Here is a 72,089-nt window from a genome sequence, read left to right as displayed (position 1 = left end):
AACTTCTTTACTCCGAGAGTGGTAGCTGTGTGGAACGAGCTTTCAGCAGAAGTGGTTGAGGCAGGTTCGATGTTGTCATTTAAAATGAAATTGGACAGCTATATGGACAGGAAAGGAATGGAGGATTATGGCCTGAGTGCAGGTCGGTGGGACTAGGTGAGAGTAAGGGTTCAGCACGGACTATGAAGGGCCAAGATGGCCTGTTTCCGTGCTGTAATTGTTATATGGTTATATCGATGCAGTTACAAAGAAGGCATGACAGTGGCTATACTTCATTAAGAGCTTGAGGATATTGGATATGACACCAAAGACACTTGCCAAATTCTAACAGGTGTACTGTGGAGAGTGCTTTAACAGGCTGCATCACCCTCTGGCAGGGAGGGGCCACTGCACAGGATCGAAGTAAGCGGCAGAAAGTTGTGAACTCAGTCAGCTCCATCATGGGCTCTCCCCAGCATCCAGGACATCTTCAAGGAGTGATGCCTCAAAAAGGTGGCATCCATCATTCGGGATCCCCATCAACTGGGATATCATATACAGTAAACAACAGGAATTCTGCAGATGCTGGAAATTCAAGCAACACGCATCAAAGTTGCTGGTGAACGCAGCAGGCCAGGCAGCACCTGTAGGAAGAGGTGCAGTCGACGTTTCAGGCTGAGACCCTTCGTCAGGACTAACTGAAGGAAGAGTGAGTAAGGGATTTGAAAGTTGGAGGGGGAGGGGGAGATCCAAAATGATAGGAGAAGACAGGAGGGGGAGGGATGGAGCCAAGAGCTGGACAGGTGATTGGCAAAAGGGGATACGAGAGGATCATGGGACAGGAGGTCCGGGAAGAAAGATGTGGGGGGGGGACCCAGAGGATGGGCAAGAGGTATATTCAGAGGGACAGAGGGAGAAAAAGGAGAGTGAGAGAAAGAATGTGTGCATAAAAATGAGTAACAGATGGGGTACGAGGGGGAGGTGGGGCCTTAGCGGAAGTTAGAGAAGTCGATGTTCATGCCATCAGGTTGGAGGCTACCCAGACGGAATATAAGGTGTTGTTCCTCCAACCTGAGTGTGGCTTCATCTTTACAGTAGAGGAGGCCGTGGATGGACATGTCAGAATGGGAATGGGATGTGGAATTAAAATGTGTGGCCACTGGGAGATCCTGCTTTCTCTGGCGGACAGAGCGTAGATGTTCAGCAAAGCGGTCTCCCAGTCTGCGTCGGGTCTCGCCAATATATAAAAGGCCACATCGGGAGCACCGGACACAGTATATCACCCCAGTCGACTCACAGGTGAAGTGTTGCCTCACCTGGAAGGACTGTTTGGGGCCCTGAATGGTGGTAAGGGAGGAAGTGTAAGGGCATGTGTAGCACTTGTTCCACTTACACAGATAAGTGCCAGGAGGGAGATCAGTGGGGAGGGATGGGGGGGACGAATGGACAAGGGAGTCGCGTAGGGAGCGATCCCTGCAGAAAACCGGGGGGGGCGGGGGGAGGGAAAGATGTGCTTAGTGGTGGGATCCCGTTGGAGGTGGCAGAAGTTACGGAGAATAATATGTTGGACCCGGAGGCTGGTGGGGTGGTAGGTGAGGACCAGGGGAACCCTATTCCTAGCGGGGTGGCGAGAGGATGGAGTGAGAGCGGATGTACGTGAAATGGGGGAGATGCGTTTAAGAGCAGAGTTGATAGTGGAGGAAGGGAAGCCCCTTTCTTTAAAAAAGGAAGACATCTCCCTCGTCCTAGAATGAAAAGCCTCATCCTGAGAGCAGATGCGGCGGAGACGGAGGAATTGCGAGAAGGGGATGGCGTTTTTGCAAGAGACAGGGTGAGAAGAGGAATAGTCCAGATAGCTGTGAGTGCAAGAGACAGGGTGAGAAGAGGAATAGTCCAGATAGCTGTGAGTGCAAGAGACAGGGTGAGATCATATACATCTATCATATACAGTATATAGATATAGATATTTATTTACTGTAGTATACAGTTCTTTATTATTATGTATTGCTGCAGCATAATAACAAATTTTATGACATATGCTAGTGATATTAAACCTGATTCTGATTCTCTTGAACCACAAGGGATCACTTCACTCAATTTCACTCGTCCCACCACTGAACTGTTCCCATAGCCTTGATTCACTTTCAAGGACTCTTCAGCTGATGTTCTCGAGAGTAATTGCTTATTTATTTATTATTATTACTTCTTGTTTTACTTTTTGTATTTGCACAGTTTGCTGTCTTTAGCACATTGATTGTTTTTCCTTCCTGTTGGGGGCAGTCTTTCATTGATTCTATTGTGTTTCTTGTATTTACTGTGAATGCCAGCAAGAAAATTAATCTCAGCATTGTATATGGTGACATATATGTACTTCGATAATACATTTACTTTGAAAATTGAACTTTGAACTCTATACCCAATCTTTAATATGTAACATAGTTCAGAGTTCCTCTTACTCACCCTGGAGAACTCCACTTATCTCCAATCCAAACAGCAACTGTTCTCAGCCACACTCTATTTCCCGTCACTCAGCCAATTTTCTAGCCATGCTGCTCATTTAGACCTTCAGCCATGAATTCTGCCTCCATGAGTAGATCTGCTTCTTGACCCGATGTGCTTTGTCTCTCCTCTCACTACCTAGCAACCAACTTTTAGACTTACATTTATATTTTTGCCTATTATTTTTAATATTCTATCTTTGCTCTAATTCTTCCATTTCCCTTCTTCACTGCAATCAGACCAATAGCACTGGTGTTCTGAATGCAACATTTCTCATTCAACTGGATAAATGACTTTGCTGCTACTGTTCTTGAGTAGACATTGGCAGATATGATATTTATATGAAAACCACAGGAAGTTCGCTTCAGAGAACTTTGCAATCTGGTGTAGCAAAGGAGAATATCTGTACTTCATCAAACAATTGATCTCCAACCTTGTCTGAAAGTTGCAGTCATATTGATGATTTATCTGTTCCCCAAATATGGCATTGGCTCTCAAAGGACTAAAGGGAGTGTTTCTGCTTTTTATGATACAATGATTAATTTAACTTGCAAGAGGGACACAATCTTATTGAATTTCTAACTGCAAACATCTTAGTATTTTTCTATGTATGAGTGATTCCTTTTATCCCTTTCCTTGCAAACAACAACTTTGCTGTCACGCAATGCTTGCTCACTAATAATCTGCTCAAAAATTCTAATATGGGGTATTCTTGTTCTACACACCTCCTGATTACATTACAACCTTGGTCTAAATGTGGACCAAAGAACAAAATTCCAGAGATGATGAGAAAGTGACTTCCCTTAGCATCATAGGGGTAATTGTCATATTTTTTATTTATTTCTGTTTTATTTAGAGATACAGCATAGAATAGGCCCTCCAGCCCTTCAGGCCACACCACCCCAGCAACCCTCGACAATCCTAATTAACCCTAACCTAATCACATTGACCAATTTACCTACCTGGTACATCTTTGGACTGTGGGAGAAAACCGGAGCGCTGAGAAAATCCATGCATCCCACCGGGAAGGCTTACAGAGACTCCTTACACATGGCGCCAGAATTGAATTCCGAACTCCAATGCCCCAAGCTGTAATAGCGTCACGCTAACTGCTGAACTACCATGTTGCCCAAACTAATTAACTGTAGTATCAAAGAACACCCGTGAAAGTAAGGTCTGCGGGATTCAGACAGACACTTTTGAAGTCTTATATTCCGCAGATTTAGATGGCCGAGGTCAATCACCTTAGCCCATATCTTTTGAAGTTCTGGAGTTGTATCAACAGTCACATTTTTTCTATTAAAAGTTAGAGTGGGGATATTTAGTGATTATTTCACAACATAACCTGTCAGGGATGAAGCAGTAATTCATGCATACTGCATAGCATGCTCTACGTTCCTAAATGGCAGGGTAAAGTCTGTAATACACCAGCCCAAGAACATCTCCAATGGGAAATAGTCTGACCATTGTCCCTGAAATTCAACAATGTTGCCATCGCTGAACAATCTCCTTTCACAATATCAATGAGTTGGTGGAGGTGCTCACTGTTACTCTGAGCCTATTGGATCAGTTAAATACAAAATTAGAATTAGAAACACAGGTCAAGATGAGATATTCTGTAGTTAGTGATTATTCCCAGGAGCTCGTTACTTATCCATGTGGCACCGTCAGGGGTGGCTGGGTGAATACAGATCTAGCAATGTCCAAGAAACCCAACACATTCTGGGCTGATGTCCTCTTCTCCTCCTATCTGATAGCCAATCCAGTACATTAGATAATTACAGAGACGCAAGAGACCAGAGAGGCTGGAATCTGGAGCCACACAATGAAAGGTCAGGAAGCATCTATAGAGAGAAATAGACGGTCAATGCTTCAGATTGAGACCCTTCACCTCAAATATTCACCCCCACCACACCGGTACATCGTTTCACTTGTAAAATGCCAGCAGCAACTCATTAAGGCTCCTTCAAATGGAAAATCCCACTGTCTAGAAGGACAGGGGCAGTAGTTACTGACCAATCTGACTTGGAAATGTATTGCTGCTTTTTTTATCATTGCCCAATCTTACTCTCTCACTGACCCTTGCAATTGTATTGCGGGGATAGCTTCACTATAAAGACTGCAACAGGTCAAAAAAGTAGGTCTCAATACCTTGATGGAAACTAGATATGCCAGTCTTGCAAGTAATGCCCATACATTATGAGTGAATGAAGCAGGAAGAAATTTGAATAATGGGAGCAAAATACATAAACAGAAAGGCTCCTACCTAGTTCAGAAACAAGTATTGCTTGTACCAAGCTCCTCCAAAGTGGCAACTAGATAACAATTTGAATGGGTTAATCAATGCCAACTTCACCTAAAAACTGGATCAAATCATCTATTGTCTTCTCAGCAATTTGGTAGTTTCTGAAATATGGGGTTTTAAATACAGTAATTGGAAGTGATTTTCTTCGGATTCTGTCCATGTGTATACATCTCGAAGAAGCTGCTGAGAAACAAATCTCATTGTTGGCTCTACTGTCTCTCCAACTGAGAGCAGCGAGATCTGCACTGACAAAGAGAAGTCCGAAAGAGATTCCTGATCTCCATGTTGAACCATGGTGCATTTTTAGATACATTTCAACTGGAGTATGTTGAAAGGACTCCATTTTCCATTGGAAAATCTGGGGAAACTGTAAAAATCCTTATTCTAATTTACCTTAGCTAGAAGCCTCCAGAGATGGTTTCTCTTCTTGCTATTTTGGTGGCACCCAGGGATCTATCGTTCCCATCTCAATTCCATCTCTCAAAGACATTACCTGAACATGTATAATTAGACAACACATGTACATTGATGGACCCAGCTCCACCACACATTATCCCTCTGTTTCCTTCGTTGTTGCTGTTTTCTCTCCATTCCTGGTTGAGCAGAAATCTCCTCCCCTAAAACCATAGCCCTCAGTCTCCAATACATAATCTCAAACCACAATTCGGACTTTGAGCCTGACTGGCTATAGTTCAATGAATATTCGACCAGCAATTTGCTGAATGGTGGAAGATCATCCATGACCGTCTTGAATGGAGGGAAGGATTCTAGGGTTTACATACTTACTCTTGCTTCTCTTAACTATGTTCCTATAAACTGTGTTTCAGTGCAATCAAATATTTAAAATACATTGGATTAAAGTTTGTGTGGACAAATCCAAGCAGCTGTGATGGGTGCAAAGAGAAAGGATTGCAAAGTAGTTATCTGAATTTGCATTTGCTGAGATTATTGAAGTTCAGTACAGATGTGAACATTCAATGACAACAAAATCTAGCCCTATGACTATAAGAGTGAGATATGGGCTCATTTGTATAATATATAGACACATCAGTTGTACAAGGTCACTTATCTCCACAGAGGGAAATGCATGGGTTCATTTCTTCCCCTTTTCTCAAGGGCAAGCTATTATTTTCTAGCGTAATAGTAATATCACAATACCCAGGTATTCTTACATTAAAATAAAATAATCCAAGTTTGAAGTTTCTTCACTACAGAGTTATTACGGAAGACTATATTTCCCTTAGCCAACTGAAGGCAGCTCTAATTTAAACATATGCATTATTTAAACCTTCCCACTGCAAACATTATTTTAAAAAGTGTAAATAAATAGCAAATTATATGGTGCAGAAGTGTGAGATTAGCCTGTGAATTATTTAAAACATAATTTTTTCTTGCCTTATAGATTTAACGACATAACAATGCCTCTACATTCTGAGGAGGCTGAAGAGAGCTGGTCTACGCACATCAATACTCACGACCTTCTACAGACGCACACTTGAAAGTACCCTAACGTGCTGCTTCACTGTGTGGTGGAGAAACTGCACTATGGCAGACAGGAGTGCCCTACAATGGTAAGTTAAAACTGCCCACCACATCACTGGCACCAGCTTACCTGCCACCAAGGACGTATATACAGAAAAGTGCCAGAAAAGGCCAGCAATATCATGAAGGATCACACCCTGTTTGTCCCACTCCCACCAGAGAAGAGGATATGCAGCATCCATGCCAGAACCACTAGATTCAAAACCAGTTACTTCCCCAAGCCATGATCAACACCTCCACCCATTCCATTAAATCACCACAGTACTCCCACCACCAGTACATAAACATCACCTGGGGTCACTTTATGTACATACAATTGGTCTGTATTGTTACAGTTACTTGTACATTGTGTTTTATAGGATAGCTTTTATGTTTATATTTGTTGTGTTTTATTGCATTCTTTATGCTTATTCTGCTTTTTATGCTGCATCAGATCCAAAGTAACAATTATTTTGTCCTCCTTTGCATTTGTGTACTAAAGAATGACAATAAACAATCTTGAATCTTTAATGCCAACAAATTAAACACCCAGGGACTCAGAGTGGAAAATAATGCTGGACGGTCGCATTCTGTGTAGATCTGGTCAAGAACAAATAGAGAAAGGCAATGAAAAGTTGTGGTATTTAAGTTTCTTTATTCAGTAGTAGAAAGTACGAACTATTCTTTTTCAAAAATGCAGATCCAGCATACTTGGAATTTATTTTTGTTTCATAAACTCTAGAGGCAGATGACTAAGAATTATTTCAAAAAGTGGGAATTAGATTCTTAGTAAGGACTATGAAAAGGATGACAAGACCTGCCCTGTCTCACACTCACCATGTTCCAATTTTCAGCCACAATGTGAAAGGTTCAAGTTTCGAACTCCACAGACTCAACTACATGGGAATTGTGAGCAAAAGAAAATGTGCAGATGTGGGAAAACTTCTGAACAAAATGTTACATGGGAAACATCATGGATCTGCTGTACAACAGTCTCAAACTTGAGTTTCTGAATGGTTTTGGAGGACCAAGTCTCCATCCACCCTTAATAAGACCATCATAATTAGTGAAGATTAAGGATGAGCAACACATGCATAAGGTACCTGTGCTCAGACCTTCATGTGCTGCTCCAGCCAAGTGTACTTTGATGGCTGCCAGTAGATGTGGGCCCACTTATTTGGATCTGGCCTCCATCTGGACCTTTAATATACTTTAGAGTGGTTCCCATAAGTAAGAGTGCCTCCAGCTTCCTTACTAGACATGTATTTCTTTGTCTCTATTTGTTAGGGGAAGAGTATTCCAAATGTGAAAATAGCCCCTTAAATCATGTAAATTGCAGACTTCTCCTGACTCTGCATACAACTGCCAATCACCTTCAGTCAAGGTGCATTGTGCCTTGCACGCTGGCTGCCCAGGCTTAAGGGGAAAGGGAGAAAACAGAATCAGTAATATTTAGAAAAGGTGAAGGAAGTAGGATGACTCATCGTGCATCTGACAGTCTCTGAGGAGCTGCCCTCATTGGCTATACATCCCAAGAAATCGTGCATGTACAACCAGAGATTGTTCATTCATGAATTTTAATCAACAGAAAATCATGGTTTGGCAGACTGCCATCACGAGGAGGCTTGTTCATCTGCATCAGATGCTGCGGAGTGTTTGAGGATACCTAGCATGGTTTATCTACCATGGTGACAGATGCAGAAGATGCAAATGTGATTTTGCAAAGCTTTGAGGTCAACAGTTTAGAGAGAATCAGAGCAAGCAAGTGTGACATCAGTCTTACACTATCAAAGCTTATTGAGAACAAGTAAAAAGAACTCTGGACAAATCTGGAGGGTGAGCAGCGTCTGTGGAAGCAAAATTGTGCATTAGCACTGGAAGGAGGACTGAGAGGGAAGAAGAAAATTTGACATCTAGGAAATACAAGGGAGCAGTGGGACAGAGGCTGGGAGGTGTTGGGTAGAACAGATGAAGGTGGGGATGTGGGATGATGGGCAGATGGAACCAGCTGGGGTAGGGGAATGAAATGGGAAAGGTAAACAATGGAAGAAGAAACCTAGATGGGCAGGTATGTGTGGAAGGAGAACATGGAAGGTGTGGGTTACCTGAAAATGGAAAATTCAGTGCGCAAGCCATGACATATTTTGACTGAGATGTTGTCCTGCCAGTTTGCATATAGCCTCTCAATAGCAATAAAGAGGGCCAGTGACAGACAGCTCGGTGCATGAGTGGAAAGGAGAGCTAAATTCCCCCTACCTCACACCACCAACTTCTATCTTACTGAAGATCCATAAGCAGGTCTGCACTGACACAGCTATATTACAGCTTCCTTTTGCTTCACTGATCTCAATTCTTCATACCTGATCTCCATCTGTATCCCCTTGTCCATTCCATTCCCACTTACACTGAGGATACCTCTCATGCCTTTGACCATTTCCATAACTTCTAATTCTCTGGTTCCAACCAGCTTATCTCTACCTCAGCCAGGAAGTCTATATACACCTCTACCACAACACCACCCCGGCCCCCCCCCCAAGTCAGGGAGGTCTTAAATCCTTCTGTTACCCTCCACTAAAACTCTCATCCACTTGGCTGAGCTTGTCCTTACTCCCAAGAAATTAATTTTTGATTTCTCCTAGATTTTGCAGATCAAAGGGGTAGCCAAGAGCTCTCACACAGGCCGCAGCTACACCTGTCTTTCTGCCAACTAAGTGGCATTGTCCCTATTCCAAACCTCGTCTGACATCTTCATCAACTCTTTCTTGACTGCATCAATAACTGCATTGGTGCTGATCCCTGTACAAGTATGGAACTCATCGATGTTATCACCTTTGTCACCAGTTTCCACCCTGCCATCAAATTCACCTGAATGATCCCTGACACTTGTCTTCCTCTATGCATCTGTCAGTCTTTACCTCAGGAGTCAGACTTGCCTGTCACATCTTCTATAAGACCACTGACTCCAACAACTATCTTGGTTGCACCTCCTCTCTTGTAAGAACAAAATCATGTTCTCTCACCTTCTCCATCTCTGCTGCATCTGCTTCTGATATGAGGCCTTCTGTTCTAAGGCTTGTGAAATGTTCTTCTACTCCCAGAAATGTGGCTTCCCCTCTGCATGGAAACCCTCACAACCATTTTCTCAATTTCCTGAATATCACCCGACTCTCCTGAAACAGAACATTGATAGAGGTCCCTTGGCCCTCACGCCTTACCAGCCTCCGCATAGTGCATATCATCCTTTAACATTTCTGCCAACTCCAACATGATCCCACCATCAGCCACACCTTTCTTCCTTCTTTCCTCCTTTCTGCTTTCTCTGGTGACCACTCCCTTTCTTACTCCCTAGTGCCCTCATTCTTTCCCACCTGGCACTTACCCCCTGCCACCAAAGGAGATGTAACGTCTATTAATTCAACTCCTCTGCTGTCATTATCCAGGGACATTGATAGCTGAAATGAAATGCTGTTCTTCCAACATGGTCTTTTGAATTCAGTTCTCATGATGTGGTCTCCTCTACTTTGGTGAGACCATGCACAGACTAGGCAGGCATTTTGCAGAGCATCTATACTCTGTCTGTAGCACATGGCCAAGTGGTTAAGGCGCTGGACTAGTGATCTTAAGGTCGTGAGTTCGAGCCCCAGCCGAGGCAGCGTGTTGTGTCGTTGAGCAAGGCACTTAACCGCACATTACTCCAGTCCACCCAGCTGAAAATGGGTACCGGCAAAATGCTGGAGGTTAACCTCGCGATAGACTGGTGTCCTATCCGGGGGGGGGGGAAGTCTCATACTCTCAGTCGCTTCACGCCACGGAAACCGGCATAAGCACCGGCCTGATGAGCCTACAAGGCTCGAGACAGACTTTAGCTTTATACTCTGTCTACAACAGCCATCTCGAGCTTCTGGTTGCATTTCATTCCAACTGCCTTCACATTTCTTCTCCCTTTGTTCACTTTTTTCCTCTGATTTTGCAACCTTTATTTATTTTTGGAATTCATAGATTTTTATGTCTTCGGACTATTATACTGCTGCGAAACAGCAAATTTCACGCCATACTGTATGTCGGTGATAATAAATACAATTCTGATTCTGATTCTGTAAGGGAGTGGTTGAGCAAATTAACAACTGCAAAAGGATTTCTCTTCTGTGCCTTCTCTGTCCCAGTGTGACACAAACTCTTCACAACATGACAATATTGCTTCCCTCCTAAAATGAATTGTCCTAACATCCTTTTTGTCATGCATTACCCAAGATTGTGAACCAACTAATGTTTTGTTAGTTTTACTTCACTGGCCCTATAAGATGTTTGATCTCTCCAGTGTTGAAGAGACCACTTTGGAACAGCAGGTGCAATGCACCAGACTGATGAAGTGTGAAGGATTTGCTGGTTCACCTGGAAAGACTGTTTGCATCCTTGATGGAGATAAAGGAAGCGGAGAAAGGACAAGTGTTGCATTGTCTGTGGTTAACAGGCTAACTGCTGCAAGAAAGGGGGTTGGAACTGAAGAGTGTCCCAAGAAGTCACAAAAGGAACCGTCTCTGCAGAATGGTGAAAAGGGAGGAGTGGAAAAGATGAGTCTGGTGTTGGAATCTCTTTGAAGGTGATTCTTCTTTAGAAGGTTAGGTTGAATGCCGAGGCTGATGGGGTGGAAGGTGAAGGCCAGCACAACCCTATCTTTGTCCCTTTCTGGAGGAGAACATAGACTGGGTGCTCCCTTTGTGGAGCACCTGCATTCGGTGTGCAGAGGCAACCTGAGCATCCTGGGCCCTCCCATTTTAATTCTCCATCCCACTACCACTGACCTTTCAGTCGGAGGCCTTCTACACTGCTACCATAAGGCCTGCTGCAAGCTTGAGGAAAAGTGACTCATTTTCCATCTGGGCACATCGAACCCTCTAGATTCAATACTACAATGCCAGGTAACTTGATTTCTCTGTCTATATCTGTCATCTATCTGCTCAGCTTGTTTCCATTTCTCTCTTCCTCTCTGGAAATGAAGGACGTGCCCAGTCTGAGTTTGTCCTCCTGCTCCACATTTTTCAACTCCTACGTACATTCATTTGTCTAGGTCAGTGGGTCTCAACCACTGGGTCGCGGACCGGTACCGGGCCTCAAGGCATGTGCTACCGAGCCGTGAGGGAACGATATGATTTGGCGATATGAAACAATATGAGTCAGCTGCACCTTTCCTCATTCTCTGTCACATACCGTTGAACTTGAACACCCTCCCTCCCGTTGGCCGGTCCGCAAGAATACTGTCAATATTAAACAGGTCCGCGGTGCAAAAAAGGTTGCGGACCCCTGGTCTAGGTGCTTTTGTGTACGTTCTTACTCACTAATTCCTCCTATTCACTCACAAACAGGTCGTCTTGTTTACCGTTTATTCCCATGCTCACCCTATTGTCACTCCATCAGACACATCCCTTTCCCCCAGCCTCGTTGTAGTTCCTTATTCTGTAATTTAGTTCTAATGAAGTGTCTCTGAGCTGATACGGTTCACTGCATCTCCTCCCATGCATGTGTCCTGAGTTGGCGTGTGATAAACATCTAAACAGAATTGACTAAATGTTGAGAACCAAATGTCACAATTGATATCAGTGCTGTGTGTTGCCAGATAAGATAGTTAGCATAGTTGTCATCCTGCTTTTGTAACCTGATGTCTATTCATTGACAAGATTGCCAGCCAATAAACTGAAACTCTCAGAAAATTGACCATTATACAGCTAAGTGAGTTTGCTTTCTATCTATAAAAATTTATTCAAATTTTCTTTCTCCACTATCTCTTCGCAATATTCTTCTTTTGGTTTTACATTGCTTGTAGTAGCTCAGAGCTGTATTTCACAGCTTTTCTCTGTACTTTCTCTCAATATGACTTCATTAATCAATTGGCCAGATGCTTCAGAAATAAATTTATGAAAGATTTTGAGTGAGGAAGAAGAGCAAGCCCATGTGTAGTGGCAGAAGTGTTTGAAATACATTAATACAAAATTAAAATAATAGTAACAAATAATAATAAATAATAGTAAAATGTACTGAGTTATGGAATAAATTAACAATAGGGTTATGGGAGCAATTCATTGGTAACTCTTGAAAGGAAATTGAATGTATATTGCTAAAGGGTAAATTTGCAAGATTATTGTGGAAATTTAGCACTTGAACAGAGAGCCTGACAGGCTTGAAGATCCAAACAGCCTTTTTCTGTGAATTGCCCAGAAGAGCCTTCTATTCAGCCCCTAGTCTCATCTAAGTGTATCATGGTGATCTGCTACAACAGATTGCAATAACTACAAGTAGAAACGAGGCAAAGAAAAAAACAATCAGGACAGGATCTGCTCCAAGCTTCTGCTAGAAAAATAACATGGAGAGATACTGGATAAAGACAACAATGGATTCAACGTGATGCATCTATTCAATAACCTTTTGGATCTTTAAACTCAGAGGTGAAGAATAGGCAGTGGAATGAGATAGTTTGTCCATCTGGTGGAATTGTAAGTGGCCACTTCATGCTGAAGAAGGGAAAGAATTGGGATAGAGGGTGGGAGTAAAAAAAAACACATGAAATGGACATTTGTCTAGGTAAATTAAAGGCTTTCATGTTTACCACCCCCTGTCTCAGTGATTCGTGGCATAAACAAAGTTCAATATCTGATTTTTCATCGCTGAATCCACTGATGAAGATAATGCAGTTCATTTGCATGATAATAATACAGTATATGTTTATGATGAAACAAAAGTACATTTTTGTCGCGATTCAAAAAGAACTAAATATCTTCTCAACCTTATTATTACCAATTAAACCATTTGCATTAACAAGGTTATATTTACAGTTAAACAGACTGTTATTCTAGCACTAATCACTAGCTTTCAAAAATAAAGCACAAAAGAGAGGCATAAAAATGTCATTATGGCAACAGCTGCTCCATTATTGGTTTAAGTGCATAACTTAAAACCCAGAAAGCTATTCATTTTATTACAGTACAGGAGATTCATACATTATGCAAAGCATTGCTAACAATAGATACAGCATGTGGCCATTGACAATATCTACACTTAAGAACAGAAGTCCCTATAGGTGATTTTCAGTCCTTGGAAGCCAGTATATCTCTTTTCCTACAGCTTTGGCCTGATTTGCAAAAGATATCAGTATGCTAAACTACACAATGCATTAACTACAGCAAACATGTTATGCAAGAAGCAAATAAATAAGTCAAGAAACAAAAAAAAAACAAGTATCTGATCCTAGTTAAAAAGATGTCTAGTTTTCAGGTCTCTGCCATGCTCAAATTGGGTTTCTGATCTCCAAGCATCTGGGGAATCCAGCATGAAAATCAATGTTCTACATGCCAATCATACCAGGTTTTTACATTACAGCACTTTTATCATCAGCCAACTGAAATAAGTTGAGTTTCTACATCTGAGCAGTGTTGCAGGTGTGTGAAATTTGGCAGTGTGAAGCTTTATTGGAAAGTTACAATCAGGAGAATTACAAGACCAGAATTTAACAACGAGGCATGACCATCAGTGGTGAGGTGATTGGAGGATGAAGGTGTCAAGTGGTGAAGGAGCCCCAATACAGCAGTAAACAGTGGCATCTGGTTTGTTGGATTCTCCTTTTGAATTACAGAAGCATTATTTTGTGTTGCAACATGTCCTAGAGGTGAGATTTCCCCAACTCAGCATCTTTTACCTTTTATGCCACCCTATTTACCCAGGTATCTTTATGTTGATCTTCCCTTCTCCTACATCTATCACTGCATTATTCTTTATATTATCAGTCTCCTGTGGCCAAGAAGCATTCACAAGCAGTGCAGGATGCTGTCCTCACTGTTTCTTTTGTTCCATCATATATATTATCAATAAACAGTGCAATTTGCACCAAAAGCCCGATTCACCAAATAAGGCAGCTCTATTCTCGAACATAGTTGGGTACATTTGATTAAGTCCACGCTCAAAGAATGGTTGGAGAATTGGAACACATGACAAATGGAGCCTTGACCTCCTTATCAGGAGACTGCAGTCAGTATATAGGTAATAGCATCTCCTCTTCACTGACAACACAGGTGCCCTTCAAGGATGTATGCTTATCTCACTATCTACTCTCTTTACCCATGTCTGTGTGGCTAGGCACAGCTCAAGTGTGCGGATGACACCACTAACGTCGACAGAATCTCAGATGGGGACATGGAGGTGTACTGGAGAGAGATAGATTGGCTGGTTGAGTGGAGTCGCAACGAAAGCCTCGCACTCAATGTCAGCAAGACCGAACACTTAGTTATGGGCTTCAGGAAGTGGAAGTCAGGAGAATATGCACTCACCCTCTTTGAGGGACCAGCAGTGGAAAGGATGAGCAGCTTCAAGTTCCTGGGTGTCAACACCACAAATCCCCTGCCCTGGGCCCAACACACAAAGAAGGCATGCCAGTAGCTCTACTTCAGTAGGAGTTTGAAGGGGGTTAGTAGTCACCAGAAAATCTTGCAGATTTCTACTGATATAGGGTGGAGAGTATTCTGACTAATTGCATCACCGCCTGGTATGGAGTCTCTAATGTGCAGAATCACATGAGGCTACAGGGGGTTGTAGACACAGTCAGCTCCTTCATGGGCACAGCCCTCTCACCATCACGGACACCTTCAAAAGTTTTTGTCCCAAGAAGGCAGCATCCAACATTAAGAACTCTTACCATCTGGGACATACTCTCTTCCCTTTACTACCATTGGGGAGGAGGTACAGGAGCCTGAAGACCCACACTCTAAGTATTAGGAACAGTTCCTTTCCCTCCGCCGTCAGATTTCTGATGAACACATGAATACTACTTTGTCATTCTTCTTTTACACTATTTATTTATTTATTTATTTTAAGTTATTACCATTTTATGTCTTGCATTTTACTACTGCCACCAAATAACACATTTCATGACATACGTCAGTAATAATAAACCTTATTCTGATTCTGATAAACCAATTTCACCTAAGAGATCCCCTGCATAAAAATATCTCCAATGTAAAGCATTTCATTCTTGTATTCAAGTCCTTTCATGACCTTTACATTATCAGTTCCAGCTTTACACCAATCCAAGATCTCTACGCTCAGTTCTGGTGCTTGCATGCAGATTACAGCAATGCACCACACCGCCCCAGTAACAGTAGAGATGTAGTGTATTCTCAGATAATGCTCCGTATCGTGATCTCCTGTAATTCAAAGTTGTATTGCTTGTGAATGTGTCAAGAAATGTGAGTTCAAAAATATGAATGTTGCACTGATTTATTTATTTCTTTTCACGTAAATTTTGTGATGACAAATTTTATTTCATACCTTAAATTTTTTGCTAATGATTTGTTACTGCCAATTTCTGTAAAACCCATTTGGTGGTATGTATTCAATTTGTTTCCAACACGAAGGCTTGGTGTGCAGGGGTCCATGAGGTCATGAAGAGTCAGACTCCACTTAACGACTGAACAACAATAACAAATTTGAGTTAAAACCTTTTACTGTTGGAAGGTGTGGCTCCGATTTTCCAGGAATATACTCTGAAATTCTCTCCAAACCACTCAGTCAAAGAATCGTAGAGCTGTACTGGCTCTTTGGCTGTGATGCTCACCTACTTGAAATTCATTTACCTTCATTTGCCTTGTATCCCTCCATTTATTCCTTTTCCAAGTACTTGTCTGAATGTCTTTTAAATGTATCTGCTTCCTCCTACTTGGAGGAAGGCTCCAGAAGTAAGGACAAAGAGATGGTCATGAGAGGCAGAGGAGTGGCTACAGGATGGTTTCGAGTTGGTGGACTGGGCCCTGTTCAGGGACTCATCAGAGTATCTCAATGAATAAGCCACAGCTGTCACAGACTTTATAAAGAAGTCATGAATAAGAGCGTTCCCACAAAACCATTTACAGTTTTCCCCAACCAGAAGCCCTGGATGAATCAAGAGACCCGCAATCTGCTGAAGGCTAGATCTGTGGTATTCAGGTCTGGCGATCAAGTAAAATGCAAGAGGTCCAGATATGACCTCTGGAAAGCCATCTTACATGTAAAATGGCAACTCCAGACCAAACTGGAATCACAGAAGGATGCTCATGAATGCTATCAATTCCCACAAAATAAAAACAAGTGACATATGTGACAATAAGATTTTGGTCTCAAATCAACCGACTGCTGTTTATACTTGCTTTGACTGACAAAACATGGAAGCATCTTCACAAACTCTCACAGCCCTTCAGTGACCTTGTGATTTCAGTCTCTAACACTGACATGAGAGCATGCTTCAGCTGGGTTAACCCACAGAAAGCGTCGGGCCCAGACAGAGTACCTGGCTAAGTACTGAATACATCTGCTGATCAACGGGCTAGAGTGTTCATGATATCTTTAACCTCTTACTTCAGCAATCTGAAGTACCCACCTGCTTCAAGCAGGCTTCGATTGTTCTGGTGCCCAAGAAGAACATGGTAGCCTCCCTCAATGGCTGTCATCCAATAGCACCTATACACATCCACTATGATGAATTACTTTGAGAGGTTGATGATGAAACATATCAACTCCTGCCTGAGGAGTGACTTAGATCCGCTCCAATTTGACTGCCATCACAACAGGTCAACAGCAGATGCATTTCATTGGTCCTTCACTCAGCTTTGGAACACCTGGACAATGAAGATGCATACATCAGGATGCTTTTCATTGACTGCAACTCTGCATTCAATACTGTCATCCCTTCAAAACTAATCAATAAGCTCCAAGGCTTAGGCCTTAATACCTCCTTGTGCAGCTGGATCCTCAGTTTCCTCACTTGAAGACAGTAGTCAGTTCAGATTGGGAACAACATCTCCTCCACAATCTCCATCAGCACAGGTGCACCACAAGGCTGTCTGCCTAGCGCCCTGCTCTACTTACTTCATAGTTGACTGTAAAGCTAAGCGTAGCTCCAGTGCCATTTTTATGCTTGTTGATGACATCATTGTCGTTGACTGAATCAAAGGTGCTGACAGATCAGCATATAGGAGGGAGATTGAAAATCTGGCTGAACAGTGTCACAACAATAACCTCTCATTCAATGTCAGCAAAGCCAAAGAGATGATGATTAACTACAGAGGTAAGAAACCAGAAGTCCATGAGACAGCCCTCATCAGGAGATTAGAGATGGAGAGGGTTATCACCTTGAATTTCCTTGGCGTTATCATTTCAGAGAATAGGTCCTGGTTCCAGTATGGAAGTGCCATGGCAGTGGTTCAACCCTCTTAAAACATTGCAAAGGTTCAGCATGTCATCTAAAACTTTGTCAAACCTCTATACTTGTGTGGTGGAGAGGATACTGACCGATGGATCATGCTCCAGTATGGAAACACAAAGGTCCCTTAATAGAAAAGCCCAGACTAAGACAGGAAAAACCCTCCCTACCATCGAGTACATCTGCAAGAAACACTGTTTAGGGAAAGCATCAGCTATCATTGAGGACTCCTACCATTCAGGCCATCCTCCCTTCTCGCTGCTGCCATCAAGAAGAAGGTGCAGGAACCTCAAGACCCACACTGCCAGTTTCAGAAATAGTCATTACCCCTCAACTATCAGGCTTTTGAACCAGAGGGGATAACTTCACCAATCTCACATCACTGAACCACTCCCATACAACCACCACACTCAGTCCAGAACACCTACTCCTCAGATCTTCTTTAAGTGTTACTCAACCTATCCTCCTCTAACATATTCCTGAGAAGTTTATTCAGCATGTAGTATTTCCTTCTGCTTACTTGTATCCAGTTTTATTTAATAAGCTTTCTGGTATAACTCTTCAATCATTTTATTATCTTGAGCAATACTGAAAGGGCTGGCTGTTTTATGAGAATGCTGAGCTAATTGTTTTCCACCAACTACTGGTATTTAAAGTACAAAGCAAGATTTATTATCAGAGTACGTACATGTCACCACATACAACCCTGATATTCTTTTTCCTGAGGGCATACTGAGCAAACCTATAGTACCATAACTGTAAACAAGATCAATGGCAGCAAACCGTGCAAGTGCAGATATAAACAGATAGCAATAAATAACAAGAGCATGAAATAACAAGATAAAGAGCCCTTAAAGTAAGACCATTGGTTGTGGGAACACCGGAAATGGAATGAGTGTAGTTATCTCCTTTTGTTCAAGAGCTTGATGGTTGAGGGGCAGTAAATGCTCTTGAACCCGGTGGTGCAAATCCTCAGGAACTTGTACTCTGTACCTGATGGCAGCAGCGAGAAAAGAGCATAGGCTGGGCGCTGAGGATCTTTGATGATGGATGCTGCTTTTCTATGGCAATGTTTTATATAGGTGTGCTCAATGATTGGGAGGGCTTTACGTGTGATGTACTGGTATTCGTAATATTAATGCTGGCACCATTTTTTTTTTGCTCAGTCTAGCTTCAATTCTTCTGTGAAACTCCTACCTGCATAAAGAAACCTAAAGCAATGAAGTAGGTAAGTCCTAAAGTTATGAAATCATGGAGCAGCTGTATATAACATGGAAAACAAGCCCTTTGACCCAACGTATCCATGCTGATCAACTTGCCCAGCTGAGCTAGTTCCATTTGCCTCATTTGTTTCATATCACTCTAAATCTTTCCTATCCATGTGGTAATTCAACGGGTCTTTACCACTTCCTCTGGCAACTCATTCCATATCTATGCCACACAGTGTGAAAAAAATGCCCCTCATGTCCCTTTTAAATTTTTTCACTCTCATTTTAAACCTGTGCCTTATAGTTTTGGACTCCTCTGGAGAAAAGACTGTGGCTAGTCACAAGCAAGAGAAATTCTGCAGATGCTGGAAATCCAAGCAACACACACAAAATGCTGGAGGAACTCAGCGGGCCAGGCAGCATCGATGGAAAAAAGTACTGGCGACATTTCAGGCCAAGATGCTTCATCAGGACTGGAGAGAAAAAAGATCTCAAGTCTTGCTGAAGGGTCTCAGCCCAAATCATCGACTGTACTCTTTTCCGCAGATGCTGGCCTGGCCTGCTGAGTTCCTCCAGCATTTTGAGTGTGTGGCTATTCACCTTCATCTATGCCCCTCATGACAGTATAAAGATCACCCCTCAGCCTCCTCTGCTCCATAGAAAAAAATCTCAGCCTATCTAGCCTCTCCTTGTAACTCAAACCCTTCAATTCTGGTAACATCCTCACAAACCCTTTCAGCACTCTTTCCAGTTTAATTACTCTCATTACTCACTAAGTCATTACTTTCCAGAGCAGGGGCCCCACTCAAACCTTAAGGGACGGCAAGGAAGTAAATAGCATTCTCACTATCCTGGTGAAATCTGCAAGTGCCATGGAGTGGAATGAATGATTGCTCCTCTTTGACTATTTAACCTTAAATGTTTCTACCCATTCTGAGAAACGTTGATATCAATAATGATGCGTAAATTGCTGGTAACCAACATGGCCCGCACTCTAATAGTGAGAAATACATGACTTCAGCTTTAGTTATTTACCACTCGATCTGCTACTGGTGCCTGTGTTTAAGCAAATGCTTCCAGCCTCTAGTGCAATAAAAGTCGTAACAGCTTAGGGACCTAACAGAGGAATTTCTCGCTATATGAACCACCAAAACCATTTATGGATAGGACTAATGAACAGGGACAGAGGGGGACAGGGGCTTGGGCATGAAAAAGAAAACATAAAGTGAACAAAAATAATAACTCTAGCAAATTTTACAACTTTGCTGCTAAACAATAGTTTTGAACCAGCAGGTGTGGGATGAGGTTTTTATTTAAGTAGTTAAGGGAGACTGACATTTATTACTAGGAACAGAGGAGAATATTTATGCAGCCGTGTAAAGTGGAATTAAATCATGCAGCAATAGGACAAGCTCAAGCCATTATAAATGTCTGTTGTGCAGATCATTACAATAAAATCCCTCTCTGCAAATCAGCTAAAGCTTCAGATCCACCGTAACCAATAGAAAGAAACGGTTGTTTAATGCTGGGAGTAAAAGGCTTTGAAAAAGGAAAGTAGTTAAATAAATAATTGGAGTTACCACATTAAATATGTATGTGATAAATTCAAAAACGTTGTAAAATGTTCTAGCTAAATATTACAGCTATAACCTTTACAAAAGGAGGAATACTGGTATTATATATTTTATTAATGTAAGTAAATGAGAATAAAAAGTTTGATGAGTAAAATTATTTGCATCTTAATAATGTTTCAAAAAGTAATAGGTATAGAGTATTTCTGCTACTGATATTATTTCAATGTCAATTGTATAATACACTGCAATGGAAAATTTGCTACATCACAACAACATGTCTTTTGCTATAATTTTCCAGCTGTGCTCTGGTTGCTCTAAGCTTCAGAATATCTGTCCCATCATCCATTAGGGATACCTTAAAATCTGAAGGTATAGGGGCAGGACGAGTCCATTCAGTTCATTGACTCATCTCTGGCATTTAGTCATGACTGATTTTGTTCAGCCCTGTTGTGTATTTAATATTTCAGTAATACTTGATTGGTGCTGGCAAGTGGCCAAGTGGTTAAGGCGTCGGTCTAGTGATCTGAAGGTCGCTAGTTTGAGCCTCAACTGCGGCAGCGTGTTGTGTCCTTGAGCAAGGCACTTAACCACACATTGCTCTGCGACAACACTGGTGCCAAGCTGTATCGGCCTTAGTGCACTTCCCTCGGACAACATCGGTGCGTGGACAGGGGAGACTTGCAGCATGGGCAACTGCCGGTCTTCCATACAACCTTGTCTAGGCCTGCGCCCTAGAAACCTTCCAAGGCGCAAATCCATGGTCTCATGAGACTAACGGATGCCTAAAAAAATACTTGATTAATACTGTTAACATATTGTTTGATTAAGCATTCTTTGTTGTTTAAATAATTAATTACAGGTTACATATGAAAAGAAAATACATGGCATACGTCAACAAGGAGGTTACTTGCAGGTCGGGGGCACTTCGCAGGCATTCGGTGTCTTTCTGGCAGCCCATTCAGCAGTGGGAACCAGGGGCGTATCTACAGAAAACAGTGCCTATGGCAAGCACTGAAATTGCGCCCCTGTCCAAACATCTGACACCCATCTTTTAGATAACTTTACCATAATATCAGCTCAAAAATACAAGTCAAGCTTGTTAATCTTTTAATTAACAAATTATGGTACTACATGAAAATTATAACTGCACCTTCCTTGCTTTCACTGATGCAAATTGGTCTATGATGTGATCAAAGTCAGTTTTTTCAGTTTCTTCTACTTCTACACTCAGCAGAGCAAGATCACAGAGTCTGCCTTAACCCATGGAGGCTCTCAAGTACGAAAGTATTAGATTTAACTTGCTGAATGATTTCTCACAGCTGGCAATTGAAACTGCAATGCTTAGTATTATCTGAATAGCAATGCGAAGATTGGGGAAGATGCTCTCATCTCCATACTGAACAATAAATTCAAGAAGCTCTTCAGGTCTTGATATTTTCATGTTGACCCACCTTGATAGCAACATTCTGCAATCCAAAATTTCCTCATATAGCTGCTGTCCATCAACATCAGAGCTGTACAATCGTACTTCTTCTTTAGGTCGTTACTGTCGGCGCCGTAACACAGTCCCTCAACATCGAGAATGAATCCAAACTTGGCATCAGTGTCATGCAAACGAGTGAACCTTTCATCCATTTCTCTGTGAAGATGGTCGAGTGTTCCCTTCATGAATCTTTCCATTTCCTCCTTAGCTGTTAACCCAGCGTCTCTCGAGTTCTCATCAGCCATTCGTTTCTTTCGTCTCTGACGTCTTTCAACTTCAATATTCCATTCTTGACAGAGACCAACTCCTTCTTCGAGTGACTCACTGACCAGCTCTTTCATCATAAAAATGATCTCGGAGGGCTTTCAAATCCAGGGCAGCATCGCAGAAGTTCATGCTAGGATCCTGCAGCCTCTTTTGAAAATGGTCAATGGGAATGAGTACTTTGTTTGAAAATCCTAGCAAAATCAGAAAATCGTAACTCAACATGCGGTTGTACAGCTGCCTTGCGTCACTACTTGTTTCACTAGTCTCGATTTCATTGTCTATCATGTCTTGGAGAACTTGAAATATCTCCCCAGGCTACTTGTTGATGGGCTTCACTGCTTCTGTCCTTGCACTCCACCTGGTTTCGGACTCCGACTTAACAACCACAGGCACGGCGTTTTTGAGTTTTTCCCAGCGCTGTGTTGAACGAGAGAAAAACACTTAGAGAGCTTTGATGGTTCCAAAAACCGTGGCCATCATTGTATCCTGCTTGGCTGCATATACACCCACCAAGTTGAGTGAGTGATTGTTACAATTCACAAGCACTGCCAGGTTGATTTTCTCACTTATTCTTTGATGAACATCACTTCTGTGTCCAGCCATCACAGCAGCGTTGTCATACCACTGTGACTGAGAATCTTGTAGCTCCTCTTTGTCCTTCTCTAGCTGTTTCAAGTTGTCTTCAACCAAGCTCTCAGCACCCTTCTGGCTTATCTGGATAAAACCAAGGAAGGACTCTCTAACACGGACTGTTTTCCTCTCAAAATCAACTTCCACATACCTCATTACTTCTGACACCTGCTCACGGTGTGCCTGATCAGGAGTCGAGTCGAACATGAGACCACAGTACTTGGCTTTACGAATGCTTCTCAGTAAACTCTGGTGAACAGTGGATGCCATCATGTGGATGAATTCATTCTGGACACCGGGTGAAAGATAAGACGTGGATCCAGGATGACTTTCCAAATGAGTGAGGTGTTCTTTTATGACAGGGTCAAAGATGGCCAGTAGTTTCAGTAAGCCAAGGGAATTTCCTACATTGGAGTCATCGTCTTGCTGAAGTGACTCCCTGTGTCCTCGCAAAGCCAGGTGCTGAGTCGCAAGGAATTTTATGCAGTGAAGGATTCTCGTCAAGATATAACGCCACTTCTACTTTTCCTTCTCAATCTGTCACTGAAATACCGCGTCAATAACTCTTCTGTTTCCAGCTAAATTTCTTTCCACTGTGTGAAGCATGCCCGATGATTCTTGGCATTTTCATGAACACTAATCCTTTCAGGTGCTTTCCACTGGTTGAATCCACTTTCCTGCTCCAATGAGGATTGATGGTCTGACCGGGAATAGAGAAGACAACAGGTACAAAATGCAGACTTTTTAGAAGGGGAATAGACCAGCCATGAGTGAGTCACTTCGTCACCACAACCATTTCCCAATTTCCTCTTGAACCAAGTTTTCTTCATTGAGCGGTTATTTGTTGGTAGGAAAGGCCCCTCACTGTTCCGGAAATACTTCGAACCCAGCTTTATTATTTCTGTTCTCAACGCGTCAGGCAGAATTGCTTTTCCAGTATCCTTGTCGAACTTCAGAAGTCCAATGTCGTGCTGTTCAATCGCTTCTGGTATGACAGATCGAGGCTCTTTGACATCATCCAGTTCACTAGGTTCAGTGTCGTCAGGTTCAATCTCGTCAGGTAAAATCTCGTCAATAAACTCAACATCACCTCCATCACCATCTGTCTTCCCCTCCTGTCATGTTCACGTTCTCCGTGGTAGCCTCACTCTTAATCTCGTCATACTTGGATTTATCTAACTTGACTTCCTCCTCGGCTTGTGACGCATTTGTACGATCCACTTTCGGATTCTAACAAACTTGTAGCAGGTGCAGGCAACTCCATGGAACGTGTCGAGCTACTTGTTCCGGGCTTTTCAAAGAAGGGCATGAAGAACTTGCTCGACTTCTTGGCTTCCTCCACCTCCAACTTTCGTGTTTTCCGTCCTTCAGCTCCACTTTCCTTCTTCTTCGTGAAGAAACGTTTCATGGTCTTCTTACACAATGCCCTGAAGTAGGGCCATCCTAGTGCTTCTCACCCATGATAATCAAAGACAGATCATACATCTGAAGAAAATTCTTTTTCACTATCCGAGGATGGCTTACCTGACTTTGATAGAAACTGCTCAGTGGTGCCCTGCTTCAAGTGACGCCCAGGGCACGTGCCATACCTGCCATACCTTAGATACACCACTGGTGGGAGCAGCACAAAGAGGAGTAAATAAAAGTACAGAAGGGACAGCCGGAGCGGCCATTGTTGTGAGTGGGCCAGTGGTGAGGGTAGAACTGTCAGGCTTTGGCTCGAAGGAGGCTTCGGCTTGGAAGAGGCATTGGTTCTGGGTAAGTTGTCCAGGTAAGTTTCTATTACATTTCCCTTTTTTTTTTAACTGTGTCAGAGTACTTAGTGTGTTCTTCATTCTGGGCTGTTGGGAGTCCCGGGAGACCCTGAATCTCCCAGGGAACTACATCTGTGTGAAGTGCATCCAGCTGCAGCTCCTTGAAGGCCGTGTTCGGGATCTGGAGCAGCAGCTGGATGACCTTTGGCTTGTACAGGTGAGTGAGGAGATCACCGATCAGAGTTACAGGGAAGGGGTCACCCCTAAGCTGCAGGAGGCGGGTAGCTGGGTGACTGTCAGGAGAAGGAATGGGATGGTAAGTAGGCAGTTAGCACAGAGCACCCCTGTGGTCATTCCCCTAAATAGTAAGTATACCATTTTGGATACTGCTGTGGGGGATGACCTCCCAGGGAAACGCCACGGAGACCAGGTTACTGGTACTGAGCACGGTCCATGGTGCAGGAAGGAAAGAGGGAGAAGAGGGTGTGTTAGTGATAGGGGACTCAAAAGTCAGAGGAACAGACAGGAGGTTCTGTAGATGAGAACAGAACACCGGATGGTATGCTGCCTCCAATGTGCCAGGTCCAGGGATGTCTCAGATCATGTCCACAGCGTTTTGGAGTGGAAGGAAGAGCAGCCAGATGTCTTGGTACATATTGGTACCAATAACATAGGAAGGAAAAGCAAAGAGTTCCTGAGGAGAGAATTTAGAGAGCTTGGCAGAATGCTGAGAAGTAGGACCTCTAGCGTGGTAAATTGTGAATTGCTACCTGTGCCACACGTCAGTGAGGGTAGAAACAGGATGATCTGGCAGATGAATGCGTGGCTGAGAAACTGGTGCAGGGGGCAGGGCTTCAAGTTCTTGGATCCTTGGGATCTATTCCGGGGAAGGTATGACCTGTACAGAAAGGATGGGTTGCACCAGAATCTGAATGGGACTAATATTCTTACAGGCTGGTTTGTTAGGTCTGTTGGGGAGGGTTTAATCTAATTTGGCAGGGGGGTGGGAACCGGAGTGAAGGGACTCAGAATAGGCTGGATGGTAAAAAAAGCAAAGACAGCATGCAGTCAGACCGTCAGGAAGGACAGGCAGGTGATAGGACAACATGGCAGCAATCAGGGTAAGTATTAGTGCACTAGGAATGCAGAATCAAAAAGGGTAGCAAATACAGTACTCAAGGTGTTACATTGCAATGCACGGAGTACAAGCGATAAGGTGGATGCTCTTGTTGCACTTTTACTGATCGTTGGGTATGATGTTGTGACTGAAGGATGGTTGTAGTTGGGAGATGAATGTCTAAGGTTACACTTTGTATCAGAAGGATAGGAAGGTAGGCAGAGGATTGGAAGATGTTGAATCCTTGTGGGTTGAGTTCAGAAACTGCAAGGGTAAAAGAACCCTGATGGCAGTTATATACAGGTTGGGATGTGGACTACAGATTACAACAGGAACTAGAAAAGGCGAGTCAAAGGGAAATGTTATAATAGTCACGGGAGATTTTAACATGAACATACATTGGGAAAATCAGGTTGGTAATAGATCTCAAGGGAGTAAATTTGTTGAATGCCTGTGAGATGGCTTTTTAGAACAGTTTGTCATTGAGGCTACTAGGGGATCAGTTATACTGGATTAGATGTTATGTAATGAACCAGAGGTGATTAGGGAGCTTAAGCTAAAGGAACCTTTAGGAGACAGTGATCACACTATGATTGAGTTCAACTTGAGATTTGATAGGGAGAAAATAAAGTTTGATGTAGCAGTATTTCAGCGGAGTAAAGGAAATTACAGTGGTATGAGAGAGGAGTTGGCTGAAGCATATTGGAAGGAAATGCTGGCAGGGGTGACAGCAGAGCAGCAATGACTTGAGATTCTGAGAAAAATGAGTAAAGTACAGGGTAGATGTATTCCAAAAACAAATAAATGCTCAAATTGCAAAATAGTACAACTAGGGCTGACAAGGGAAGTTAAAGCTAATGTAAAAGCAAACAGAGGGAATACAACAAAGCAAAAATTAGTAGGAAGATAGAGGATTGGGAAGCTTTCAAAAAAACTACAGGGAGCAACTAAAAGAGTCATTAGGAGGGAAAAGATTAAATATGAAAGCAAGCTAGCAAACAATATCAAGGTGGATAGAACGCAAACAACAGGAATTCTGCAGATGCTGGAAATCCAAGCAACACACATCAAAGTTGCTGGTGAACGCAGCAGGCCAGGCAGCATCTCTAGGAAGAGGTGCAGTCGACATTTCAGGCCAAGACCCTTCGTCAGGACTAACTGAAAGAAGAGATAGTAAGAGATTTGAAAGTTGGAGCGGGAGGGGGAGATCCAAAATGATAGGAGAAGACAGGAGGGGGAGGGATGGAGCCAAGAGCTGGACAGGTGATTGGCAAAGGGGATATGAGAGGATCATGGGACAGGAGGTCCGGGGAGAAAGACAAGGGGGGAGGGAACCCAGAGAATGGGCAAGGGGTATAGTCAGAGGGACAGAGGGAGAAAAAGGAGAGTGAGAGAAAGAATGTGTGTATAAAAATAAATAACGGATGGGGTACGAGGGGGAGGTGGGGCATTAGCGGAAGTTAGAGAAGTCGATGTTCATGCCATCAGGTTGGAGGTTACCCAGACAGAATATAAGGTGTTGTTCCTCCAACCTGAGTGTGGCTTCATCTTTACAGTAGAGGAGGCCGTGGATAGACATGTCAGAATGGGAATGGGATGTGGAATTAAAATGTGTGGCCACTGGGAGATCCTGCTTTCTCTGGCGGACAGAGCGTAGGTGTTCAGCAAAGCGGTCTCCCAGTCTGTGTCGGGTCTCACCAATATATAGAAGGCCACATCGGGAGCACCGGATGCAGTATATCACCCCAGCTGACTCACAGGTGAAGTGTCGCCTCACCTGGAAGGATTGTCTGGGGCCCTGAATGGTGGTAAGGGAGGAAGTGTAAGGGCATGTGTAGCACTTGTTCTGCTTACAAGGATAAGTGCCAGGAGGGAGATCAGTGGGGAGAGATGGGGGGTACGAATGGACAAGGGAGTCACGTAGGGAGCGATCCCTGTGGAAAGCGGGGGGGGAGGAGGGAAAGATTTGCTTAGTGGTGGGATCCTGTTGAAGGTGGCGGAAGTTACGGAGAATAATATGTTGGACCCGGAGGCTGGTGGGGTGGTAGGTGAGGACCAGGGGAACCCTATTCCTAGTGGGGTGGCGGGAGGATGGAGTGAGAGCAGATGTACGTGAAATGGGGGAGATGCGTTTGAGAGCAGAGTTGATAGTGGAGGAAGGGAAGCCCCTTTCTTTAAAAAAGGAGGACATCTCCCTCATCCTGGAATGAAAAGCCTCATCCTGAGAGCAGATGCGGCGGAGACAGAGGAATTGCGAGAAGGGGATGGCATTTTTGCAAGAGACAGGGTGAGAAGAGGAATAGTCCAGATAGCTGTGAGCGTCAGTAGGCTTATAGTAGACATCAGTGGATAAGCTGTCTCCAGAGACAGAGACAGAAAAATCTAGAAAGGGGAGGGAGGTGTCGGAAATGGACCAGGTAAACTTGAGGGCAGGGTGAAAGTTGGAGGCAAAGTTAATAAAGTTCACGAGCTCAGCATGCGTGCAGGAAGCAGCGCCAATGCAGTCGTCGATGTAGCGAAGGAAAAGTGGGGGACAGATACCAGAATAGGCACAGAACATAGATTGTTCCACAAAGCCAACAAAAAGGCAGGCATAGCAAGGACGCATACGGGTGCCCATAGCTACACCTTTAGTTTGGAGGAAGTGGGAGGAGCCAAAGGAGAAATTATTAAGAGTAAGGTCTAATTCCGCTAGACATAGCAGAGTGGGGGTAGAGGGGAACTGATTAGGTCTGGAATCCAAAAAGAAGCGTAGAGCTTTGAGACCTTTCTGATGGGAGATGGAAGTATATAGGGACTGGACATCCATGGTGAAAATAAAGCGGTGGGGGCCAGGGAACTTAAAATCATCGAAAAGTTTAAGAGCGTGAGAAGTGTCACCAACATAGGTAGGAAGGGATTGAACAAGGGGGGATAAAACCGTGTTGAGGTATGCAGAAACGAGTTCAGTGGGGCAGGAGCAAGCTGAGACAATAAGTCTGCCAGGACAGGCAGGTTTGTGGATCTTGGGTAGGAGGTAGAAACGGGAAGTGCGAGGTGTGGGAACTATAAGGTTGGTAGCAGTGGATGGGAGATCCCCTCAGGGTTCCGTTTCTACTTCACCTGTGAGTCAGCTGGGGTGATATACTGCGTCCGGTGCTCCCGATGTGGCCTTCTATATATTGGCGAGACCCGACACAGACTGGGAGACCGCTTTGCTGAACACCTACGCTCTGTCCGCCAGAGAAAGCAGGATCTCCCGGTGGCCATACATTTTAATTCCACATCCCATTCCCATTCTGACATGTCTATCCACGGCCTCCTCTACTGTAAAGATGAAGCCACACTCAGGTTGGAGGAACAACACCTTATATTCCGTCTGGGTAACCTCCAACCTGATGGCATGAACATCGACTTCTCTAACTTCCGCTAATGCCCCACCTCCCCCTCGTACCCCATCCGTTATTTATTTTTATACACACATTCTTTCTCTCTCTCTCCTTTTTCTTCTTCTGTCCCTCTGACTATACTCCTTGCCCATTCTCTGGGTTTCCCCCCCCCCCCCGTCTTTCTCCCCGGACCTCCTGTCCCATGATCCTCTCATATCCCCTTTGCCAATCATCTGACAAGCTCTTGGCTCCATCCCTCCCCCTCCTGTCTTCTCCTATCATTTTTGATCTCCCCCTCCCCCTTCCACTTTCAAATCTCTTACTAACTCTTCCTTCAGTTAGTCCTGACGAAGGGTCTCAGCCTGAAACATCGATTGTACCTCTTCCTAGAGATGCTGCCTGGCCTGCTGCGTTCACCAGCAACTTTGATGTGTGAAGGTGGATAGAAAAAGCTTTTCAAGTATATAAAAAATAAAGGAGAGATGAGAGTGGATAAAGGAGCACTAGAAAATAAGACCAGAGAAATAATAACAGGGGACAAGGAGATAACAGATAAACTGAATGAGTATTCTGCATCAGTCTTCACTGTGGATGACACTGGCAGTGTGCCAGGTGTTGAAGGGTGCGAGGGAAGAGAAGTGAGTACAGTTACTATGTTATGTTACAAAGGAGAAGCTGCTCAAAAAGCTGAAAGACCTAAAGCTATGTAAGTCATGTTGACCAGATGAACTGCACCCTAGGGTTCTGAACGAGGTAGTGGCAGAAATTGTGGAGGCATTAGTAATGATCTTTCAAGAACTATTGGATTCTGGCATGGTTCTGGGGCACTGGAAAATTGCAAATATCACTCCACTCTTTAAGAACGGAGGAAGGCAGCAGAAAGGAAGTTATAGACCTGTTGTTAGCCTGACTTCAGTGGTTGGGAAGACATTGGAGTCAATTGTTAAAGATGAGATTATGGAATACTTGGTGACACGGGACAAGATAGGACAAAGTCAGCATAGTTTCCTTAAGAGAAAATATTGCCTGACGAACCTGTTGGGATTCAAATAGGATGGATGAAGGAAATTCAGTGGATGTTCTATATCTGGACTTCCAGAAGGCATTTGACAAGGTGTTACCATCTGTAACCTTGAATAACCTCAAGGTTATTCCATGAGGCTGCTTACTAAGTTAAGAGCCCATGATATTACAGAAAAGTTACTAGCATGGTTAGAGCATTGGCTGATTGGTAGGAGGCAGTGAGTGGGAGTAAAAGGATCTTTTTCTGGTTGGTTGCCAAATGACTAGTGATGTTCTGCATGGGTTGGTGTTGGAACCACTGCTTTTTATGCTAAATGTCAACGACTTAGATGATGGAATAGATGGCTTTGCTGCCAAGTTTGCAGATGATATGAATACTGGTGGAGGGTCAGGTAGTGTTGTGGAAACAGGAAGGCTGCAGAAGGACATAAATTAGGAGAATGGGCAAAAAAGTGGCAAATGAAATACAATATTGGAAATTGCATTGTATTCATTTCAAGAGGTCTAGAATATTAGAGCAGTGATGTGATGCTGAGGCTTTATAAGGCACTGGTGCGGCCTCACCTTGACTGTTGTGAACAGTTTTGGGTTCCTTATCTAAGAAAAAAATGTGCTGGCATTGGAGAGGGTTCAGAGGAGGTTCACAAGGATGATTCCGGAAATGAAAGAGTTATTATATGTGAAATGTTTGTTGGCTCTGGGCCCGTACTCGCTGGAATGAGGGAGGATCTCATTGAAACCTTTTGAATGTTGAAAAGCCTAGACAGAGTAGATGTGGAAAGATGTTTCCCATTGTGTGTGGGGGTAGGGGTTCTGGAACAGCCTTGGGATAGAAGGGCATCCATTTAAAACAGAGATGCGGAGAAACTTCTTTAGCAAGAGGGGGTGAATTTATGGAGTTTGTTAGCACAGGCAACTGTGGAGGCCAGATCATTGGTCTATTTAAGGCAGAGATTGATAGGTTCTTGATTGGCCACGGTAGCAAATGTTACAGGGAGAAGGCTGGGGAGTGGGGCAAAAAAAGAGGATAGCCATGATTGAATGGCAGAACAGACTTGTTGGGCAAATGGCCTAATTCTGCTCCTATGTCTTATGGTCATATCACACTACCATGTGTTATACGTTTACACCTCACTTAAAGTAAAACTTAATGCACACAGGTTATTCCAGGCTCTGACTTTTCTTTTAATCAGTTCAATGTTTTGAAGGTACAAAACGTAACAGTTGGAAGTTTAAACAACCCTGGGATGGCTACCTACTTGTTGAAATGCAGTTTGAGTTCTTAAAAAAATACAGCAAGTCGTTCAAGTGAAAAGAAATCACAGCACGTGTTCTTTGGAAGGGAAGAAACAATCAAGAAAAAAAAGGCAGAAAATGGACAAATTCATAGTTTCATAAGCACTGATAGTTATTGTAAATTTTTTAAAAAGAGCAGAAATGGCCGGCTACATCAGAAAGATAGATGCATTTGATTGCACAGGAGATAAGTGGAATATGTATACTGAGTGAATTGAGCAGTATTTTAAAGGAAATGGTATAGCCAATGAGAAACAAGTAACAGTTTTGCCGAGTGCATTGGGTGGAAAACCATTCAATTTGCTTAGAAGTCTGATCGTTCTAACCAAACTAGCCAAAATAAATTTGCTGATATCATGAAAGTAATGCAGGATCATTTAGAACCAAAACAATTGTTGATTGCAGAATAATTTAGGTTTCATAAGCAGAATCAAAAAGGGGAATCCATTTCAGCGAATGTGGCTGAATTGAAAAGATTGAGTATTTTCAGTTCTGTAATGGGCTTAATGATGCATTGAGAGATCATTTAGTTTATGGAAACCTACAAGAAAGCACTCAAAAATGGCTCCTATCTGAAGGATAACTTATTTTTAGAAGAGCAGTTTAAATAGCTGTATCAATGGAAACAGCATACAAAGATGCAGATGAGTTGTAGTTAGGAATGAAAGTGAGTGTGAATAAAATTGCAACATCTAAACAGACATGTGCCTGGTCAAATAAATGGTGTTACTGTTGTGGCAGGGGCTCAAATACACCAGAACAATGTAGGTTTAAAGGTGAAACTTTCAGAAAATGCAACAAAGTAGGACACATACAAAGAGCATTTTGGGTAGACAAAAATAAGTGGACTGCATAGGAAAGAGAAAAAGATAATAAGTAAAGTTGCATTTTCAAAAAGAGCACTCATCTGCATGATGTTGATGAAAATTCTGATAATGATGAGAGTGACACAGGATCAAGGCAATGAGCAATGAGGCTTACGCCAGAGCTGAACAGCAAATTAACTAAAATGGAATTGGACACTGTTTCAGCTGTTTCAGTAGTTCAACAAAGCGAATTTGAATGGCATTTCAAAGATACTGAACTGAAGCCTGCAGACATCCAATTAAGAACTTAAACTGGAGATAAGGTAACTCTTGAGAGAATGACATTTGTAACTGTGAAATTCAACAACTAACAAGCTATGTTTGGCTTGTACCTGGTAAAAACAGGAGGGCCAGCATTATGGGACCATAATTGGCTGAGATGACTACAACTTGATTGGAGATCCATCCTTCATTTACATGCCATATCTCCTGCAATTGTCATTTGCAAGCGAATTAAGAAAAGTACTGGATGATGCCAGAACAGTGTTCAAAGATGGCATTGAAAAACTCAAACAGACTAGTGTAAAATAGTGTAAAAAGAAAATGCCGCTCTCAAGTTTTACAAAGCCTGTCTGGTTCCTTATACCAGATACGTGATAAAGTAAGCAGTGAGCTAAATCTCATGGAGCCTTCTTTCCAAGGTTGAGTAGAGCCCATGGGCAATGCCAGTGGTTCCAGTAGCCAAGAAGGATGGGTCTGACAGGATCTGTTATGATTTTAAGGTAATCATCAACCCAGTACTGAAGGTACTGAAGATATCCAGAATAGAGGATACCTTTGCAAATCTTTCTGAAGGAAAACACTTCAGCAAAGTGAACTTAGCTGAGGACTACCTACAGATGGAAATGGAAGAAGAGTTCAAAGTGTTTCTCACCATAAACAGTCAGAAAGAGCTTTATCAGTATAATAGGATTATTTTTGGAGAAGCACCTGCGCCTGCACTCTGGGAGAAAGCTCTGGACCAGGAGCTGTAAGGCTGCCCAGTCACTCAGTGTCACCTGGATGACATCATTGTTACCAGCGAGGATGACAAGGAACATATCCAAAATCTCAAGATAGTGTTAAAAAGATTAGAAACTTATGGGCTCGGAGCACAACACAACAAGTGTGAATTCTTTAAGTCAAGCATCACTTACTGTGGTCACACCATTGACGCACAAGATTTACACAAGTGTGCTGAGAAAATTCAAGCAGTCATGGAAGCCCTAAGACCAAAGAACATGTCACAGTTGTGGTCCTTTTAAGGATTTGTCAATTACTGTAACAGGTTCCTGCCAAACGTGGCTACTGTGCTCCACCCCTTGAACTCATTACTACAGATCGGGAAGACATGGCAATGGATAAATCGGTGTGTGGTGGCTTTCAAAAAGTTAAAAGAAATGGTGATGTCAGTTAATCACACATGATGATCCACGTCATTGTGGAGCTTGCCATGCACTGTTTGTGTTGCCAAAACATCCAAAGAAGTGTCCAGATTGTCAGAACCACTTCCTGCAGTCCCAGAGTCAACTCCTACAACCACCATGGAAGAGCCTCGAGCCTGAGATTGTTTCGCAGCCATAAGTCTCTCCTGCCAACTGGTGACCCCACTCCCACTCCCAATCAGGAAAGACGTTATTCCACAAGAGTAAGAAACCTCCCCCAACAGTTTGAATTTTTAGGTCTGAATAGGACGATTTAAAAGTTACTATGCTGTGGATGTCTGTATAGTTATTGTATTATATAGTATACTCATGCATACTTCGTTGAGTTGGAGTCCATAGCTAAGCATGGAGGAGTGTTATGTATTTAATATTTCAACAATATTTGAGTAATATTGTAAAATTTTGTTGTTTAAATAATTCATTACAGGTTATGGGTAGAAGTACATGCTTGGCCTATGTGATCACTCAGTTCGCTTGAAGTAAAACTTAATGTAGAATGCAGAACACAGAAGAGTACAGCACTAAAACAGGCCATTCAGCCCACAATGTTGTGCAGTACCAGCTAAAAGGCAAATCAAAAGCACCCAAACACCAATCACTCTTACCTATACAATGTCCATATCCTTATACCCATGTGCCTGTCCAAACGTCTCCTAAAAGCCTCTAATTTATTTACTTCTACCACCATACCAGTCAGCACATTCCAGGCATCCACCACTCTCCGGGTAAAAAACTTAACCCCCACCTCCCCCTTGAACCTACCCCCTTCTCACCTCAGGAATTAAACATTTCAACTCTGGGAAACAGATACTCTCTGTCCACTTTATTTATGCCTCTCATAATCTTGTAAACCTCTATCAGATCTTCCCTCAGCCTCGGAAGCTCCAGAAAAACAACTCATGTTTATCCAGCCTCTCATGATAGCGCATGCACTCTAAACGCAGCAGCATCCTGGTAAGCCTCCTCAGAACCTTCTCCAAACCTCAACGTCCTTCTTACAGTGGCGCGGCAAGAACTGTACGCAATACACCAGATGTGGCCTACTCAGAGTTTTATAATGTTTGCAACATAACCTCCTGACTTTTGAACTCAGTGCCTCAACTAATAAATGAGTTATAACACGAATTGTTGCTGGCTCCGTGTTTTCCTTTCAGTTAGTTTTATGTTTTGGAGTTATAAAACACATCAAACCCCAGAGTCCCACCTTCTCCTACAGCATATTTATCACAGGATGTTTATCAGCACTTAATTGATGTAAAATGCCATTATTAGGTTAGTCAGGACACAATATATTCAGTTCTGAAGGATATAAAAAGGTAGTGGAAATGGCCCAGTACATAACGAGTAAAGCCCTCCCAACCATTGAGCACATCTATATAAAACACTTGCAGGGTACATGCTACATGCAACATCCACCATCAGGGACCCCCACCACCCAAGCCATGCTCTTTACTTGCTGCTGCCATCAGGTAGAAGGTACAAGAGCCTCAGGACTCGCACCACCAGGTTCAAGAACAGTTACTGCCCCTCAACAATCAGGCTCTTGAACAAAAGAGAATAATTACACTCTTCTATTGAGGGGTTCCCCTACTAATGATCTCACTTTAAAGACTGTTTATCTTGTTATTTCATGCTCTTGTTATTTATTGCAATTTATCTATATTTGGATTTGCACAGTTTGTTGTCTTCTATGCTCTTGTTCTTTCACTGATCCTGTTTACAGTTACTATTCTATAGATTTGCTAAGTATGCCTGCAGGAAGAAGAATCTCAGCATTGTATGTGGTGACATGTACGCACTCTGATAATAAATTTTGCTTTGGACTTTGACAATTCATTCTTGAAATAAAGATTGTATTTATATATGACAATAGCCAACCTGTATACAAACAAAGTCATTTTTCAATAGTTACTATTAAGGTCACCAAATGATTCAAAAAAAAATTGTGTTCAACTATCCAACAAAGCAAGCACAAAGCTTCTCAGCCAGGCAATGTGTTTGCTTCTGTGAACATTTACACAATAGCTATTCAAAAGCCAGTAATTTAAAAAAGGACCTGATGACTGTAATGTCAGGAGATTCTGCCTTGTGATTGGCATGATTTTCAAGACAACACTTTCCAATGAAGGCTGTGTTTATCACCAAGTCTGCTGTTACAGGAATAGTTTACTTAACAGAAATTGAGGAAAAGAACAACAGCTGTACCATACAGAACAAGTAGCTACCTAATACATTTAGAGTATTTGCTTCAAAATACTTCCACCACTGCGATCAAAGGTTTAAAAACAGAGGGGATAACTTTACTCAACTTCACTTGCCCTATCACCAAACCGTTTTCGCAACCTTCGGACTCACTTCCAAGGACTCTTCATCTCATGTTCTCAATATTTATTGCAACGCACACAATCATAATATGAACCATCAACCTGAATCAGTCGTATAGCCATGTTGCCACAAATTAAAATAAAAGCTTCCAGTGAGTTTATCCAGAAGATAATGTATACCCTGTTCATGTTCCATAGTCTTTCAATTTCCTCTTTTAATTCAGCATATTTCTGGTTTTTTCACTTGTTGATTTCTGTAAGTTATGTGTGTTTGGAATGGCTATGTCTATTAAGTAAGTTGTTCTTGCTTTTCATCCTGTATTATTTTACCTGGACGGTTATTATGGATTGTCCTATCTGTAATAACGGATCGGTCATAATACTGTATAATATGTGGGATCCCGACTCTAAAATTGGATCAGGCTTGTATTTATAGTAAGGTATGATTTCTTTTATGAGATCGTATTTTAAAGCAAGACTTTGAATAATGATGTTTGCCACTTGATTGTGCTTGTGTAGGTAATTAGATTGAGTACTGTGTAAATTATTGGATTGCTTCTGTTTTTTCTTGGCATTTTCTACATTTATCATCTTGTATTTGTTGGTCTTTCATTATGCATTTTTGAGTTATTTTTTGTGTTAACCACTTGGTCCTGTATTGCCACAAGAAACCCTTCTGTTTTTGGGAAGAGGTCTCCAACTCTGAGCCAGATGTTCAATGCTTCCTTGTTGACATCTAATCTGCTCAGATTATGGGGTTATCTTCCATGGAGGGTCATGATCTTCCATTGGTTAACCTTTTCCTCAATAGTGATAATGTCTTCATTTTTCTTGGTTGTGCTCTTATTTAGATTTAGTGGTGTATACTTCCTATCAGAATTGCATATGCTCGCATAGAGCACTGAATCCTGTTTTCATTGATGAAAGTATATCCTTAGAAGTTTTATCTAACTGTTGTGTAGATTTTTAATGTAAGATTATCCCTCTTCCCCCTTCTGTCCTTGGTAGCTTTAATTTAAGCGCATTCAAGTATATATAATGTTTTCTGAAATTTGTCATTTCAATTCTTATTTTTCTTTATAAATTTTCCAGATCAGTTTCTGACTAAATTATTATGCCAAAACAATACATTAAAATAGGTATAATGAAAGTGTTTATTGCCTTTGTTATATGTTTACTGTTGAACTCTGTTTGACAGATTTTCTTAAACCTTGAAATAAATTCTGTCAAAAGTTTATTTTTTTGATTTTCTTTCTTTTTGTACTTACACAGTTTGTTGTCGTTTGCACACTGGTTGTATGCCCTGTTGGTGCAGTCTTTCATTGATTCTATTGTGTTTCTAGTACTTACTGCGTTTGCCAGCAAGAAAATGAATCTCAGGGCTGTGTTTTTGACATATATGTACTTAGATAATAAATTTACTTTGAACTTTTATCAAGAACATTTGAACAGAAAGGGGAAAATCTAAGTTTCATCCAGATCACTCAGTGAACGTAAATTACGTTATTTGTCAATGATATAGAAAGCAGAAGAATTTGGATGAAATGAACAATCAACCCGCACAAGTTGTATCCAGAAGTTAAAATAAAAATATCCAGTGAGCTTATCCAGGAGATATTGAAACTACATGTTCAAGAATTCTTGAGGTGCTTGATATTTTTTCTTTACCATCTGGATGATGACTGCCTTGTTATTTCAAGCAAGGTCACATTTTTTTTTCAAAATTAAGTTGAGTGGGGACCATTTGTTCCATTAATTTAAACAGAAGAAAGCATCAATTTTCTCCATCTCCACAATTTCATCTCTCTGCTCCGCTCAGACAATACTTAAGCTTTGGTGAGACAAAGAAAAATCGACTCCATTGTTTGATAAACGCAGGAGCACTACACCATCTGATCAATTATTTATTGTAATGCTAACTGTTCCTATGATACCACAGGCCTCATTGTTGTAAATAAAACATACCCTGAGACTAACCTGAGGTTAATTGCTTTTAAGAATACTCCAAGGGTAATTAGTGTGTGAATATTCTTCTGTGGATTGGCAGCTGGTTGCAAATTCCTTACCTCCTTCCCAAAATGAAAAGAAGTAGCACAAGATGACTCATTATCCTTTTTCATATTTTATGACTATAACCTATGAAGTAATATCAAAGCAGCCCAAATTAAATGAGAAGCTGGAAAGGGAGATTCATGTTTGCTATTGCTGACAAGGCATGCAAGCTAAAGAGCTTTTAGCATCAAACATAGTTACATCGAAAAATTATATCAAAAGTTAATACAAAAATGAGAACCACTCAATTACTTCAAAAAAAAACTCATGATGGACTATCGCCTTTTCCTCAGTTGAAACCATAGCTTCGGCCAATCAGATAGCTATGGTTAATTGACTGGTTGAGATCAGATAACTTCTTTTGGGGCTGCACTGAACATTTCTGGTAGAGTTCCTTTCCTTCTCTCTTTCAGCCTTTGCCCCACACACAGCTTTCTCAGTAAAGTCAGATGCATTCAATGTACTATGAATGCTCTTCTTAGGGTACTGCTCACAACTCCTTTTAGATCTCAAGCTCAGTTGTAAAACATTAAGTTTTAATATGTCCTCGGCTTTTACAGATTACAGCTCTAATGAAACAAATATGGGGAAATGCCTGCAGCTCTGCAGCAGTTGACCAATCCACACCAACAGTCTCTCAAATGCACATTCACATTTATCGACTGTACAAAAGTCAGACGTGTGTAAGCTAGGGAGGACTTGTAATTTTGTTGTAATGGTCTTTCGGTCACTTTCTAGAGTATCTTAATGAATGCCAAAGAAACTGGATTTCTGGTCAGGCTTACTCAGTTCACTGCCACAGAATTGATACCTTGATTCATCGAACAGAGTTTCAGAAAACTGCCGGTCTTGCAGTGCAGTTATTCCAACGAACAGTGCCAGTCTGCACATTGCATCTCTTCTCCTCCCTGTTAGTCAGCAAACACTGCAGCAGGCAACACAGGTCCTTTGCAGCAGCAACCAGGAGTGACCTCCGCAGGGCTTCCTGGGTGGAGTTCAGCCTCATTGCTTCTATACAAAATGTTACCCAAGCTAGGTGTTAAAGCCAACAACATTAATACAAATTGTCTGCACTTATCAAACTCTGTGATGGGCAGAGAAGTGCTGTAGCATAATTAATGGCATGAAATAATTTCAAATAAATCACACTTACAATCTGGATAGCCGTTCAGAATAAGTGGTGGCACAGAAGCACTAATATGCAAAAAAAATCTTCAGGCATCAATTTGCAGGTAATGAGCTTGAATTGATATTTACATTATGTGATTCGATTATTGTGAAATTCATGTAGTGCTGCAGTATTGCAATTGTACCTAAGCACATATTCTGTTATATAATGGATTTGATCTGGAAATGTTTTCTAAAGCCTGAATATGATAGTTTGACTTTCAAACTATATATTTTTTGGAATATATTTCATTTGTTAATTTATTTGCGGAAATATTATTTTATGCATTGTATGTGTGTTACTGTGTCGTGCATCTTGGTCCGGAAGAATGTTGTTTCATTTGGCAATATACTTGTATACAATTAAAAGACAATAAATGTTTCCTGAACTTGAAGTTTTCCTGCATCTTAAATATGTCTTTAGTTCCAAAATAATCTCATAGTTTTTGAAGAATTTTTGCAATAGTGGTGATGGAACCAATAATAATATTTTAGCATTGTTAATTTTAACTTTATTCCTTAACCTCATTGCCTCAATTAGCACAATTGCTTCCATGTTTCCACGTTAACAACTCCTTTTCCTTCAATCAACTCTCAATGTGACCCATCGTGCCCTCAGAAGTGCTGTTTGCTGATGACACCACTGTTGTGGGCTGTGTCAAAGGTGGTGATGAATCAGCATACAGGAGGGTAAATAAAAACTTGGCAGAGTGGTGTCATAACAATAACCTCTCACTCAATGTCAATAACACCAACGAACTGATTGTGGACTTCAGGAGAGGGAAACCAGAGGTCCATGAGCCAGTAATCATCGGAGGGTCAGTGACTTTAAATTCCTGGGTGTCGCTATCTCAGAGAACCTGTCCTGGACCCATCATAAAAATATAATTGCAAAGAAAGCACGACAGCACCTCTACTTCCTCAGGAGTCTGCAGACATTCAGCATGTTATCACAAACCTTGGAAAACAGATGTGTGGTGGAAAATGTGCTGACTGGCTGAATTACAGCCTGGTATGGGAACACCAATGCCTTTGAGTGGAACATCCTACAAAAGGTAGTGGATTCAACCCAGCAGATCACGGGTAAAGCCCTCCCAACCATTGAGCACATGTAAATGGAATGTTGCTCTGGAAAAGCAGCATTGATCATCAAAGATCCTCATCACCCAGGCCATGCTCTCTTCTCATTGCTGCCATTAGGTAGAAGGTGCAAGAGCCTCAGGACTCGCACCATCAGGTTTAAGAACAGTTACTACCACTCAGCCATCAGGCTTTTGGGAGAAAGTGGGATAACTACACTCATTCTACTTCTCATTCCACAACCAATGATCTCACTTTAAGGACTCTTTATCTTGTTACTTCATGCTTGTCATTTATTGCTATTTAATTATATTTGCATTTACACAGTTTGCTGTTCATTGATCCTGTTTACAGTTCCTGTTCTATAGATTTGCTAAGTATGCCTGCAGAAGGTTGAACAAGTTGGGTCTTTATTCTTTAGAGCGTTGAAGGTTGAGGGGGGACTTGATAGAGGTATTTAAAATTATGGGGGGGATAGATAGAGTTGACGTGGGTAGGCTTTTTCTATTGAGAGTGGGGGAGATTCAAACAAGAGGACATGAGTTGAGAGTTAAAGGGCAAAAGATTAGGGGTAACTTGAGGGGGAACTTCTTTACTTAGAAGGTGGTAGCTGTGTGGAACGAGCTTCAAGCAGAAGTGGTTGAGGCAGGTTCTATGTTGTCATTTAAAGTTAAATTGGATAGCTATATGGACAGGAAAGGAATGGAAGGTTATCGGCTGAGTGCAGGTCCATGGGACTAGGTGAGATTAAGAGTTCAGCACGGACTAGAAGGGTCGAGATGGCCTGTTTCTGTGCTGTAATTGTTATATGGCTATATGGTTATATATAAGAAGAAGCTAAGGATTGTATGTGGTGACATCTATGTACTTTGATAATAAATTTTACTTTAAACTTTGCTCCTAATACAATACAAAATTGTCAAGGGCAATCGTAAGAACAGACAATAGTGTGTGGATTCTTGCTATCAGCCTACTTTTGGATCAGCTGCAATATCTTATAATTTCTGAAGCCAAAAAATTAACAAACCCAGATAAAGGCATTGTGCAGTCAGGTGGTAAGACTCTGATCATCAAATAGGAAAGAATGATAAACTTTGCCCACTCAAGAATGGCTACTTGTCAGAAACTAATATCTCAATTGTGGTTACTTCTGCTTTGAAAAAGGCACACTCGACAATTTTGTGCCCAAAGAAACTACTTTATGTCGAACATCAAAACCAATATGTATATACAGAGGCTTTCACAACCCGTACAGCATGGCAGGGACACTATATACAGAGCATTGGAAGAAAAAAGAACGGAAGTAGAAACCCCCCATTATCCTAATTAGTATTAACTTACTTTCAATAATGCTCACATTACAACACTTCTCCCCCTTTAAAATCCAACATTCCCCAAATGTAAAAACTAGGAAATAAGAACAGTGGTGTTATTAACTTGCATACCCCTGAAAACTTATACTAGTATCTCAGCAACAGTTTATCAATACAAAACATCTGGAAAACATGACAGATTCAACATTCGATCTAACAACAACAAAAAAAGAACTGTCCCGTCAAAGATTCAGTCTGTCAGGAGGTTTACGAGTGCACTGTGCTGTGATCTGAACACTACCCCCGGTGACCCAGCAGGAACCGCTGGTGAGGGTGTTTTGGGTGGATCTGGTTTTGGGGGCATGAAAGGGTTCTGTGTGTCTGTGTGAGAATGTCCATCCTCCTCAGGGGACCCCGACCCCTCTGCCAGCGTCTCGTCCTCTGGCAAAGTCACTGGTGGACATGCTTCCACCATAGTCTGACTCACAAATGGAAACTCCATGGAACTGTCTGCCTCTGAGCTGGTATTATGACGCAGACGCACATGGTCCTGATGTCTGCGGAAAACACGCCCATCAGTCGGCTTAACATCATAGGAGACAGGACCACTCTGCTTAAGAATAACCCCAGGCAGCCATTGCCGATTGTTTCTCACGTAGACATTGTCATCCAGTTTTAACTGTCTCTCTCGCGTATGTTGATCATGTCCCTCCTTCTGTTTTTCCTGCTTTCTCTCCACTTTTGCCTTTATGTCCAGGCACAGCAGGTCCAATCTTGACTTGGGCCTACGCCCCATCAGCATCTCTGCTGGAGTGCGGGCAGTTGTAGTCTGTGGCGTGAGGCGGTATTTAAACAGGAAACGTGAAAACCAAATGCTAAGAGAGTCCCCTGTCATCCGCTTCAGGCCTTCCTTCACTGTCTGAACAGCCCGCCCAGCCAAACCATTGGAGGCTGGGTGGAAAGGGGCCGTCTGAATGTGACGAATGCCATCCAGCTGCATGAACTCACTGAACAGCTCACTGGTCAACGTTGGGCCATTATCAGTGACCAGAGTGTCAGGCAACCCATGGACTGCAAACACTTGCCTGAATTTGTCTGTGGTTGAGGGGGCTGTGATGTTGCTCATGATGTGAGCTTCGATCCATTTAGAATGCGCATCTACCATTACAAGAAACATCTGCCCAATAAAAGGGCCAGCAAAGTCCAAATGTAGCATAGACCAGGGGTTGTCTGGCCACTCCAATGGGTGCAAAGGAGCTGGTGGTGGCATATTCTGATTAGTCTGACATTGCGTGCATGATTTTACCTTGATCTCCAGATCCTGGTCCATTCTTGGCCACCAAACATAGGATCTCGCAAGACTTTTCATTCGAGACACTCCTGGGTGAGCCTTATGAATTTCCTCCACTATCTGTGAACGGCCAGGGGGAGGCACGATGATTCTCGCGCCCCCTCCCCCCAGAAAATGCAGCCATCCTGCAGACTGAGTTCTGTCTTGTGTTTGGCATAAGGCCTCAGTTCCTCTCCTTCCACGACTCTGGGCCAACCTTGTAAAAGAAAAGTCTTGACTTGGGACAGGACTGGGTCCCTCTGTGTCCACTGCTTGATCTTGGTCGCCTTTACAGGTGTCTCTGACAGCCTCTCCAATGAAAACACAGTCTCTGGAGGCACATATGTAGTAACAGGTGTCTCTGGTAAAGGTAGTCGACAGTGCATCGGCGTTTGCATTATTCCCACCTGCTCTGTACACTATAGTGTACCGGTAGGCTGACAATGTAAGAGCCCAATGCAGTATACTGGCTGAGGCTAGTGGTGGGATGCATCTAGTCTCACTGGACAGGCTCATCAGTGGTTTATGGTCTGTATAAATTGTAAATACGTGTCCATAAAGGTACTGATGAAAGCGTTTGACCACAAAAACAATGGCCAGACCTTCTTTGTCTAGCTGTGAATATCCCTTCTCAGCTGCTGTCAGGGTACGTGAAGCAAAACCAATAGGCTCCTCTGAACGGTCCTCCATTACATGTGAGAGAACTGCCCCGTCTCCATAGGGCGAGGCATCGCATGCAAGGGTGATCTCCTTGTCTGGGTCATAGTGAACAAGCAGCTTCACTGAGTGGAGGAGTTCTTTCACTTCCTTGAAAGCTTTCTCCTGCTCTTCACACCACTGCCACTTAGTGTCATTGTGAAGCAACTTATACAGTGGGGTCAAAACCCTTGAGGGGTCGGGAAGAAACTTGTCATAATAATTCACCATGCCCAAAAATGATCTGAGTTCCCTGACGGTCTTAGGGCTTGGGGCCTCCTTAATAGCTCTCACTTTGTCCTCCACAGGGCATGGCCCCTCAGCTGTGATCTTGTGTCCCAGGTAAGTCACACTCGATGCCAGGAACACACATTTTCCGCGTTTCAACCGCAGAGCTGCGTCTGAGAGCCTCTTCAGCACCCGTTCTAAATTAGCCAGATGCTCCACCTCCGAAGCCCCCGTGATCAAAATATCATTAAGGTACACTGCTACATGTGGAATCCCCTGCAGCAAAGTGTCCATTGTCCTTTGGAAAATTAATAATTTAATGATCTGGTTGACAGATTTGATGGCTTTATGGTGAAGTTTACAAATAATACAAAGATAGGTGGTGTGGTGGATAGTGTTGAGTAAGCAGGGAACCTGCAGGAGGATTTGGACAGAATAGGAGAGAGGGCAAAGGGAATACAGAAAAGTGTATAGTCATGAAGTAAAGATTAACTTGCAGGTTGAGATGGCATTGAAAAAGACAAGTGCAATATTAGCATTCATTTCAAAAGGACTAGAATATTAAAGCAAGAATATAATGCTAAGGTTTAATGGCATTTGGCAGACCATATTTGGAGCATTGTGAGCAGTTTTGGGTCTCATATCTAAGAAAGAATGTGCTGGTTTAGGAGAGGGTCCAGAAGAGGTTTACAAAAATGATCTAGGGAATGAAAGGGTTAACATATGAGGAGTGTTTGATGGCTCTGGGTCTGTAGTTGCTGGGGTTTTGAAGAAACCTAATGATTATTAAAAGGCCTATATATGGACTGGGAGAGCCTAGGATCAAAGGGCACAGGCTCAGAATAGAAGGACATCTCTTTAGAGCAGAGATGAAAATTTTGTTTCTGAGAGTGGTGAATCTGTGGAATTCATTGCCACGGATGGCTGTGGATGCCAAATCATTGGTTATATTTAAAGTAGAAGTTGATAGGTTCTTGATTAATAAGGGCATCAAAGGTTGCTGGAAGAAGACAGAAGAATGGGGTTGAGAGGAAAAATAGATCAACCAAGATGGAATGATAGAGCAGATTCAATGTGCCTAATGGCCTAATTCTACTCCTATGCCTTATGATACAGACAGCATCAATGAGTAGAAAAGACAAATTTATATTTTAGGTCTAGAGTCTTGGAATATTTCTGGGTTAAGAATCACATATTTTCTGACAATATTTTTGATACCGTCAATTTCCATGGGGGTCTTCAAGTGAACGCATTTCATCTGGTGATGTCGGGCTACAGTGCTTTGGTGTGTGAAACCATTTGAAGATTTGGGAATATAATAAATTAAAATTAAACTGACATACTACTAGTTTGTTTAATGAGAAACAATTAGGGTTTGGTAAAGGTAAATGTAAACTGGGTTAACGGAATATGCAAATAGACATGCGTGTGTAGGCCACAAAGTTGATAAATGGTATTGCTCAAACATGAGGAAATCTGCAGATGCTGGAATTTCAAGCAACACACATAAAAGTTGCTGGTGAACACAGTAGGCCAGGCAGCATCTGTAGGAAGAGGTACCTCTTCCTAGAGATGCTGCCTGGCCTGCTGAGTTCACCAGCAACTTTAAAATGGTATTGCTGGTCACCTTCATTTTCCTTTAAATATCCTGACTCAGATGCTTTATTTCTCATCTCTTGCAGATGATGTAGTGAACCTGGTTTTCCACCAACCTGCAGTAATCACTGAGGACCATTTTCAGATATCAGAGAGGGCAAACTTCTATACAGATAGCTCATGCAATAGTTTGACAAACATCAGCCAATACAGCACTGCTCCACAGGCACTGTCATTGTCTCTTAGGTATCACCTTTCCAGAGGGAGAGAGTCGTAATAAAGGATTTCAAAACTTACAGAGCCATAGATGTGCTGTAGAGTTGGCAATTTCTTTTGATTATCCACATTTCAGTATGACCAGCTGGAGACCTGAAGACATTGATCTCACAACCTTCATGGTTGTTAAGTCATTCTGTGGGATAGTGTAACAGTACTTCAATGCTTTCAGCTTTTAATAGAGGAGGCACTCAAAGATTATTAAATGCAAATTACTCCTGTAATATGTGTTTTTTATTTTGCTAATGGAAAATAGTCATTTTTTTAATTGTGGTATAATGGTAACTGGATGCTCTCGATCAGAGTTCAATTTCCTACAGTTCTGCTAAGGAGTATATTAGCAAGGGATTGTACAGTGAGATGGCATTCTGGCTACAGAGGCCTTGGACCCAGCTGATTACAAAGTCATCACCTGGTCAAGGTCGATGATGAGTCTGTGAGTATAATGGGAATTTAACAACAATGATAACTATGAATATGGTGAATTAATAGACAATAAAACAATGTGCCAAAAATCTAGGAGGAGTTAAAAAAGACTGAAATCAACTTGTTTTGTGGCTGGTTGAGTAAATGGTTGGATGAAGTTGGGGCAACTTCAGTAAAGGTGCATCAAAATCAGTTTAATTCAGTTCATGAAATAAGGAACAGGTGTATGCACACTCCTTATAATTACCTGCTGGAAGATCTTTTGTGCAATACTCACAGCACGCTGGAGGAACTCAGCAGGTTGGGCAGCATCAGTGGAAATGATGAGTTGATGTTTCGGGCCGGAATCTTCTACCGTCATCAATGATGCCCTCACCTGCATCTCCTCCATTTCTCGCACTTCGGCTCTCACCCCATCCTCCCGCCACCACAACAGAGACAGAGTTCCCCTTACTAGTAGAGTGAATAGGGGAGAACCAGTGGATTTGGTATATTTGGATTTTCAAAAGGCTTTTGACAAGGTCCCACACAGGAGATTAGTGTGCAAACTTAAAGCACACGGTATTGGGGGTAAGGTATTGATGTGGATAGAGAATTGGTTGACAGACAGGAAGCAAAGAGTGGGAATAAACGGGACCTTTTCAGAATGGCAGGCAGTGACTAGTGAGGTACCGCGAGGCTCAGTTCTGGGACCCCAGTTGCTTACAATATATAGTAATGACTTAGATGAGGGAATTAAATGCAGCATCTCCAAGTTTGCGGATGACACGAAGCTGGGCGGCAGTGTTAGCTGTGAGGAGGATGCTAAGAGGATGCAGAGTGACTTGGATAGGTTGGGTGAGTGGGCAAATTCATGGCAGATGCAATTTAATGTGGATAAATGTGAGGTTATCCACTTTGGTGGCAAAAATAGGAAAACAGATTATTATCTGAATGGTGGCCGATTAGGAAAAGGGGAGGTGCAACGAGATCTGGGTGTCATTATACACCAGTCATTGAAAGTGGGCATGCAGGTACAGCAGGCAGTGAAAAAGGCGAATGGTATGCTGGCATTCATGGCAAGAGGATTTGAGTACAGGAGCATGGAGGTACTACTGCAGTTGTACAAGGCCTTGGTGAGACGACACCTGGCGTACTGTGTGCAGTTTTGGTCCCCTAATCTCAGGAAAGACATTCTTGCCATAGAGGGAGTACAAAGAAGGTTCACCAGATTGATTCCTGGGACAGCAGGACTTTCACATGATGAAAGATTGGATCGACTAGGCTTATACTCATTGGAATTTAGAAGATTGAGGGGGAATCTTATTGAAACATATAAAATCCTAAAGGGATTGGACAGGCTTGATGCAGGAAGATTGTTCCGGATGTTGGGGAAGTCCAGAACGAGGGGTCACAGTTTGAGGATAAAGGGGAAGCCTTTTAGGACCGAGATTAGGAAAAACTTCTTCACACAGAGAGTGGTGAATCTGTGGAATTCTCTGCCACAGGAAACAGTTGAGGCCAGTTCATTGGCTATATTTAAGAGGGAGTTAGATATGGCCCTTGTGGCTAAAGGGATCAGGGGGTATGGAGGGAAGGCTGGTGCAGGGTTCTGAGTTGGATGATCAGCCATGATCATACTGAATGGCGGTGCAGGCTCGAAAAGCCGAATGGCCTACTCCTGCACCTATTTTCTATGTTTCTATCTTTCTATGTTCGTCGTTACCAACCACCCCACCAGCCTCCAGATCCAGCACATTATCCTCCGCAACTTCCGCCATCTTCAGCAGGACCCCACCATTAAGCACGTCTTCCCCTCTTCACCCCTCTCTGCTTTCCGCAGGGATCGGTCCGTCGCGACTCCCTTATCCGCACGTCCATCCCCACGGATCTCCCACCTGGCACTTATCCCTGTAAGTGTAAGTGCTACACCTGTCCCTACACGTCCTCTCTTGCCACCATTCAGGGCCCCAAACAGTCCTTCCAGGTGAGGCCACACTTCACTTGTGAGTCTGTTGGAGTCATCTATTGCATCCAGTGCTCCCGGTGCAGGATCCTCTGCATCGGTGAAACCCGACACAGATTGGGGGACTGCTTCGTCAAGCACCTCCACTCCGTCCGCCACAACAGGTAGGATCTCCCGGTAGCCACCACTTCAACTCTGCTTCCCATTCCCATTCAGATATGTCCATACATGGCCTCCTCTACTGCCATGATGAGGCTAAACTCAGGTTGGAGGAGCAACACCTCATATACCATCTAGGTAGTCTCCAGCCCCTTGGTATGAACATAGAATTCTCCAACTTCGGGTAATTCCCTCCCCCTCCCTTCCCCTATCCCTATTTCACTCTGTCCCCTCCCTCAGCTGCCTATCACCTCCCTCATGGTTCCGCCTCCTTCTTCTACTACCCATTGTTTTCCTGCCTATGACGTCCCTGCTTCCCCTCCCCCACCCCTTTGCCTTTCAAATTACTGGTCTTTCAACTGAACCTACAAGCATTCTTCAATTCCTTCCCCCTCCTTCTTTGTTCAGTCCCAACAAAGGGTTCCGGCCCGAAACGTCGACTCATTGTTTCCACCGATGCTGCTTGACCTGCTGAGTTCCTCCAGCGTGCTGTGAGTGTTGCTTTGGAGCATCTGCAGATTATTTTGTGTTTAAGATCTTTTGTGCAGTTTGTCCATTAACCCCATACTACGAAGAAAGGCACTTAACCACACAATGCTCCAGTCTACCCAGCTGAGAATGGGTACCGGCAAAAATGCTGGGGTTTAACCTTGTGATAGACTGGCATCCTATCGGGGCGGGGGGGGGGAGGTCTCGTACTCTCAGTCACTTCACGCCATGGAAACTGGCATCAGCACCAGCCTGATGCTCGTGACAAGGCTCGTGACAGATTTTAATTTTTAAAAAATGAAGAAAGAAAGAACTTGATTCATGCAGCTCTTTCCACGATTAAGGAAGCACCACACAAAGAAATTTAGTGAAAATCTCATTAAGCCTCAGAAACAAGAGCTGGTCATATAACAGCCTCACAGCCAATTGCCAAATGTACTAAATGCTTTTGTTCACATCTATGAAATGGAGTAATTAGGATGGTCAGACTGTCCATTTTCACTTAGTGGGGATGTAGCAGAACTATCCATATGCATGCTCAGCTCCACACTGACAAACTATTACACACCTTCAGCTGGTTTCCTAGTCATTGACAAGAGCTGTTACAATGTCCAGTGTCAATTGAGAGAAAAGTAATTGTTAATCTCGGTAAGCCCAAACTGATGGGCATCCTATTAAGAAAAAATGAACAAAGACATAAATTTGTGATGACATATCCTTAAGATTTAAAACAAATTAACAGTAAAGAAAGGGAAAGTTACATCCTAAGCAAAGTAAAGTCAATTTGTCACAATTAAAGGCACAATAATTAGGAGTTTTAATAAATATTTAATGGCAGTAAAACAAAAAGCTTTTTTGAGGCAGAAATACAGAATACACACATCAGCATTAATGATAAACCAAACCTTTTTTATAAACAGAAAAGACAAAGTATCAGAATAAGGCATATTCAAACTCAAATATACTGCAATCTTGTTTCAGAAACATACCCTTTTATGGATCCATTTGCAATACATATAGAACACAATTGCTACCTGATCAATCGCCTTGTCAGGAGCAACAGCAGGCCCTCACGTAATTTTGTTGCACCATGGACTGATTCAGTATTCATACATAATAAAGCTTCAAGGGAAAGTATAATCATCTCAATGATATTTCCATGATTCCATAAACACTGAATTTTTACTAAGATGCAAACTCAACTACTTTGTTATTCCTTTTATTCCTAATTTTGTAATTACAGTAATTTTTATGTCTTTTCACAGTACAGCTGCTGTAAAGGGACAAACTTCACATCAAATAATTCTGGGATAATAAACTTGATTCCAGCTCTCATTCGGATAATTTTAATATCACAATGATAACCTCAAGAATATCAGAATATGTGTTATACTTTCATCTTTCAAATAATCTTACCTTTCCTATTAACCAGTAATTAAAGGTAGATTCACACCAAAAGACTAGCCAGTGATGTTAATGAGTATTAGTTAGTTGTAAAAGCTGGAACTAATGCCCACATTTGTGTTTGATTTAAACTCTCAGATAGAATATAACTCTACACTGAGCTCAACTTTTAAATTGGGTTTTCATGTTTATGAGTTTATGTTTTGGAACATCCATATGACGCTCCTTTCTCTTGCTTGTCTGACCACTGCTAAGAGTTTCTTTATGTCCTTTATGAGCTTTGACTCCCATTAATAGTTTATAATACCCCAATTACAAGGTCATTGACAGATAAGATAGATGGCACATAATAGGGATTCAAATGACAAGATGATATAACCATTTTGATTTGTCTGAGAATCCAGAGCCAATACAAAGTCAGATAGTCATTTTCAGCACTTATCAAATTGCGAGTTTTTTTTCACCAATAAAACCTCCCTTTTCTTCCCTAAATATAGCTTGAAATAATTTAATAACGCTATTTAATTGTATTCTTGAAAAAATTCTTCATTACCATACTTTGCGCTATAGTGATTTCTCAGTGGGTCCCTGGATACTGAATCTACCATCTTCTCACCATACTGTCTTCTCCTGTCCTTTCATTAAGACGCTCATTTCTACTGATGTCAGAACAAAAACAATTTATACACCATTTAGCATGACCTCAGCCAACCCATGACATGTGGCCAATTGAACATGTTTGCGAAGCTAATATGCGCAGTCCAAGATTTCCAAAAAAACAAAATAGATCAGCTATTCATTAGTGAAATAAAAACAGACAATGTTGAAAATGTTTAGCAGAAAAGAAAACAAGGTTAATAAATTTCAAACTGGAAAATGTTAGAGGTGAATGCCATTTAAATAGAGCAAAGCCAAACCAGGGGAATAAACAGAACTGTAGGTGTAAGTGAGTAGAGAGCAGATTAAGTGGTGAAAGTGATCGTAAGGGGGTGAAACTGGAACTACCACCTGCCAGAGAAAGTAAAGGAAATATTGAAAATGAGGAATAAATAATGCCTAAGCCACTGCCAGTAATGCCATTCTCTGTATCAAGGGAACATGTTACTTACATCCAACAACAGGGACAAAAGCAGTTGAATTTCATTCAAAACACCGTACCTTCAAAAGTACTGCACCCACTCTCTGTTGCCTGATTTATTTTCATATTCTTCTAATTTCACAGGAGATTTTACAGTCTCTCTAGTCTATGTCAGATCCCAGATCAATCCAATTCCTCTGTTTTTCCCCATAACTTATTCTCTCTTACATACCCCTTAATTCCCCCTTTAGCATACAACCCACCTACCCTGGGGTAATTTATAATGGCCAATCAACCTAGTGAAAAGCCCATCTTCAGGATGAGGGAGGAAACTGGGGGAAATCTAAGTGGTCAGAGGGAGACTGTGCAAACTCCACACTGCATCACCTGCTGTACTCTCTCGTGTGAGTCTCAAACCCATGATTCAGGTATGACTGAGCAGTTGAAGAACAATCCACTCTAGCCCAGCCCTTATCCCCAGCCATCCCAGTAACTATTCTACGCATAGGATACAAGTTTGGACTGTCTCAAAACTACTTAATTGCAAAAGCCATCATTAGCAACTATCCCCACCTAAAGTGCACTTCCAGCCCATCTCTGCTCTGAGATGCCATTTGCTGCTCCCACCAATGCTAGTGATCAGTTTATTCAAAACAAACCGAACACTGAACCCAGGACTACGATGCTTTGTGCCATTGCTGATATCATCGACATTCATTTGCTGAGTCACTGCAGAAATATTGCACTTTACTAAAAGATGGAAACTACCAGTGTGCTTTTGGAAGTTCTTTACCTTGGGAATGAGAATCAAGTGCATTTGGAGGGAGATCTCATCTGTTTGGTTTTGTTAGCATCTGCTACTCTTTTCAAATGTTACACAATTTTTGTATTTGAATTCCAAGACAAAGGCACTTAAACACAATTTAAATTGTGATTCAAAAATTGCTCATTGGAAATAATATGCAAATCAAACACGATGTTTGCCTGATGTCCTTTTAGAAATGATGAGCGTAGAAGAATGGCAGAATGGTCTTTGGTCTTGACAGAGCAAGGACTTGGTCCGGTGGCAATTGATCCAAGATGACGCCAGACCAGAATCGGCCGTGTGAACTTAGCACACATATGTACATGGGCACACACAGAGACACCTCCTCATATTCACACACACACACAAAGGAATGAACATGTTCTTCCATCTCACATTTCTTACCCACCCTATTCCCAGCACTACCCTCCTCCTCTCTCTTCCTCTGTCACATACCTCACGCCTTTCCTTTTCCTTCAACCCACCCAACTCTCCCAATCCAAAGACCCACTTTTTTTCTATTTTTCTCCAACTTGCGAGCTGCCAGCAGCCGCTCAGCTGGCACACTCATTGCCGATAATAAAATTAAATAAGATAACTAAAATAACTGGGCCCAGAACACATGCACTCTAATGACGCAAGCATTCTATTTATACTACTTGTGCACAAGAAGAACAGCATGGACCCCTGTCATCCTCACTGTTCTGAAGCCTGAACAGAAAGCCGCTATTTTAACACAGAATTGTCTTACCTGTTACAGATACTAACCATTTGGTAAATTGTATATGTTTGAATTCCTTACTTGCAATTTCAATCATCATTCACAAGAGAGATGTTAAAAGTTAATAGGAACTTTGTAAGCTGACACTTTGAAGTTAGTAAAGCAATTGTTCCTTAATTGTTGCGTGTATTTCACATCCTTCCATTATTCCTATCTCATCTGACTCTGGCATCCCCTAAAGGGATGCTATATTTTAGGAAGACCTTTCTAAAAAGGTCTCACTACAGAGGCTTCACTTGTCTGACTAGAGTACGCACTGCCACAGTCACTACCGCGGATTCACTTCAAGGGTCTCGCTTGACTACAACTGCCCCAGGCTATTCTTGCCTGGACGTTGCCTTTAACCGTTGCATTAACACAACTCCACACTCCCTCCTCTTTGTCCTGTATAGGATAACGTAAATCTTCCTGAATTTCAATAGTGCAGAGTCTTTGAAGTTTCATCAGGGACAGCTGGCTGTTGATATGAGAGATGTACGTACAACACTCCTGGCTAATAATGGCACAAATACCGCCCCTCTTAGACAACAGAAAGTCGATTTTGAAGGGTTACGGTGTGGATTGCCTGCGTTTCAGCTGTAATGTCATTGATATCCTGGCTCATTTCAAGTAGTGCTAAGGTTATAAAATTAGCCAATTTCTCCAGCAGCACTGAAGCCATGGTAATGCTTTCAGAACAGGAATATCACAATCCAGAAACATTGTCTTACAATGGCATCCCCACACGGTATGATGCAGACAGGCCTACGCACCTGGTTTAGAGTCAGGCCAAAGATTCTATTTAGAAGGGGTGCCCATGGCAGTCAGCGAGAGCCCTGAAGGCCTCATACTCAGTAAGTACCATTAACATAGATACTGAAACTTAGAAACCTACAGCACAATCCAGGCCCTTCGGCCCACAATTCTGTACTGAACATGTACTTAACGGGATTGAGAGGGCCACCAGTAATATAGATATTGCACATGCTGTTACCTAAATCTAGACCCATCCCCTGACAGTAACACCCCTATCTCTATGAAGCAGCTTCAGAGCAGGATAGTTAGGCAATTGTTCTAAGTAGGTTGATACCGTCCCTCAAAACAGTTGCATTGCCAAGAGTCATTCCTATGGGTAGTGCAGTCCTGTGCTCCCTTACAGTTGGAATTGTGTTATCAGATAAGAACACAAAATCAGACTCACTATGATTCAGGGTAGAAACATATTGGCAAGCCACCTTCTGAATGTATAGGCCCTCTCTAGAGCACACCAAACAATCTGGCCAGTTATTACATGGTGTACTTTTATAACTAAGGTGACAAGAAGTGTCAGGAGCATTGGCATCATGAGATACTTCTGTATCTGGGCAGAAAATAGATGTCCAGGTTATCCAAAACTGATAATGTATGGTGATCACTTAAGGTGGCAAATAGCAAAGATCAAAACTTCAGTCTTGGCTTCAAGTACCTGTTGTTGGAAACAATAATGCAGCATGCTTCCACTCATAATATGGATGTACATCTGTTTAATTAAAAAGGGAGGGGTGACTGGCAAGAGCATGGGGCAGTTTTAGGAAGACCTGTCACAATAGAGACGTTAAAAGTCAATTATTTGAAAAGACATTTCTAGAAGTGTCTGATCTAGAGGTCTCACTTGCCTGGCTTGAACACACATTGCCACAGTCACCCTCACCTATCTCATCTGTAGTAAGCAAAGGTGTCTCCAGCAGTCGTACTTCAAAGGTCTCACTTGACTACAACTGGTACAACTATCCTTGCCTCAACGTTGTCTTTAACCCTTGCCCTAACACAACTTCCACAGCACCAATCACCCTTTCAAAGCATAGACTGTCAGACTGATTCCCTACAAACCATGTCTGTCTGCAGCCTGGCGCAGATGACCTCCACTATAGGAGGACCCAAAAATAAATGTCATTAACAGGATACCATCAACACCAACTCTTCCATAAAATTCTCCAAATCCTCAGACAAGGTAAACATTAAAATGCCAGCATCCTCTTCATGATCATCATGTTGACTTGCCCTGGTGAGTGGGTCATATTGTCTAAAGATCTAACTCCAGACTCCAGTAAAACAAACACTTCACTCTGACCTTTCTCGCAACAAGCAATTCCCAGGACAGGCGAATTGCTTTCCCAAAGGAATATGACTTTCTCTTTGCCTCAACACTAGTCAAACTGCAGAAGTACTTGAAGACACAGAATTATTTTGGTCTCTCCATGGGGGAGCACATAGAGTCTAAGCACAAATGGTGTATGCAACGTGCAATATCCTATATGTCCACCTAACCCCTCCATCTCTAACTGTCCCACCTGTGGCTGAATTTGTGGATACCACCTGTGACTCTCTCAGAACCCATAGAACTGAAGTACAGCTTCCAGCCTCAGGGCCTGTTTGGTCCATAATGCAAGTGTTACACAGCATTGTTTGAATGTACTTGTGGAGAGTGCCCTCTGCTGTAAAATATATGCAATCTCAGTGATTTGGTCACATACGCTGATACATCACATCATTTCAAGTAACAACTAAAATACCATCAGAATTAAACTATTATTATAATCTTAGTTATTTAGTTACTGATTCGTATCTATTGATATTATGCATATTAGATCTTTTTTTCCTATTGTCACGTGCAAGTTGTGTGAGATATATGTGCATTTGCCAGTATTTTGTGAACAGACACATAATGGATGTGTAGGAGATATTAAGAAAACTGATATTATTCCTAATTTAAGTCTGTAATGTGTTGCAGGGAATGAAGAGAGAAGACATGAGAGGCAAATTTCCTGCACTTGCTGGGTAATTTGCATAACCTTCACAATACAAATGAAGACTGAAGACAAGACACTGCAGATGATGGAATCAGGGGTAAAAAAATAACCCTGGCAGAACACAGGTCAGGCAGCATCTGTAGAGGCGGAAGTTGTGAATCAATATTTCAGTTCGAGACCCTGCATTAGGACTAAGTGGGAAGAGGAAAGTGTGAGGTAAGGGTAGGTCAGAGGTGGCAGATAGAACCAGGTGAAGAGGGGGGTGGAATTATGGGCAGGTGGAGCCAGGTGGGAGAGAGGATGACAAAGTTGAATAAACCTGGATGGACAAGTATAGAACACAGGTGTGTGGGTTACCTGAAACTGATAAATCCCAAAGTTCCTATCATTGTGTTGTAGGCTAATCAAGCAAAATATGAAGAGCTGATCTACTAGCTTGACCTGTGGTAGTGGAGCAACCTGAGGAGAGAGAGGATGGTAAAGGAAGGGAAAGTGAAAGAGAAGCTGAAATTACTAGGAGCTTGAAATGACATGTTCTCTCATGGGAAGCTAGCCTGGAAGGTCCTCATCTCATGGAATCCACGGGGAAGCAAGACAACTGGATCATACTTGGCTTAGTAGCAGGAAGCAGATGGTGATAGTTGCTGGTTGTTTCTTAGACTGGAGGCCTGTGTCCAGTGCTGTGTCAAGGGGCTCACTTCTAAGATCTTTGTTGTTCGCAATTTATGTAAATGACTTGGATGTAAATGTACAAGGCAGAGTAATTTTAGTACAGTGGTTATGTGGATGATTCTAAAATACATGGGAATATAGATCGTGCAGGTTATGAAAAATTACAAGGGCATCTTGATCAGCTAGGTTCGTGGGCTAAGAATTGGGAAATGGTTTTCAATACAGATAAGCAAGAGGTATTTCATTTTGGGAGTTAAAAATCAAGGTAGGACATACACAGTGAGCTGTAGAGACCTAGGGAGTGGTTTGGAACACAGGGACTGAGGAATACAAGTGTAAATTAGCTGAAAGCTGTGTCACATTGGCATGCTGTCCTTCATCTATCAGGATATAGAGTATAGGAGTCAGAAAGTTGTTTTGCAGTTGTATAAGATGACTGCACTCAGAGAACTTTTACCTCTCAGTGGGGGAGGGGTGCTTAAAACAACAGGGCATAAGTTTAAGATCAGAGGCAAGAGATTTTAGAGGGACATCAGGAACAGCTTTTTCATATAAATGGTGATGCGTATTGGGAATGAGATGTCAGAAATCATGGCTGAGGCAACAATTAAAAACTGTCTAGATAAGTACATGGATACAAGAGGTTTAGAGGGCTATGGGTCAGAGGCTGATGGACTAGCTCACTGGGCAAGTCAGTATGTTCCAAGTTGGGCCAAAGGGCTTGTTACCAAGCTGCATGATTATTACATCCATTGGAAGCTTAAGGATCCCATTGTTGACAGAGCATACATACTATGCCTGGTGTTGCTGATGTAGAGGAAGTCATGCCTGAGCACTGAGTGCAATAGACCATGTTGGAAGAGGTGCTGGTGAATCTCTGCCTCGCTTGCAAGTGGTATTTTTGTGCCTGGATGGTGGTGCAGGAGGTGAAGGGATATATGATGCATCCTACCTTCTACGGTTGCTGGGGAAAGTGTAAGGGTAGAGGCAGGGATGGGTGGGAATGAATGAATAGAGCAGGGAGTTAGATATATTGCTATGGATAGCAAATACATGGAGCGGGAGAGATGACTTGTGACATGAGGTGCACGTTCCCAGCACTTGCTAGGTAATTTACAGCATCTTCACAATAGAAATATAGATATTAGAGCATTCAACAAAAATCAGAATGAAGAGAGATCCAAGACTACAGATGCTGGGGTCTGGAGCAACAAGCAATCTGTAGGAATAACTCTGGGTCATGCATTATCCATGGAAGCAAGCTCTAAGTCAGCATTTCCAATTGACACTTCGACCTGTACCACCGATTAGGGCTGAATTTCATTACTGCAGGTTTAGTCTCAGCTGGCTCTATTAAGTTTACATATCAACTATTTTTTACTGCAGTAACTTGTACAAGTTGCTGGCACGAAGTCAACTCCTCATGGAAACTTGAACCATCAATCTGACCTTCTTGACCAGTGAGATTTGATGAACAGAGGAGCAACAAAGTGTGAACTTGCCTCAATATAGTCAGAGAATTAACATTTAGACAGCTACTGTCTACAGATTGTAGTTGAATTGTTTCCAAAGTCTGACTGAAATAGCACACAGAGAAACCCACATCAGGCAAGCATCCCCTAAGCAGTTATTGCCATCTGAATTGCTTCTGCCTTTCACCTTGCCCTTGCTTATCCTATCCACTTGCCCTTCTGTGCTGCCCAGCAACCCATCTATTTAAACAACCAACTGGTATGTTTGGACTGTGGGAGGAAACCCAGTCACAGGGAGAACGTACAAACTCCTCAGACTGCACTGGAATTATAGCATCATGTTCCTGCACTCCTGTGTTCTCAGTACCTTTAAACTTGTTTCCTTCTACATCCTCTCACGTCTGATGAGTGAACATTGACCTGAATATTTCCAGCATTTTATTTTTATTAAACGCTAAGTTGAGCAGCAAAGGCCAAGATCTTCCAGATGGAACTAGAGGACAATTCTCCCAGCCCATGAGCACGTTAAAATCCTTCCTCTTCTAATGTCTCCATTTTCCTTTTCAGGCTGGTTGGGGTCCTGTCAGGTCTTTGATCTACAGTGACACTCAAACTGTGGTTCAGTGCAGCAGCATGTGGTGCTCCTGGAGCGCACCAATCGGCCACATTTTCCATATGTCCAGGTTCAGTCTTAAGTCGGATGCCTTCGGGGTGGACACGAATTCTCACTGGTGTTGCGGTGAATGAGTTTGCTGCCAATTCTTGAGTTGGGGAACACAAAATAAAAAGCAGTTCTTCAAACTGACTATAAATGAGTGAGTTTGTCTCCCCTCTTCCTTGTTAGAGAGAGGGACATTGAATTGATGGAATTTAAGCTTTTAACGTACTGTACACCAGGCTCTGAGTCTTTGCTGTGGCTTGCATGGTGGATGATGGGAATGCCAATGTTTTATACCAGGGGTCCCCAACCATTTTTGCACCGCGGACCGATTTAATATTGACAACATTCTTGCCGACCGGCCGACTGGGGGTGGGTGTAGGGTAAACTCACCTCAACATGTCTTACAGTTAGGGTTGCCAACTTTCTCACTCCCAAATACGGGATAAAAGTAGCAGTCAAATCCTGGGGCACTTTACCCCAATAAAGATTACCATGAAGCCTTGTGCAGGCACCTGTGTGTGCATGCGTGCCAATATCCACCCCCCCCCCCCACCAAATCGGTTTTGCCTTCATCTTTCCGACAATACTATATATTATTTCTACTTTTTACAGGCTGTGTACTTCTAATATCATTCAGTTGCTTCACTTCACGCCATTTCAACAGGAAATATTTCATAGGAACGCTCTACCTTAGCGGGGGAAATATGGGACAAACCAATTTAACCCAATATACAGGATGACCCGGCAAATATGGGACAGTTGGCAACCCTATGTTCAAGTTCAACAGTGCGTGACAGGGAATGAGGAAAAGGTGCATCTGATTCATATAGTTTCCTCGCAGCCCAGTGATTGTGAACTGCTGTTTTATACTACAAAAAGTGTAGAGGGGTTGCATGTAGGGAGCTATGGGGTTTACATTCTTTTCCTGTCATTTATTCTTTTGAGGGTTTTCTTCCATAGTTCAAGTATGCATGGAGACTGAGAATTTCAGGTTGCATATTGCATACATTCTCTATAAAAATAGATAATCCATTGAAACCACAATTCTGTCAATGTCTATTTGATCCGTATGCATTTTCCCATCCAGCCCCAGAGCTGGTGCACAAGCTGGATACCATGCAGAGAACAGGCTCTTCAACGTGCTGCCCAGCAATCCTGATTTAATTCCAGCCTAATCAAGAGACAATTTACAATAACTAATTAACCTACCAATCAGTCAGTCTTTGGCTTGTCGGAGGAAACCTACAGTCACAGGGAGAAAATAAACTTACAGGCAGTAGTGGGAATTGAACAGAACACTGTATTGTAAAATGAAATGCTAACCACTACACTCCCATTACTTTTAGTCTCCATTATTAGATCACTGCATTTGCACACAATTGTCCACTAAACTGGTATCAAATAATTTTCTGCAGTAAGAGTCAAGTATCTTAGCACTGCAATTCCCTGATCATCTATAATAAACTGTTCGTATAAGTGCCTTCACTCCCTATTTGGAATAGGGAATGGGGTCTACTAAAAAGTAGATACAAGACATGACAAATTTACCGTATCTTAGGAAGATCTAGAAACTACTTTGTGAAACAAGATGAAACAAATGTAAATATTTGAAATTTTATTCAGAAAGTGCATTTTGACATATTTACATAAAAAAACCCACTGAACATAGCTATAAACACAGGTGGCTGAAGCTACTTGGGCTCCTTAATAAAACACTTGACAGTACCAATGCATACTCAAGTGGTTCTACAACAAAATGATAGGCACACTGATGTGCTGTAAACTTCATAATTACTGTATGTACATGTTATTTCAAATATGAAATGGTATATTCTACTGAAAACATTAAAATGTGCAATTTCTATGGAATGCAACTCATAGTACAAACCAGGTCATTAATACAAACTGAAAGTCGCTCATACATGAAACTAACAAAAGTCAGCTTTTCCAATCCCATTTTGTCCCAGATACAGATCTTCAGTCCTTTCAGAAATCTGCATCCAGTGTGAAAGAGTTATCAACTGACTTGGTCATCACACCCATTCTCTGGTACTCGCCAACTCTCTTTTCAAAAAAGTTAGTTTTGCCTTCTAAAGAAATGTTCTCCATGAAGTCAAATGGATTTTCAGCTCTATAGATCTACAAAGAAAGTCATTAACACAAATCAATTTGACGTTTAAAACAAAGTAAACTACATTTTTTTAAAAAAAGTGAGCTGAGCCTGTTGGCATGTCTGTGTGGTGGGAAATCACGGATTATGTTGGAAATAGATACTTGTGGACTTCAAGAACGAACGTGCTGACTTCAAGTAGTAAGTGGGGTTTGTCAGGACTTGTCTGCAGTGGGAGATTACTTGGATTATTACTAATTTAGCAAGGGCCATTAAGAAAAAGCAAGGCTCAAGCAAATCAGCTATTGCTTGAGTGGGCCAGTGTTAGAGCACGCTGGCATTGCCTCAACAGGTTGAGGTGAGAACTTAAAGCTTGAGAAGTTAGAGCCAAAGGTACAAGTGTAGGCACAGCAGTAGTTAAGGCAGTGGAATGCTCCTCCTGTTAAGGTGTAGGGTACCCAAGTCTCCCCGATGACTACATCTGTGGAAAATGCATCTAACTTCAGGTCTTGACTAACAAGGTCAAGGAACTGGAGCTGGATGGACTCTGGACTAACCAGCTGGGTGCAAACCTCAGACAAGTCATTTTCTGAAGAGTTCAGCTGTGGCCAAACCTCTTAGCAACAAGTATATATCCCTTTCCTGGCCCTTGGATACTATTAGGGTACAGCTGCAGGAGCCAGGCCAGTGGCCAGCTTGGAGGCTTAACAGGGAAGAGTAAAGGATAGGAGTCTGAATAGTTAGGGGGATGGTCCAGACGCAGGGGGTGAAACTTCGGAGACCACAAATTCCCCCACCCCCCCAAAAAAGTACAAACATTTAAGTATTTAATTGGCACAGTGAAAATTTACAGGCTGAAACTCATAGAACTCTAGACAAGGTTTCTTGCTAACGGGATGAAAGATTACTGTGGATAAATGGAAATGCAGGGTTGAGGTTGCATCAGGTTATTGAAATAGAAAAGTAGGCTGGTGTAGTCCTACTTTTAGTATGTTCGCGCATCATACCTTACTAAATCCCAGTTCCAACATTAATCGATCAGCTACAAATTCAATGTAACGTTTCATTAAGGTGCAGTTCATTCCAATCAAATTCACAGGTAAAGAGTCTGTCAAGAATTCCTGGAATGAAAAAAAAACTGAAAAAGTTCAATGGGAAATAACACAATGTAGATCCCCAGAAATATGTCAACTGCATATCCTACAAAGAACTGCTATTAAAGACAAAATTAAAACTGACCCAATCACCACCAACCCTAATCAGATCCCACTAAACACAACTCCAATCATCTCTGTGGAAATGTACACAAGTTTTTATTTTTAAAATTACCTGTTCTATATAAACAGCATCCTGGATGATATCTCGTACTCTCTCTTCTGAAGGTTTTCTTACCAAGTGTTTGAACATCAGGCAAGCAAAATCACAATGCAGACCCTGCAAAATTACAGCACCACCTTTAGGTTTTAAGATTTTGTGTTTGGGTTACAATTATGGTACTACGGCATGTAATGAAACTTCATAAATACATCATAATACAAATCCAACAGGAATATACAACTTAACCAAAGGACCCCCCAATTAGGATTGGGCGGGGGGGGGGGGGGGAAATATGAGAAACTAAATCCATTTTACAAAGAAAAACATAGTTGCTGCAATGCAGAACAAAATATCTCCCGCCCCTTCAAGACATGGGCCCATAAACAGATCATGAACTCAGAAACCAAACAAAATTGTTTGCCTTCAGCATACAATTGGCATTGATAATTAAATTGTGATGTCCAGGTTATCAATGCAAAGATTTATTTACTTTATTTCAGAGTAAACAATACTAAATTGTAATTTTAAAAGGTACTAAATCAAAATCCACACCACCTGAATGTCATACCTCATCTCTGCTGATGAGTTCATTGGAGAAAGTCAGCCCAGGCATTAAACCTCGCTTCTTCAACCAGAAAATCGCAGCAAAGGATCCAGAGAAGAAGATTCCTTCAACAGCAGCAAAAGCTACAATTCGCTCACCTGGTAAACATAAAATAATCAACATTACTTCAAGATGCGAATTTAACAACTTTTGTCATAAATGCAAGGCTAAATAGGCTATTCAATTCAGTGCAAATTCTATATTACAATCCCAAGAGTTTGTATTTCCTGGAAGCAGCATAGTGCTAGATTCACTCTCACCTGGTAGAGATCTACTACTGACAATCTATCACCATGGTCCATGGTTGGAACCAACGGTAATCAAGGTCCCGCACAGTGCAAGAATCAAGCTCTAAGTCTAGTGTCATGGTTAGAGACCAAACCCCACTCAAATCCTCAGGGCTGTTTCTGCCACATATACTGGCAAGCAGGCTTGAGTGTTTTCCAATAAAAACATATGTTATTTAAAAACTAAAATGCAAAAGCGCTTAATTGAAAATGAACTTAGTCTGAAAGACTGCCTCATATTTCCTTCCCAAGAGAAATGAGTGCAATCACTAAATCTTTGCTAGGGAACAAGTTCTCCTGCTGCTGCACGAGCTGAGAATCGGAGCATGAGGAAATAATTACCAAGGGGACTAAGCAAGTCACTGAAGGATGCTGTGGTGGGGCTTGAATTCTATCACCTCCTACACCAAATGACAATGATTTGCTCCCAGATGAGCTCAGTCTTTTATGGTCACTTTGAATGTCAAAACACAGAGCCAACAACCCTGTGATTTCAGTCTGAGGCCAACATAGGAGCATCCTTTAGCAGGGTCAACCCCACAGAAAGCATTTGGCCCAGATTGGGTACTTAGCTGAGTAGCGAAGACCCAAGCTGATGAACTGCCTTAAGTGTTCAATATCTTAACCTCTCACTTCAGCAGTTGGAGGTTCCAGAAACAGGGCCTCAGTGACTATTATCCAATACTTTGCTTTGAGAGGTTGGTGATGCAACATACCAACTCCTCCCCAAGAAGCAACTTGGATCTGCTCCAACTTACCAACCACAACCAGCCTACAACAGGTGCCATTTCACTGGCTCTTCACTCAATCTTGGTACATCTGAACACTGAAGATGCATACATCTTGATGCTCTTCATTGACTACAGCTCAGCATTCAATACATTATCCCTTCAAAACTAATCAATAAGCCTCATAGACTTTGGCCTCAGTACCTCTTTGTGCAACTGGATCAATGATTTCCTCAGTTAATTGGGAATGGAGGATCTGTCCTGGGTCCAACATGCAAGTGCCATTACACAGAAGGCACGAGAGCTTAGAAGCTTGCAGAGATTTGGAATATCATCCAAGTTTGACAAACTTTTAATAGGTGTGTGGTGAAGAGAATATTGACTTGTTGCATCACAACCTGGTATGGAAACACTAATGCCCTTGAATGGAAGCCTAACAGTAATGGATACAGCCCAGTCCATTACAGGCAAAGCACCCCCCCCCCCCCAACCATTGAGCGCACCTAGAGCACTGTTTCAGGAGAACAAGGACGCCCTCCTTCCAGGCCATGCTCTTTTCTCATTCATCTACAAATGATACAGATTGTCAGTCCTTACCAAACGTTGCTTGATGGTCACCAATCCAACGTAGTGCCCAGTCAGCTTTCCGCTTCACACAGGGCATAGTCTCAATCGCGTTGAACAGATATTCTCTGTGAAGGAAAATGAATACTTCAAATGCTTGAATGGATAGAAGAGGTGATAATTTGAAGCTGCATTGACAATCCACTTACCTCTCCTTAGAATCTTTGATGTAAGTGTCAATAAGAAGACTGTACATCTCAGAGTGGATATTTTCCATTGCAATTTGGAATCCATAAAAACAACGAGCCTCTGTAACTTGAACTTCTTGACTGAAACGTTCAACCTTTTGACAAGTAAAAGCAAGATCAGTGATAATGCACCAAAACAATCAGACCACAAAATACCAGCTAAAAACATTACATCTTACCAAATTCTCATTTACAATGCCGTCACTTGCTGCAAAGAAAGCCAAGACATGAGAAATGAAGTACTTTTCTTCTGGTTTCAAGGACTCCCAGTGTTGAAGATCTTTTGAGAGATCAACCTGAAAGAGAAATTTATACACATTAGTACTCAGCCAGTCACAAACTTCAAGAAAACACTGGTTGCCAATTCAAAATAATGCAAAATTCTGGCTAAAAACCTCAAGATTTAACATTCTCTCAGCTACATTATGAAACTGTAGCTTTTGAAATGTGCACATGGAATCAGAAAACCAAGGGCAAGTCTGGCGTTTGAAAATGTTTTAAAAAAGATGCAAGATGGAGGACAAGGATCAAAGACATGAACAGAGATGACCTGAAAAATGGGAAGATGTGCATAAAAGAAACGAATATATATCATATTCAGATTTTGTAATATGGCATATTATGCAAATTTATTTTTGGGATGAGAGACATAAACGAGGAAAGCTGGTGACAAAACAAGATGCCACCACTTGATGTGTGCAATAATAAGGCACAATTGCTCAATTCTCAAGATTTATGGCATAGGATCAACGGGAACAGCAAAATTAAACTATTGCCCAACAAGATTTTGCAATGTCCAGGGTTTATGGCATAGGATCAACGGGAACAGCAAAACTAAACTATTGCCCAACAAGATTTTGCAATGCCCAGGATTTATCAACATCAATAAAACTGATGAAAGTTAGAATCAAACTGGCTGCAGAGGGAAAAAAACAAGAACAAAAACTACTAATGAATACTACCCACTGTAAACATTTGTAATATCTTTTGTTTGTGCAAATATTGCAAGTGTGTGTTAGTTTGTTAGATGTGAAGCCAGGACGGGCTGTGCCTAAAGAGTTGTATTCTCTGATAGCTGGCACCTTGTAAGGCCGCTTGAATAGCTCAAGGGCGGTTAAGTTGTAGAGGTCACGTACAAGACTAATTAGACCAGGGCAGTATTTTCATTATTATTGGGGAAACCAATGAAATCAGGATGAAAATAAAATCAACATATAATTTCGCGTTTGAAGATTGCATTATCCTGTTTAAGATTATTTAAAGTGTTACTGCAACTTCCGCCGATGACTCGACTGTATTCCGATTTGAACTGCGCGTCATAAATCAGGTTACAAGATTCATCCCTCCTCTCCTACGTGGCACACATTCCCGCTCAACTAGACGAGCGTTGACATTAATACTTAACTTCAGCTTTTAAATGTTAAAGCCTCCAAGCGCCTCCTCTCGGCTGTCAGCTATAATACCCAAATTCCGCTGTTACGTAATACAAAAGGCCACTATGAAGCTCAGATGGTACAACAATTAAGGGTTTCTGAAAGATTAAGTGCTACAGGTACTGAAAAGCGAAGAAAAATAATTACTGTAAAGACTCATCAGCAACTATTAGGAAAGTTACCTCTTCTGCCGTCCAGAAGGACGCTTCAGCTTTCTTGTACATCCGCCAGATGTCGTGATATTGTATGGGGAAAATGACAAAACGGCGGGGGTTTTCTTTTAGTAGAGGCTCATCCTGTAAACTCGACGACTCGTTAAGGTTTTCAGGTATGATCTGCAAGAAAAAAAAAATCACTGTTAAAGAACCAACTGTACACAAAGCAGCAAGATTCCTTACTCCAGGAAAGGGAGGGGGGTAGAAACATTTGGCGCCAATCAGCTCTGGTTCCCCATTCTGACAGGAAAAAAACAAGTATTTTAAGTCATAAGGCTTAAATGTGTTCAAACATCGAGGTTAGGCGGATTCGCTCCCAGGATGAAACGCATTCGTTGGGATTTTGCAACCATACCAGAGGCGCAGGTCCTCGATGTTTGGCGCCACAATCCAAGCGCGCACTCGGATTAGCGGGAACCGGGAAGGCTAACAGAGCCGACCGTAAGGGCTACTCACTTGGGTAATATCTCCGAAGATGTTGCGGGCTGTTTTACTGGCCAGAATCCGGGTACTGTTTACAGAAGGCGGCTGTGGAATGAAGAACAAAAAAAAATTACTCCTCCATTTATCCCACGTATCGGTCTTTAAATAATAGGATTGCACATTTAGAGAAATAAAATTTCCTCCTACTTACCGTATTTTCCTTGTCGTTGAGAGAGACGTCATTCATCTGAGTAAAGATTACATTTTCATTCTTGGCAGCGAGAGGAGTGCGTTGCGAAAACATTTTGATAACCGAGAGGTATAAAAGTGAATTTGTTAAAAGGAAATGTAGGAGAAACGATTTCAAATTGGGTGAAAAACCGCGTTAACCTATGTAATAGTCTGCAAAAGTGGCAGAGCACGAGTTGTGCTTACTTCAACAGAATACACCAAAACCCGTCTTCCTATGAATACCAGGTTTGGCGCGCCGGTTCTCCCTGAAATGCTTTTGCGAATTTGGCGCGGATTCCAATCCTTCCAATCAGTAGCAACGGAACCGCCCCTGACGTGACGTATCAAGTGTCTGGTGGCCAATCAGTACACGCCAAAAGTTCGCGGGAGTTTCAACTTGTCAACAGCACCCGCCTGCTGGGGTGGGGGGATTTGAGCGCGGAAACCCTCGGACAAAAAGAACAATAATGATATTCACCAGTTTGGCGGGAAATACTTCAATGTATCACTTTTCACAATGTATTAATTTCTTATATTATTTTTAGATATTTAAATCTTACGATTTAAAAAAAAATCTCGCCGGAACTGTTCCCTTTAAATGTGCAAGTCATTACCGGTTTACCAACCGATTTTAAATTAAAGGAAATATCCTTGACATTTGGCTAATCTTGGTGATCATGCAATTTACCGTTTGGATGAAATATTAATCAGTTTTATTGCAATAGTGATGAAGTGCAACAAGAAGTTTAAGCACATTCCGCAGAGGTGTAATGGAGCAATAAAACAAAACAATCTGAAATCGGTGCAAGACTAACTAGTGGATGTATTCTGACAGAATTAATCCTGTCGTTTGATTTTTATTATGTTCACAATTCCATTTACTAACAATGTGGAACGAATTTTCAACTTATTGTACGAATATTTTCAGTGTAACGTAATCCAAAGACAATCGTTTGCAAAACTTCACGTAAGTCAGTTATTCCCTTTATCAATATGCAGGGAATAGAATTACAATCAAAACGCGCATATAAATTAAAGATTTTTCCACGAACAATTCGAAAATCCGAATTTTAATCAAATCATTCCCGGCAGCAATACCGTATAATGATCATTCCCAGTGGCTCTTGTAGCACCCCTGGAGGTCGGTGTATAAAATTAACCGTGTTTTATCTGAAACTGCAGTGGAAAGAATTCCCAGTACAAAGACCGCAGATCTTGGAGTGAACGAAAAGAAAATGGCGTGGTTATCATTTCTGATCAACTTCTAGTGACCTGTTTTGAAAAGGACGTATGTGCTCTGGGGACTGAACAAAGCAGGTCTGATGGCAGATTATATGATCACAGACACATCACAACCAAGCTCAATCAAGCTGCTGATAGTGTATGCAGTTGTATTTCTTGCTGAGTTTGCTGGACAGAATGAGAAGGTTTGAGCAAAAATTGAGGATATTAAACCCATTGCAATCTCTGTTTTACCCAGATTAATACCAAATGCTGCCAAGCAAAACAACCCCATTTAGCTTCTCTTCCCAGACAGTGTCAGGGGTCGTTTCATTCCTACACTGTGGGTTTAAAGGGCAATATGTGATCCACAGATCCGCCATGGATAGAACAGGGGGTGCTTGGTATGGTGGTCAGGTGGTGGCTTGGGAAAGGGTGAGCATCTTCCCATTATTTACACTGGGCTTCTAACCGCTCCCCAGAAGCTAGGGTGAATGCCTTCTGTCTTTCCCTGCCTGTGCTTTAGCAAGATTATGTGGAGAGAGTGTTTGTGACTCCTCTCCAGAACTTTGAGATGCCTTCTCTAGGTAGTCCATGTTTCAAAAAGGTACAGGATGGCAGAGATTACTGCTGCTTGGTAAACCATGAGCTTTGTGCCACATATATGGTCTTGATTTTCATACATTCTCTTCCTCAAACGAAAGTCTGTGGTGGGACCCTGAAAGAGATGATGGAGGTTATCATCAATGCATGTCTTCATTGAACAGTCTTCTCACTCTTTGGCAAATATCTCCATTATTATGAAAAGTATTGAGGTACAGTGAAGCTTGCCACTCATACAGATCATTTCATCAGCACATTGAGGTAATACAAGGGAAAAGTGATGTTGGAATGTACTATACAGTACACTTACAGAGAAAGTACAGTGTAGGCAGACATACTCTGTGAGGTCGAGGGTCCAGCTTAATGTACAGGCAGTTCGTTCAGGAGACTTGTAACAGCAGGATAGAAGCTGTCCTAGAGCCTAGTAAACATGCTTTAAGGCTTTTCTATCTTCTGCCTGACAGAAGGAGGGAGAAGAGAGAATGTTTGGGGTGGATGGGGGTCTTTTATTACACTTTACTGAGGCAGCAAGAAGTGTAGACAAGGTCCACAGAAGGAAGGCTGGTTTTCATTATATGCTGAGTTGTTTCCACAGCTCACTGCAGTTTCTTGTAGTCTTGGGCAGAGCAGCTGCCAAACCAAACGATGATGTATAGGAGGCTTTCAAAAACATTGGTGAGGGTCAACAGCAACATGCCAAACTTATTTAACCTCCTGAGGAGTTAAAGGTGCTTTATTGGCCATGATATCTACGTGGTTGGACTAGCAGAGGATATGGGTGAGGAACTTGAAGATTTCAACTTTAATACTGTACCACTGATGTTAAAAGGAGCATGTGCACTGGCCCACTTCCTGAGTCAATGACCATGACTGCAACTTGAAACTCAGCCAACAAATCCTCCAAATGTGCACAATCATGTGTTTCTTCAACATTTCTACTTCTATTTTCATAGCATAATAATTCAGCCCACTTTCCAGAAGGCCATTTGGAGATTAAAATGCAAAGAATATTAGAAGGTAATATGGAGACAAAAGGCAAACTACTGGAGGAACCCAGCAGATTGACGGGTATCTGTGGAAGGAAAGGAATTGTCAATGTTTTCAGTTAGAAAACCTGCATCAGGACAGTTATACAGCGAGCATGACTTTTTGGACTGCAGTGAGTACAGGTACTAGCTGATGCTGTAATGACACTCACATGCATATACGTTTTTCAGATGATACATGAGATAATTTTAGCTAGAGTAGTACTACACCTGATCGGCCTTTCAAATGTTTGCATTGGGGCAAATTTGAAGGGAAAAGGAACTTTGCAATTGGTGTCTCTGAGAAAAAATGAGATTGTCAAATGACAATGGAAGTAGTTGTATGTTTCATTCTATCCTCAATAATTGCAACTGTCATCATCAAAGTTCAAAGTTTCAATGCGCAGTTTGCCTCTATGTAACTTGACCCTAGTCAGGAACACCAGGATTGGAGAGAAGTGAGTCCTGAGTCTCCTGTATTTCCAAGGCAGAAGTGAGAAAAGAAGATGTCCTGGGTGGTGGGGGTCCATGATGATGGATGCTGTTTTCCGGTGACAACGCTTCATATAGATGTGCTCTGCTCTCTATATACACATGACTGTGTGGACAGGCATAGCTCAAATACCATCTATAAATTTGCTGATGATACAACCATTGTTGGTAGAATCTCAGGTGGTGACAAGAGGGTGTACAGGAGTGAGATATGCCAACTAGTGGAGTGGTTCCGCAGCAACAACCTGGCACTCAAAATCAGTAAGACGAAAGAGCTGATTGTGGACTTCAGGAAGGGTAAGACGAAGGAACACATACCAATCCTCATAGAGGGATCAGAAGTGGAGAGAGTGAGCGGTTTCAAGTTCCTGGGTGTCAAGATCTCTGAGGACCTAACCTGGTCCCAACATGTTGATGTAGTTATAAAGAAGGCAAGACAGTGGCTATACTTCATTAGGAGTTTGAAGAGATTTGGCATGTCAACAAATATACTCAAAAACTTCTATAGATGTACCATGGACAACATTCTGACAGGCTGCATCACTGTCTGGTATGGAGGGGCTACTGCACAGGACTGAAAGAAGCTGCAGAAGGTTGTAAATCTAGTAAATCAGCTCCATCTTGGGTACTAGCCTACAAAGTACCCAGGACATCTTCAGGGAGTGGTGTCTCAGAAAGGCAGCATGCATTATTAAGGACCTCCAGCACCCAGGGCATGCCCTTTTTCACTGTTACCATCAGGTAGGAGGTACAGAAGCCTGAAGGCACACACTCAGTGATTCAGGAACAACTTCTTCCCCTCTGCCAGCCGATTCCTAATTCACATGCCGGTGATAATAAACCTGATTGTGATTCTGATTCTGCTAAGTGGTAGGGAGGGTGATGGGCCGTATTGATTACTTTACGTAGGATTTTCCGTTCAAGGATATTGGTGCTTCCATACCAGGCTGTGATGCAGCCAGTAAATATACTCTCCACTGCACATCTATAGAAGTTTGTCAAAGTTTTAGATGTCACACAGAATCTTTGCAAACTCCTCAGAAGCTAGAGTATTTCTGTGCTTTCTTCATATTCGCACTTACATGCTGCACCCAGGACAGGTCCCTCCAAATAATAACATCAAGGAATTTAAAGTTGCTGACCCTCTCCACTTCTGATCCTCTGATGAGGACCGGTTTTCTCCTCCGAAAGTCAATTATCAGCTTTCGACCATTAGGTGTTCAAGGTTAGGGGAACCCGATCTCAACTAAACCACCACATTGGAACACCACCAAGAGTTTATCATGAAATACTCCCAGATCCGCCTCTCGCCTCTTTCGAATCAGAAGTTTGGTCCATCCTGTGAATCGGGAAGTCTTTGGGTCTGATCACTGTATCTAGGGTGCTGGGAGTAAGCCAAATCTCATTCAGACATAGAACACAACAACCTCTCATTTCCTTCCAATATAGCAATCTTGCCCTCAGGTCCCCAGTTTTGTTCTCCAGTGACTGCACATTTGCTAACAAGATGCTGGATATAGGGGATATCATCCCTCTGTATTTCAGCCTGGCTTGGAGTCCTCCCCTCCTGCCTCGCAATGGAGATCAGCCATCGTCCACTTAAAGATGCCGTACCTGCTTGCTTGAGAATTAGGTCTGCCGATTCCTTCATAAGATGGTGAAATCCATTGATTATTAACTTGATTTAAAAGTACATTGCTTAAAGGGAAATTACATGCTGCAGATTGCAGTGAGAGTAATTCAAAAGAAGTACTGTACGTGGCCTGCAGGAGGTTGCTATGATTCACCACATTGGGAACAAGGGTGGACTGGTCAATATCAAGAGGGATTACGTGTATTTTATGGAGCTGGTACTTACACAGAAACATAGAAAACCTACAACACATTACAGGCCCTTTGGCCCACAAAGTTGTGCCGAACATGTCCCAACCATAGAAATTACTAGGGTTACGCATAGCCCTCTATTTTTCTGAGCTCCATGTACCTATCTAAAAACCTCTTAAAAGACCCTATCGTATCCGCCTCCACCACCGTTGCCGGCAGCCCATTCTACGCACTCATCACTGTCTGCGTAAAAAACTTACCCCTGACATCTCCTCTGTACCTGCTTCCCAGCACCTTAAACCTGTGCCCTCTTGTGGCAGCCATTTCAGCCCTGGGAAAAAGCCTCTGACTATCCACACGATCAATGCCTCTCGTCATCTTATACACCTCTATCAGGTCACCTCTCATCCTCCATCACTCCAAGGAGAAAAGGCTGAGTTCACTCAACCTATTCTCATAAGGCATGCCCAATCAAGGCAACATCCTTGTAAATCTCCTCTGCACCCTTTC

At 42.2% G+C, this 72,089-nt stretch overlaps 1 protein-coding gene across 2 annotated transcripts; it reads right to left on the bottom strand.

The window, feature by feature from the left end:
- Positions 1 to 59,854: 59,854 nt before the first annotated feature.
- rrm2 (ribonucleotide reductase regulatory subunit M2) lies at positions 59,855 to 66,678 on the bottom strand. Of its 2 annotated transcripts, XM_072251219.1 has the most exons (10): positions 66,395 to 66,678; positions 66,217 to 66,288; positions 65,728 to 65,880; positions 64,292 to 64,408; positions 64,074 to 64,207; positions 63,898 to 63,992; positions 62,250 to 62,383; positions 61,694 to 61,798; positions 61,372 to 61,485; positions 59,855 to 60,393 (listed from the first exon to the last, which is right to left on the bottom strand). In XM_072251219.1, exons 1-10 carry the CDS (start codon positions 66,485 to 66,487, stop codon positions 60,241 to 60,243), a joined length of 1,170 nt encoding a protein of 389 aa, XP_072107320.1. In that variant the 5' UTR covers positions 66,488 to 66,678; the 3' UTR covers positions 59,855 to 60,240. The 2 variants fall into 2 exon arrangements, with proteins under 2 accessions (XP_072107320.1, XP_072107321.1); XM_072251220.1 differs by lacking the exons at positions 65,728 to 65,880; positions 66,217 to 66,288; positions 66,395 to 66,678 and adding an exon at positions 64,508 to 64,646.
- Between the last annotated feature and the right edge of the window lie 5,411 nt (positions 66,679 to 72,089).

The sequence above is a fragment of the Mobula birostris genome, chromosome 2, assembly GCF_030028105.1.
Source record: "Mobula birostris isolate sMobBir1 chromosome 2, sMobBir1.hap1, whole genome shotgun sequence".
Lineage (NCBI taxonomy): Eukaryota > Metazoa > Chordata > Chondrichthyes > Myliobatiformes > Myliobatidae > Mobula > Mobula birostris.
Note: the sequence above shows the minus strand (reverse complement) of the source record. Positions and strands in the feature narration are given on the sequence as shown.

Bases quoted from the DNA above. Each gene is read 5' to 3' on its own strand.
- rrm2 (XM_072251219.1), bottom strand. From the start codon at position 66,487: ATGTTTTCGCAACGCACTCCTCTCGCTGCCAAGAATGAAAATGTAATC. The intron at 65,881-66,216 runs GTGAGTAGCCCT...TTTTTCTTGCAG, and splicing joins TCTTCGGAGATATTACCCAA to ATCATACCTGAAAACCTTAA. The intron at 62,384-63,897 runs GTAAGGACTGAC...TATGTTTACCAG, and splicing joins TGACCATCAAGCAACGTTTG to GTGAGCGAATTGTAGCTTTT.